The following is a 71,212-nucleotide window of genomic DNA, read 5'->3' as shown; positions in this document are numbered from 1 at the left end:
TCAGAGGCTTCTGAGCCGTCCGCTAGAAAACGACATCACACCCCAGCCGTACACGTGTCCCCTGCTCGTATTAACCCTCCGGGTTAACCGAGGCGTCGCCTCGGTTACGAAATCCATCATTACTCGCATTAATGACGAGAAGACGGCCGGACTGAGGAGACGCGTCTCCACACGCTAACCCTTTAGTTATTGGCCATGTGTCAACCGCCGTCAGACGAGGCGTACCACGGAAGCAATCACAAGTACGCTCTTCTCCAAGTGACGGTCTCCGCTGAGCGAAACCCCGCCAGCGGAACTTCTCACTTGTCTTCTCCCAGTGACGGTCTCCGCTGAGCGAAACCCCGCCAGCGGAACTTCTCACTTGTCTTCTCCAAGTGACGGTCTCCGCTGAGCGAAACCCCGCCAGCGGAACTTCTCACTTGTCTTCTCCCAGTGACGGTCTCCGCTGAGCGAAACCCCGCCAGCGGAACTTCTCACTTGTCTTCTCCCAGTGACGGTCTCCGCTGAGCGAAACCCCGCCAGCGGAACTTCTCACTTGTCTTCTCCCAGTGACGGTCCCCGCTGAGCGAAACCCCGCCAGCGGAACTTCTCACTCGTCTCCTACATGTGACTGTCTCCGCTGGGCGGAACCCCGCCAGCGGAACTTTTCACTAGCCCTTATTCACGAAGTCTCCCAACAGCGGCACTTCTCCCTTGTCATCATACAAACGGGGCGCCTTCCGCTACACACCTCTAGCGGAAACCCCTTTTTCTGGCAAGTCGCGTACTTTCTTCAGCGCGGTACCGCTCAATAAAGTAACGCCAAGCACGTCCACTGGACGCTGTTTACTGCTATAAACCAGCGGGGGGACACCCGCCAGCGGCGGATCCCGAGGCCACGCCTCATTCTGACAAATGACCGCCACGCGGCGTTACAGTCAGATTGTCCTTACGGGACACGGGGACTAGTCAACAGTCTACGACGGCCCTGATCAGGTACGTTGACCCCCGTCACTCGGGTACTAAAGATTGGGTTCGCTACCCAACACCCTCTGCTCCGTGCAGCTCCCCCTCACCAAACAAATTTTGCAACCATCCGGAGGTCCATCTTAGCTGGGGAATGGGGGACTCCCTGGGGGGCCTAGCAGGGGCCCACCCGAAAGGGTATAAAGCGTTTGCTCAGTAATATCCATGGTTGACAACGCACTGACGCTAATTATGCTTTTGCAAAAGTCTAGCGGAAGAAAACGCTTCAAACCGCCGATCAACTCCCCAACCAAGATTGCCCTCCTTGACTGGGGACTTGGGGGACTTGTACCTACATGTACGTTTGCAAAGCATAATTAGCTATAATCAGCTACACTCATCGTACCGCCAGAGATACCAACTACCGTCAAAGGAGTAACCCACGGATAGGCAGCCAGGCGGGCCATGGCCTGAGCACAAGAGTTCCCCAGGATCACCGCTGACGCGCCGCCACGCACTCTGCCAAGACGGCATCAGAAGCTACTGAAACTGGGAACTGAAGCATATCAGTCCCACATCGAAAACAAAGAGAAGATCAGACCTCTCCTCACCAATAAAAGGTCCTCTCTTCTCTCTTCATTATTACGCATTAACTACTCATTTATTATTGTGCTGCCTGTATATCAACTGACTTAGGCATCGGAGAAGTGAAGACCGCCCAGCGCGGTCTCCCTCTGACGCCCTGTCTTTCGTTTGGCAGCCAGCAAGGAACACCAAGCATACAGAGTAGCGGTCCGCCCACTGGACCCGCGTTAAACCGAGGTTTGGCTACCGCCAGACTTTGAGCATTAACACCATGTGCCAAACATGTGCACGATTACAAGAGTTGCTTGATTGATAACTACAAAGCAGTGCGTAATGAAATGCAAGGTCAACTAAGTCAATAGCAACAGTCCTAACAATATTGAGAGATATTCACTGGAGAATCATAACATTACTCCCACCTTCACAAGAAACTTGTCCTCAAGTTTCAATTATCTGAATCGAAACGAGGAAACCGACGCATGATGTCATCAGCATATTCCTATGTGGCATCTTCAGGTAAAGACCCGACCCAGTGAAATAACCATTGTGTAGCTGCAGAACCTCTCTTCTTAACCATTTTGGTTTCCAAAATTGCGGCTGGTTCCCATTTAGAGTTGGTAGGATCGCTGATGTGTGGTAACTGAGTTGCAACTTGCACAGCATTTCCCAACTTCTTTTTGAGTAAGGACACGTGAAAGACATTGTGAATTTTGGCAGTGGGAGGTAATTGCAACTTATAGGCTACATGACCTATCTTTTCAATGATTTGAAAGGGGCCATAGTACCTTGCCGACAGTTTGTGAAAATAATCCTTGTGCATTGATTGTTGCTTGTAGGGCTGCAGTTTGAGATAGACAAAGTCCCCAATCTCAAATGTCCTCTCTGAATGCTTTTTGTCATAGAACCCCTTCATCCTAGCCTGAGCTTTCTTTAAGTTTGGCTTGAGTAGTTGCAACAGTTCATCTCTATCTCTTAACTGTTGATCCACCTGTGCCACAACTGTAGATCTAGGAAAATAATTAAGGACTGATAGCAGGGGGAGGGTACCCATAAAGTGCCTCAAAGAGTGTCATTTCAATGGCAGAGTGATAAGCAGTATTGTACCACCATTCTGCCCATGGGAGAGCTGGAACCCATTGATGTGGTTTCTCACCAACCACACATCTTAAATATTGCTCCAGAGTTCTATTTAAATTCTCTGTTTGACCATCAGACTGAGGATGGTAGGCGGATGATTTACTCAGCTTAGTGTCCTGCAGCTTAAAAAATGACTCCCAAAACATGCTTAAAAATACAGGATCCCTATCAGATATGATATTATCAGGCATGCTATGTAGTTTAAATACTTCATGTACAAATACTTTGGCTAATGATGTTGTAGTGTAAGGATGAGATAAAGGGATAAAATGTGCATACTTGGTTAGTTTATCAACAACTACCCAAATAGCAGTTTTACCTTCAGATTTCGGCAGGGCATCAATGAAGTCCATAGATATGCTGCTCCAAGCCTTGTCAGGGATGGAAAGAGGCTGCAATAATCTAGGTGGTTTGATTGCTTCATAATGGTTTCTTTGGCAGACTTCACAAGCATATACAAACTCTTTGATATCATGATGTATACCTGGCCAAGCAAAACTCCTGAGTATTCTCTTATGTGTTCTAGACCTTCCTGCATGACCTCCCAACAACCCTTCATGGAACTCAGCTATTATTTTTCCCCTCCACCCATCAGTTAAAGGTACAAACATTCTGTTCTTGTAGAGTAGCTGAGAATGGTTCAAAGAGAATTTTTTTTTACTTGCATGATCTTGATGTAGTGCTAGCACAATGCTCTGGACTTCAGGATCTGCTTCACAAGATTTTTGTATGTCAGCCACATAATCATGGACTGGCCTGGATATTCCCGACAGTAAAGCTAGACCAACTCCTCTAGAAAGGGCATCTGAGGCAGCATTATTCTTCCCTGCCATATATTGTATGGTGTAATCATATCCTAACAGCTTTAAAAGCCATTTCTGCTGAGCTGGTGTAGTAATCCTTTGATCAAAAAATGTTCAATGGTCCTGTGATCTGTGAGGATTTTGAAGTGGTGTCCCAAAATGTAGGGTCTCCAATGTTGAACAGCAGCTACCACAGCTAGCATCTCTTTGTCATGAACTGAAAATGACAAATGCCTTTGAGATAGAGCCTTGCTCATATATGCAATGGGATGGCCATCTTGTGACAGCACAACTCCAATTCCCAAATCTGAGGCATCACACTCGATTACAAATTCTTTTGAGAAATCCGGAGTTGCAAGGATAGGTGTACTGATGAGGGCTTGCTTTAATTTTTCAAAAGCAAATATAGCTTGTTCAGTCCAATGAAATCCATCGTTTTTTTAGCATGTCAGTCAAGGGTTTAGCAATAATCCCAAAACTCTTGACATATTTTCTGTAATAACCTACTAATCCAAGGAACCCCCTCAACTCCTTTAAGGTCTTTGGTTGTGGCCATTGTTTGATGCACTCAATCTTGGAAGGATCCATTGCTACCCCTGCTGCACTGATCACATGTCCCAGGTATTCAACTTGTGGGACTCCAAAACTGCACTTACTTCCTTTAACCTTCAATGAGTGTTGCTGTAATCTCTCAAATACCAACTCTAAATGCTTCAAATGATCCTCCAACATGTGGGTGTAAACTAATATGTCATCGAAGAAAACTAAGGTAAACTTTATGAGGAAGTCTCTTAACACTTCATTCATAACCGATTGGAAAGTGGATGGGGTATTGGTCAGGCCAAATGGCATCACCAAGAACTCATAATGTCCAGAGTGAGTCATGAAAGCTGTCTTACAAATGTCTCTCTCATCCATTCTTATTTGATGGTACCCTGACCTTAAATCCAATTTGGTGAATATGGTTGCTCCATGTACTTCATCCAACAACTCATCTACTACTGGAATGGGATATTTATCCTTCACAGTTGCAGCATTTAGAGCTCTATAATCCACACATAACCTCCAAGTGCCATCTTTTTTCTTGACCAATCATACAGGAGAAGAGAAAGGGCTGACACTTGGCCTTATGATTCCATTATCCAGCAGTTCATTGATGATTTTCTCAATCTCCTCCTTCTGATAATGAGGATATCTGTATGGTCTCACATTGATAGCAGCCGTATTTGGAAATAATTCAATTTTGTGGTCATGCCATCTAGCATGAGGAAGATGAGTGGGATTTTTAAACACTTCAGAATACTTGTGAATGAGTTCTTGAACTTCTGGTGGCATATCTTGTTTGTGGTGATCTTGGGAGATAGTATTAAGTTGAACCATTATTGCCTCTCTTTCCTTTCTTAGCAGTCTAGTCATCGATTTACAGCTCACTACTGATGCCTGAGTATTAGTCTCCCCTTGAAGTACATGCTGCTTCCCATAACTGTTAAATTGCATCCTCATAAGCTCAAAATTCCATAATATATCTCCTAGAGTTTTCAGCCAAGCAGCTCCTAATATCACCTCACACCCTGATATAGGGAGCACATAGTAGTAAACTTTACAGCTGTAGTCCTGTAGTTGCATTTGTACAGTAACCTGCCTCCTAGTTTGCAATATGTCCCCACTTGCCAATCTGACCCTAAGTGGCTTGATGCGTTTGACCACAGCAAGGATATTTTTTAGCAAACTGGGATGTATAAAATTATGAGATGCACCCGAATCAACGAGTACATGCACCTTCTTCTTATGACATAACCCTTTTAGTTGCATAGTACTGTTGTTAGGGTCCCCCTGATAGGAGCATTTTAATGTGGTATTTTAATAGTTAATTCCTCACATTTTGCTTAGTTAATTCCTTAACGAATCGATTTTTAATTCAATTTTTATTTTTAGGTACATTGGAGTAGATGATGATGAAATAAGTGTTAGGTCCATAAAATGATGGAGAAAAATTCTGAAAATTTTACAGAATGATCTACACTCATGATGGATCATTTCATATGAAGAAGTCACGGGCAAAATCTGAAGTCTTGGTGGAGAATTAATTGAAGGAAAAATGAGTAGAAAGTGACTCAAACCTAACAAATTCCATTAGTGTTTAAATATTCAAACCTAACAAATTCCATTAGTGTTTAAATATTCAAACCTAATAAATTCCATTAATGTTTAAATGCTCAAACCTAACATATCATCATTTGTTTAAATCCAAATAGTTTTGCTTGGTAGCCTATAAATAGAGGCTACAACAAAGAAGAAAGGACATTCCTTCATCCATTCCATTTTCTTTGTCTTTCCATTTTCCTTTCCATCCTCTAGTTTCAAGTTTAGTCATCTCCACGAGTTCAAGCAAGGCCAAAGAAGAAGAAGAGAAGCCGTGAGCACTTCCATCCATAGCCATCCTTGAAGCTTGCTTTCGAGTTTCAAGAATCCACAACGTGAATCATCCATCTCATCTTCATCCACGGTGTAATCCTATTCTCCTTTGTAACCTTTGCTTTGAATTTCGTTGGTTATGAACTAGTTGACATATATGTTTGAACAAAGTATTATTTCTGGAATTTTTATGATTAATTGAGAATTTTCAGATTCATATATTGTGATTCGAGAGTTGCTTATGTGGGTTTGTTTAATTAAATTTGCGTTATAGATAACTTTTGTATTTTAATCTTATGTGGTTGCAAACACTTAGGGTTTCGATATGAATGGTGCTAGGTTTAAGAACATGAAATCGACTTTTCGTTTTGTGTAAACTTGAATCAAAGTAGTAAAGGTTTTGTACAAAGATCGAATTTAATTAAAGAGAATTGCAATTAGGTGGACTTTTCCATACTAAGTTGTACACTTGAGTTGATAGCCTTTCTCTATGTGTAATGCGTTAAACATGACATGATTGACTAGCTTTCTAGGGTTTGATTGCATGTTTGATAGGATTAATCTAGGTGCTTTCGCTTAGGTTAATTAGCATTGAAAAGTAAAAAATGGGAATTCATTTGCTTTCGAATGTTTCACATGATCAACTCCTTTCTCATGACTTAGATGAACAATATTAGGGTTTGAATCAATTTTAATCATAAGTTTCGGTTTTGATCTTTGTTCCTTCATTCCATTCGTATTTTTATGTTTTTGCATTTTAATTGTTTTTGTTAACTTAGTTTCATTTCCAAAAAAAAAACCAAAAACAAAATCCCCCCTTTTCGTGTAAAATGTTTATATTTTGTGAATACATTTGTGAATATTATACTTTGTTTTAATTTTAATTGTTTAATTGTTTGACAATGACAGGTGTACCCTCAATCCCCGGAATAGAACGATCCCTATTTGCTTATACTACTAACGATCTTTTCAGGGTTAAATTATGCGCTTGCTTTGAGCGTATCAATTTTTGGCGCCGTTGCCGGGGAATTGAAAAATCACTTGTTTTTGTTTATAATTGTTGTATATAAACTGTTTGATACTTAGTTTAAATTAACTAGGTTGTTTTTTTTTATTGTTGAATACGAGTTTAATTGTGAGTTGTAAATTAAAGAAGGAATAGGTGAAGTCGTGTTTATTAATATTGGCCTAAACCCCTTATTGGTACCTAGTTCAGGTCCCTTATGGTTGAGGGCGGCCTTTATTAACATTCATTGAACTGTCTAACACACTTAGGACCTTTTACATCCTAGTAAGAATATCCTATGTGAGATGGTGTCTAGGAAGGGGACAACGTTCATGACGGGTTTTTGAATCCAGAAGTGCTTATAAATGGGCTTAGCTCATGCCAAAATGGATTTTTCCTCTCGTGTTCACTCTCCCCTACCTGGCCATTTCAGTAAGGTTGCCCAACGGATGTAGGAGGGACTTTGTGTCTAGACGACTATACTTGGGCCGCACGTCCACTTGATTTACCGCTTGGAATTAGATTTGATATCAATAATGTTTATAACAAAAGAAATACTTGTGCATACTCTTTACGTGTAAATTATTTTGTTGTTTCACACTTTATACTTGTAAAAATACTTTTTACGTTTTATACTCACTTGTGTACTTAACTTGTGTCTTATGTACAAAATACTTGTTAATTATACTTGTAGTTTGTAATTCATAGTTACTTGTTTATTATTATTATTTTTTTTTTGTATTTCTTTGTTAATATTAAGTTACTAACTTTATTTAATGTAGGTACCGTCTGGCTGCAAGACGTAAAATACAAGCGCTGCTTGGGAGGCAACCCAATTCAGAATATAATCAGATTTGCTTTCTCTTCCCCTTTTACTCCTCCATTTTCTTTTTGTTTTAGTAGTTATTTTCGTAAATTTCATCCCTATATGCTTACTTATTTCATTGCATGCTTTTAATTGATTACATTGAGGATAATGCAATATTTAAGTGTGGGGGAAGGGATTTATATTTTTGTCTTTCATTTTGAATCCTATAAATATTTTTGTCTTTCATTTTGAGTCCTATATTTTAAAAAATAATAATAATAATAATAATAAATAAAAAATAAAAAAAATAAAAAAATAAAAAATAAAAAAATAATAAAATAAAATGCATTCATTCAGTCTTATTAAATTCAGCTTTTTACAAAAAAAAAAAACAAAAATAAATAAATAAAAAAATAATAATAAAATAAATTAAAAAAAAAAAATATCTCCCAAATTGTATATTTTGTATTTCTTAGTTAATTATAGTTACTAACTTTCTAATTTCTATTCTGTCTGGCTGAAAGACGTTAAACTCAAGCGCTGCTTGGGAGGCAACCCAATTCAGAAGTAGCTGTGAAGGAGTCTACCTACACAGATTTGCTTTCTCTTTCCCTATCTCTTTTTATTTTTTAATTTTTTCTCTTTTGTTTTTATTTTAGGATTTATTTTCATAAATGTCTTCTATCTATGCTTATTTGTTTCATTGCATGCTTATGATTGATTACATTGAGGACAATGCAATATTTAAGTGTGGGGGAAGGGATTTATATTTGAGTCTTTTATTTTGAGTCAGATATATTGGAAAATACAAAAAAATCGAAAAATGTCAAAAATTAAAAAAATTTCGTTGATTTTATTTATTGAGTCTTAGTCCTTTGTTTTTATTTTTGAGTCATAGGATGCCCTTTTAACTGTCTAGGATGAGCTTATATCTCTGAAATTAAGGCTAAAAGAGGATCACAAGATTGGGATAATATTTGATGATATTCTTTGGTTAATTATGATTTATGAAAAGCATATGAATGTGTAGTAGATATGGTGCATGCGTAACTTTGGTACAGAATATGAACATGTGGATGATAAGTTATGATTCATAATAACCCTTGTGAGAATTTGAGCCATGTGCCCTTTCTTTGTTGAGTGATTAATGGAAAAAAAAATGAATTATACTCTTATTTTCTTGGTGATGATTCTGTTGATCTCATTATTCTTTCATCTTGATTGATTACATGCCATAGATTAAGTTTAATGGACTAGAGAATGCTAGAATTCGCTCTTGTGCTTGTTAAGACGTTTTGTCAATACATGGCCCTGATTCTGGAAAGGATAGAGGCACCTAGGAACTACCACCATTGCCAAATAAGCCTGTGTCCCTATTTGTGCCCGTCGTGGGACCCCCTTAGATAAACCCCTTTGAGCCTACATTAAGCCTTTTCTTTCATCACCCTAAAAATCCTTAACCCCTGAACCTTAGTATAGTTATAATCCTACCCTTTGTTCTAAAAACTTAGTGGAGCTATCTTTTGAGACTTACTACATGATGGTGACAAGGATTAAGAAGAGGTGAAAATTCAAGTGTGGGGGTAGACTTGTCCATAAAAAAATTAAAAAAAATAAAAATAAAAAAATATAAAAAAAAAAGAATGTTTATGGATTTTAGTCCCCCATACTTGGTGAGTTTGGAGATTGTTTTGAATTGAAGGCCCACTATCGAAAAATTTGGTCTTTGTCCAATTCACTAGAATCAAAGGGAGTTTAGAATGAAGATGAAGACATTAAGCCCTTTTATAAAGCCTCATGAGTATGACGTTATGCCTTGGTGGATTTCTAGAAGTCTCTCTACATCAACATGAGCTCTGCTAGGTTTTTAGGATACTTTGTTAAAATTCCTTACCCTTTCATTTCTTAAAACCTTGAGCCTTAGCCCCATTACAACCTTTGAGAAGACCTTCTTGATCCTTAAGATGGGACAGCCTTTGATGTGGAGATGAGTTACAAGAGTTGAACATATGGCTTGGGTCCATTCGTGCAAGTAGTTGATATCTTTCATGAGATCTTTTAAAAAAAAAAAAAAAAAATTATATTCACAAAGTGCTTTTTGTTTCTTATATATGTGAGCTATTTGATTGCCTCAAAATATTTTCTCTCACATATAATTGAGTGATTATAAGCTTTTAAGCATGAGCCTTGAATCTTAGAGAAGAAAGAGTGATATATCCATGTGAGGTTTGAATCATGACTTGTTTGAAATATGTTGAGCTCCACTCACCACCATTGTTTACTCCCAAGTCTTACATGCTTATATGTGGATTATATTTTGTAATTACCTCTTGAATATCTTGATGATGTGATTCTTGGTTAAGTGCTAATCTTGGTGTCTTGAAAGTATGAGATTTCTGAGACAATATGTTAAAGGGCAATAGAGGTCTTTGTGATGTCAACATCATGGTCTTTGTCTTTGAATTTACTCTTTTATGTGTGACGTTTTTTTTTTTTTTTTTTTTTTTTTTTTTTTTTTTCTTTGTGTTTTGCTTTGTGTTTTACGTTTTTGGTTTCTTTGAGTCTTTGTGTTTTTGTTTCCATACTTAGTCAATTTTTTCGTTGGTTTCTTTGTTTTGTGTCATAGTCTTTTTGGTTTGTTAGTTTTTGATTTTGCTAAGGGACTAGCAAAAGCTAAGTGTGGGGGAATTTGATAGGAGCATTTTAATGTGGTATTTTAATAGTTAATTCCTCACATTTTGCTTAGTTAATTCCTTAACGAATCGATTTTTAATTCAATTTTTATTTTTAGGTACATTGGAGTAGATGATGATGAAATAAGTGTTAGGTCCATAAAATGATGGAGAAAAATGGAAATGCACTAAAAAGGTCCACTTTACACATTTTCCTACTCCGGCTAGGAGAAACCAAGCCAAGCAAGGAAGAAGGAGCGACCACCTGACCAAATGAACTTCAAATGAGCTGAAACCTTCCAGATCCATTCTAGACATCCTAAGAAACATTTCTTATGAAGAGTGCAAGAGCCAAAAAGAAGTGGAAGGCCTTCAAACAGTCAGCCCAATTTTCTGCAGAAGCAAAACTGGAAAACTGGACCTGTAAGGAGTCCAGCAGAAATTCCGGCCCAAACACATGGAGATAAATTCTGAAAATTTTACAGAATGATCTACACTCATGATGGATCATTTCATATGAAGAAGTCACGGGCAAAATCTGAAGTCTTGGTGGAGAATTAATTGAAGGAAAAATGAGTAGAAAGTGACTCAAACCTAACAAATTCCATTAGTGTTTAAATATTCAAACCTAACAAATTCCATTAGTGTTTAAATATTCAAACCTAATAAATTCCATTAATGTTTAAATGCTCAAACCTAACATATCATCATTTGTTTAAATCCAAATAGTTTTGCTTGGTAGCCTATAAATAGAGGCTACAACAAAGAAGAAAGGACATTCCTTCATCCATTCCATTTTCTTTGTCTCTCCATTTCCTTTCCATTTTCCTTTCCATCCTCTAGTTTCAAGTTTAGTCATCTCCACGAGTTCAAGCAAGGCCAAAGAAGAAGAAGAGAAGCCGTGAGCACTTCCATCCATAGCCATCCTTGAAGCTTGCTTTCGAGTTTCAAGAATCCACAACGTGAATCATCCATCTCATCTTCATCCACGGTGTAATCCTATTCTCCTTTGTAACCTTTGCTTTGAATTTCGTTGGTTATGAACTAGTTGACATATATGTTTGAACAAAGTATTATTTCTGGAATTTTTATGATTAATTGAGAATTTTCAGATTCATATATTGTGATTCGAGAGTTGCTTATGTGGGTTTGTTTAATTAAATTTGCGTTATAGATAACTTTTGTATTTTAATCTTATGTGGTTGCAAACACTTAGGGTTTCGATATGAATGGTGCTAGGTTTAAGAACATGAAATCGACTTTTCGTTTTGTGTAAACTTGAATCAAAGTAGTAAAGGTTTTGTACAAAGATCGAATTTAATTAAAGAGAATTGCAATTAGGTGGACTTTTCCATACTAAGTTGTACACTTGAGTTGATAGCCTTTCTCTATGTGTAATGCGTTAAACATGACATGATTGACTAGCTTTCTAGGGTTTGATTGCATGTTTGATAGGATTAATCTAGGTGCTTTCGCTTAGGTTAATTAGCATTGAAAAGTAAAAAATGGGAATTCATTTGCTTTCGAATGTTTCACATGATCAACTCCTTTCTCATGACTTAGATGAACAATATTAGGGTTTGAATCAATTTTAATCATAAGTTTCGGTTTTGATCTTTGTTCCTTCATTCCATTCGTATTTTTATGTTTTTGCATTTTAATTGTTTTTGTTAACTTAGTTTCATTTCCAAAAAAAAAACCAAAAACAAAATCCCCCCTTTTCGTGTAAAATGTTTATATTTTGTGAATACATTTGTGAATATTATACTTTGTTTTAATTTTAATTGTTTAATTGTTTGACAATGACAGGTGTACCCTCAATCCCCGGAATAGAACGATCCCTATTTGCTTATACTACTAACGATCTTTTCAGGGTTAAATTATGCGCTTGCTTTGAGCGTATCACCCCCCGCATTTGTAATTGCAATTCCTGTTCCTGGTCATCATTGTCTTCCACCAAGGGAGGTTGAACTCCTTCACCCTCAATAAGATTGTTAGGGTCTTGCACTGCCACTTCTTCCTGCATAACCTCCATGATCATCATAGCTTGACCCCTCCTGCAATTGTGTCCAGGCCTAAAGATTTCATCGCAGAAAAAACATTGATTTCTAGCTCTTCTTTCCTGATATTCTGCTTGAGTTAACCTCATGTGTCCCCTAACTTGGTTGGCTGCAGCTGGTGGGGGTGGGGGTCTGTTTTGTGCAGCAGGAGGATGATTCTCAACTGGCCAATTGCTCCAGCATGCGTGTTCCCTAGTCTATTAGGAGTGGCATGAGTAGCCTTGTGCACAAATGTTCCTCTAGGGTGGTTTCTAAGATTCAGTTCCCTTTCTTCATATACCTTAGCTAATTCACAAGCTTCATATAGTGTCCTAGGTTTTTTAGCCTTAACATCAGCTCTGATGGCATCCTTCAACCCCCCTATGAAGCAAGAAAGAAGCACCTATTGAGAAAATCTGGGTGCCCTTCTTGATAATTTTTTAAATTGATCCATATATTGTTCCACAGTTCCCATTTGAGACATCCTAGCCAAGGCTGCTTGATAATCCACCACATTATGTCCACTAAACTCCCTCATGAGAAGATTAGATAGTCCCATCCAAGTGTTTGGAAATTCAGTTTTGAACATGTACCGCCGATCAGCAGCTCTGTCAGATAAGTGCATAGTTGCTAGAGCTAATTTCCTGTCCTCTGGGATTTGATAAAAATCAAAATATTGCTCTACCTTGTTGAGCCATTCACCATGATCTCCACCACTAAATACACTAAATTCCAGTTTCATTTGTTTCATAGTTGGCAAACTAGGATCATTGACTGGATAGGGTTGATGCTGCATAGGTTGAAATTGGGGGTACATGGGGTATTGTTGTAAGGGTACAAATTTCTGTTGGGGCATTGTAGCATGACTGGACTGTGGAATATGGGTAGTGGTTGTGGCAAACGTAGGTTGAGCATGAGCTGGAAAGAAGTATGCTTGAGAGTTTGCTGATGAGGAGTTCTGAGCACCATGGTAGTAAGGAACCGCAAATGGTAAAGTAGGCTGAGGAGGCATGCTAGGAAAGTTAATGGGAGAGTGGGAATAGGGTCCTGAGTGACTTATATTGAAGGGTTCCGGTCCCATCTGACTACTATGTTGAGGATAGGGCATGAAGTAAGGACCTCCAAAGACATTAAAAGGTTGTGATCCAAAACCAGTGTGCTGATAATAGTGAGTTTGATTTTGCTGCTCCTGGGGTTGAGATTTACTCAAGCTGGGTTCACCTCGAGTGACGTTAGCACTGTGGATAGATGATATTACTATTCCTGAAGCATTCGCTATCAAGGCATAACCAGAGCTAGGAGGAGTAGATCTACTGCTATTCATGCTGGAGGTTGCTGGTGCCCTTTCAGTTTCAAACTCACTAGCAAAACCAAGAATCACTTCATTGTGAGCTAAACTTGAGAAATACTACCACTTGCAGCCACTGTGTGTGTAGCCGAGGAGACACCTCTAGTGGAAGACGCAGACTCTAGTCTAGCCGTCATAGCTGGTGAGCTCAAGTTTGGAGGAAGGGAACCAAACTTAAGCGCTTGTAGATCTGGATCTGGGTCTGGAGTGGGGTCGCTAGGTCGATCCCTCAAAGATCTCAGCTCCTCCAACATTTCAGTTCGAAATGAAGAGAGAGAGAGTCTTGGTATCCACTTAAAGTTTCTTACAGGGCATTCATCCTAGCAGTAGTTTCATCCTTATGGACCTGCAAATCGAACTCAACGTTGGTGAGTTCACCCGAACCTGGTGGATGAGCTCCACCCCCCTTTTGTTTCACCATCGCCCTCAGATCGAGGGCTCTGATACCAGTTGTTAGGAGGGTTGCTCCTAACGAAGTAATGCAAAGGAAATAAACGCAAGAAAAAATGGAAATTAAAAGAGATCATTTTCATAGATGGCTGCCTCCTCTCAACGTTTACAACTTATACTAGATTTAAAGCTAGCAGATCTTGACACTTGTCAAAGATCAGGACGTAAAGTAATCCCCTAGTCAACAAACCCTATCTGAACTAGCCATGTGCCAAACATGTGCACGATTACAAGAGTTGCTTGATTGATAACTACAAAGCGGTGCGTATTGAAATGCAAGGTCAACTAAGTCAATAGCAACAGTCCTAACAATATTGAGAGATATTCACTGGAGAATCATAACATCAATCCTGAGATGAGGTTCGGACCTAAGATGCAAGGTTTGAGTAGGGTTATTGATTTTCTTGTAAATGTTGGGCGGGTTGATTGATATAAGAGTACCAAATAAGAGACGATGTTGCAGAGAGAGAGAGAGAGATAAAGGTGGAAGGGTAAAGAGGAAGAATTTGGGGGGGGGGGGGGGGGGGGGGGGATGGAGGAATGGCAAAAAAAAAATTGAAGGGGTGTATATCTATAAAATAGATCTCTCACAAAAATAAGATAAAGAGGGAGTAATTTTAAATACACACTTCTATTTTGTGTATTATACATGTCCCCTAATTTTTTTTCCCCCATTTTTCCTTTTATACCCTTTCATTGTCCCTTTCTTTTTAATTGACATTGTTCATCATCATTGCTATGTGCCTATGTTCTGCAAATACTTGAGGGCTACCCTATAATTTTCAAGTTTAAAGTCATTCCTCTTATCAATTATTTCCAATCTCTTATTCGATCTTCAATTTTCATTTGAAACTCTTGTTGTTGTATATGTAATGGATTTTAACTTTTTTCTAATTTGAATTTCTAATCAATTCCTTCCCCTGCCATCACTTTCTGTAATTTTTAGTTGGACTAATTTCAGTTTACTCCCCTGAGGTTTAGGGCCGACATCATGTTAGTCCCTGTGGTTTCAATTTAATCAGTAACACCATTATACTTTTCAATTTCATCAGCCATGTCCAATTTCTTGAGCTCCGTTTAAATCGGCCGTTAAATCTGACTTTGAGACTCACTTTAAGGGTTAAAATGGTCATTTCATTTTATTTTTTATTTTCATTTACCATAACTTTCTTATTTAAAAGCTTATTAATTATTATGAAACTGACTTCTCTCTTACCAAACTAATTTCACGTTTTTTTTTTATTTCACCTTGTCTTTCTTTTTTTTGATCCACCTCTCCAAAGTCCAAACCATCTCCGGCCAGCTTCAAACACCGAGTACTAGCAGACCCTTCACCACCGAAGAAATAAAAACAATAATTACAACCTCAATTGCCGGTAGGAAACCTCGCAATCGGAGGCCTCCCCAAATCCATCACAACCTCAATGAGCGTGCCGATCTCCTCATGCCTGTGTCGCTCTTTATCCTCTCCGACAATAACTCCAGAAATAGTTGCAACTCAGACGCAGCCTAGGTTTGTGACGTGGAAGCCGAATTCTGCGAAATCGATGACGATCCATTCTCGGGGAAGAACCGATTCGACGGCCTGCGAATCTCTAGGGAAGGAATTGCCGGTGAAAAGTGTCACTCAGATCTCGGCCTTTTCTCTCAGATCGCTGGAAGAGGACGACGAGATGTTTTCACTGGTGCCGCCGGGTTTGGGTTTATAAATTCCATGGTCTGTTTTCTCTTATTAGCTTAATGTTCACTTGCATTTTTCTGGGTTCATTTTTTGTGTGAACAGTGGGAATTTCAAGATGGATGTGATCAAGATGGAGAGGTTGGGAGGAAGGAAAGGTTGGGGATGAGAGGTCATAGCTACTGTGGAGTTACTCTAGAATTTTTCAGATTGTGATGTTCTTTGATCTAATTGCTGAGTAATTAAACGTGCTGGTGTTGGATTTGGAACAGTGAAAACTTCAAGTTGGTCCTTTCGTTGGTATTGCTGCTGGTGTGATGGTATTGCAACTTCTGATTGCGTTTCGGACTACGTTTGTGTAATTTCTATTGCTTGTGGAGTAGGGGCTGAGAAGAGGAGGATGGAGATGGAGGAGCAGAGACCAAGAGGCCAAACAACGTCGGATTAACCCCTAAAGTGGGTATTTTTTGTTCTGTTTTTTTGTGTGTCCTAAAATGACCATTCTAGCCCTTACAGTGGGCCCCCAACGTTGGATTTAACGTCCAATTTGGATGGAGCTCAAGAAATTGGACACGGCTGATGAAATTGAAAAGTATAAGGGTGTTACTGATTAAATTGTAACCACAGGGACTAACATGATGTCGACCCTAAACCTCAGGGGAGTAAACTGAAATTAGTCCTTTTTAGTTTTGGACCTTATTGTGAGAGAAGATCTTATATTTACTATTGCTGATTTGTCTGCTCCCAACTTGATGGCCTCTTTTGTTTGCTCTAATGAACCTTGAAACAACACCCTTTACATACTCATGAGCTTCCTTCACACTCACAATTTGAAGAGACATTGAACATCTTCTTTATTGTGGCAAGGATTGAAGAATATTGCTCAAACTCAGAATTTGGAGTAGGTCCTAGTGGACCTCTTATTACGGTCCCTTTCTTGATCTATGGAGAGGCCATAATTGTCAATTCGTTGGCATGCGAAATCCAAGCCGATCAAACTTGAATAAGAGAAAGGGGAAGAAGGGTGAAATAGGAATATAAAAATTTACAAAAAAGTGGGGTGTGTATCTAGTCTAAAGGGATGTGTATATAAAATTTCTCATAAAGAGGACATTTTCTGAGGAAACAAAAACTGTGAAATTTATTTGGGTAGTGACTCTCACGTTTTCATTGACACAATTCATTATGTGTAATCTCACTAACCATCAAATGAATTGACATATAGGAACGATTATAAAAGATAGTGTCGCTAAAAACCCTAAAGAGAGGAAAACTCCCTCGCCGCAAAAACATCGGTCCTAGTTTCCAAACGTCCTCGTCCAACGGTGGTTGGCTTCACGCCAGCGCTGCTGTTGGACGGGAGGAAGTTCTAAGCCCGGGTTTCTTGAGATAGATGGTTTCGATGGTTGCACAGTGGTGGTGTTGGCTGTCCAGTTGAAGCGTCGTTGTAGCTGGGGCGCTCCGGGTCACTGCTGGCAAAGTAGTCGAGATCTGGTTTCTGTTTCCAGATGACGGAGGCAATGATAGCATCATGATGGAGTCAGATGGCGGCTTGAATGCAAAGGTCCGTACCCTCTGCTTTCTAGGGCGTTGTTTTGTCCTCTTGGTGGTGGTGTTTGTGACGGCAGCTGTTGCGAGGTTGTCATGGCGGCTAAGGCTGCATGGCAAGTCAGAGTGGCGGAAGGTATGCAGGGTGTCGTGGCTGTGATGTCCAGCAAATGAGTTGAGCGGCGTAGTGCAAGGGTGTGGAGATTGATAGGAGCATTTTAATGTGGTATTTTAATAGTTAATTCCTCACATTTTGCTTAGTTAATTCCTTAACGAATCGATTTTTAACTTAATTTCTATTTTTTTTAGGTACATTGGAGTAGATGATGATGAAATGAGCATTAGGTCCATAATTACCTATAAATGATGGAGAAAAATGGAAATGTACTAAAAGGTCAATTTTACACATTTTCCTACTCCGGCTAGGAGAAACCAAGCCAAGCAAGGAAGAAGGAGCGGCCGCCTGACCAACTGAACTCGAAATGAGTTGAAACTTTCCAGATCCATTCTAGACATCCTAAGGATCGTTTCTTATGAAGAGTGCCAGAGCTAGAATTGAGTGGAAAGCCTTCAAACAGTCAGCCCAATTTCCTGCAGAAGCAAAACTGGAAAACTGGACCCGTAAGGAGTCCAGCAGAGATTCTGGCCCAAAGGCATGGAAATAAATTCTGAAATTTTACCAAAATGATCTACACTCATGGTAGATCATTTCATATGAAGAAGTCAAGAGCCAAAACTGAATTCCTGTTGGAGAAATAATTGAAGGAATAAAGGGGCAGAAACTGACCTAAAACCAGCTCAATATTCACATGTTCATGTTTCCTACCCACATGAAGAAAGCTAGATGCTTTTCTCTTTTTCCTTGGATATATTTTTCTGCTCCAATAGATCATCATCACTTCCATACTTCTGCACCTTCATGCCTTGCTTTCATTTCATCATTACTCCATCTTTTCCATATTTTACAAACCACTTTCATTATTTTTCTTCCATTTATCATTTCACTCTTCTTTTTCTTCCCTATATAAACACCTTCTCCTCTCACTCTAAATACATTCCTTCATCCATTCCATCTTCTTTGTCTCTCCATTTCCTTTCCATTTTCCTTTCCATCCTCTAGTTTCAAGTTTAGTCATCTCCATGAGTTCAAGCAAGGCCAAAGAAGAAGAAGAGAAGCCGTGAGCACTTCCATCCATAGCCATCCTTGAAGCTTGCTTTCGAGTTTCAAGAATCCACAACGTGAATCATCCATCTCATCTTCATCCACGGTGTAATCCAATTCTCCTTTGTAACCTTTGCTTTGAATTTCGTTGGTTATGAACTAGTTGACATATATGTTTGAACAAAGTATTATTTCTGGAATTTTTATGATTAATTGAGAATTTTCAGATTCATATATTGCGATTCATTGTTGCTTTTGTGTGAGTGTTTGATTAAATTTGCATGATAGATATCTTTTGTATTTTAATCTTAAATGGTTCGAAACTTTTAGGGTTTTTATATGATTGGTGCTACGAATTTAAGAACATGAATCAACTTTTTGGTTTTGTGTTCTTAAATCGAAAAGTAGTAAAGGTTTTGTGCAAAAATCGGATTTAATCAAAGAGAATTGCACTTAGGTGGACTTTTTCATACTAAGTTGCACACTTGAGTTGATAGCCTTTCTAGATGCTTATTGCGTTGAACATGTTATGATTGACTAGCTTTCTAGGGCTTGAATGCATGTTTGATAGGATTAGTCTTTGTGCTTTCACTTAGATTAATTAGCATTGAAAAGTAAAATATGGGAAATTGTTTGCTTTTAACGTTTCACATGATCAACTCCTCTTGCATGACTTTGATGAACAATGTTAGAGTTTGAATCAATTTTAATCATGATTTTCGGTTTTGATCTTTGTTTTCTCATTCCATTCGTTTACTTATGTTTTATTTGTTTTCTTAACTTAGTTTATTTTTCGAAAACCAAAACCAAAAAAAAACTCCCCTTTGAATTCGTAAATAGTGATGTATATGTGTGAATATTATACTTTGTTTTAATTTTAATTGTTTAATTGTTTGACAATGACAGGTGTACCCTCAATCCCCGGAATAGAACGATCCCTATTTGCTTATACTACTAACGATGTTTTCAGGGTTAAATTATGCGCTTGCTTTGAGCGTATCAGAGATGAAGTTGTAGCTAGGCCTTTACTATCGGGCCTAGGGCTGGCTTTCTCTAGAGTCATTTGGGCCACTATTTAGTTAGTTATTTCTTTCTAATAATTTCCTATTTTTTTAGGGACCTATGAGCACTAGTTATATAATGAGTGGTCTATCGCTATGTATCACTGTGGTACACCTACAACCTCTTGCATGTCTTGCCTGTCTAGCCATTGGCAGTGGAGGGGTATGTAATGGTCATTCTGGTTTGACATTTAATGACATTCATTGGTGAATTGATTCAAAAAAAAAAAAAAAAAACAATGAATTGACATTCTATTCAAATGAATATATTTTATTTTGGAAATTTCATTTATGTACCGACGATGCAAGTGATCCAACACTTATACGATGATCTCAACCCTTGATATTTATACTCAATATTTTTTTTAGGGTGGTGCTATTCACACACCCTTTTTCTCTATTCACACACCCCCTCTATTTTTCTATTACTTTAAGGGACCTCCCAACTTAATAGACCTCCAACTTACTTTTATAGATAACAAATTTGCTATCTATACCTCCCTAATTTTCCCACAATACCCATCGTCCAATAAAATCAATAAAAACTTCTTCTTTTACGTTCTATTCATACCTCCAAAATCAGTAGTCGAACCTCATTCAATTTTTGAAGATTTCACAATCCTATTTTACACTTCATATAATTAAGCTGCAAAAAAAAAAAAAAAAAAATTCCTCCAGTTGGTAATCAATACAGTATTTTTCATTAAATTAATTGAATATAGAAGCACGTTGGTATACTGCTATCTGAGATGTTTAGATATTACTCCCAATTCTCAAATTTTTTAATTAAACTGAGTTTTTGGATACAAAGTTTTCATCACTTAATTATGATTTACTTACAGATGCCCGTACTGAAAGTGGTCATGGTGTTCCAAAGTCGGTCCAACATAATGTTGCTTAGCTTGGAGAGAGACACATATTTACTAATTGTTTCGAGTTGGAAAAAAAGCGCAAGCAGCAATATAATAGGCAATGCATAGCTTAGAATTTTGCGAATTGCCTCATCGAAACATACTGTTTGTAAAGGTAAGAAGAGACCTTTTTTTTTTTTTTTTTTCCTTTTTCTGTGAGCTGTGAGCTGTTGGTTATCTAGGATAACCAATATCGTGGATGTCACAGTTTCAGATCTCACTGACATCATGGGAGGGGAGGAGTGGGGTGGAGTTAAAAAAAAATTATAAAAAAAAAGTTTTTTTTTTTCCCTCTTTTGTGTCCTTATTGGTAATTTGGCATGAGTTGACAAAGTCAACTATAATTTGGAAAAAGAGAGAGGTACAACTACCAATTTTAGAGGTATGAATAGAAGCTCCCTTACTTTAATTCAATTTTCTTTTAAAAATTACCCTAATTACCCTTCCTTATAATTATGTTTTATTTTTTATTTGGCAAGTCAATCATCTTCAAATCCTAAACCCTTATTTTCCCGCAACTCTTTTCCATTCCCTCTTTTCTTTTTCATCAAAAACTTCTCTAACATAATCATTCTATCTATCTAATATGATGCTTTAAAGTTTAATCATGGTAGAATAAGAAACTTTAGACCCATCTTTTGAGAAAATTTTACATGAAAAAAAATATATATGAGTTCAGTGATCATTCGAGCCCCTTTAAATCTATTATTCCTGGTAAGATTCTAACTGAAATTATTTGGTGTATTTGAATCCATTGAGCAATTATAGATCTTTACAACAACCTAATAATGATGGCATTATGATTATAAACATGATTTGTTCTACTATATTATGCTAGTAGAGCATAATTTTGTCCCTACACGAAGATTGCAACTCATTGCATTCAATATTATGTAGAGCATCTCCAAATTTTGTGCACATCATCAGCTGCAGTGTGGAAGCATGTGGCTGAAGTGGATAGAACACTGATTCTATTTTTTTTCAGGATGATGCACCTGGATTAAGAATCATAAACCAACAAGCATTGAGTTTGGTACTTTGCAAAGTATAAGGACAAACTTTACAATTTGGATTTAGTTGGATGAAGGTGATTACCTGATAAAGGTATTATTTTTTCTTCATTTATAATTGATTTATTGTATAATTATGTTTGATTCATGATTGAATTGCCAAATAGAAAAAACAAAATTGAAAAAAAAAAAAACAGATTCACAAGAGAGGGTAGTTAGGGTAATTTATAAAAAAGATTGAATTAAAGTAATAGAAAATTAGAAGGGGGGTGTGAATAGCACCACCCATTTTTTAATAACCAAAAAGTGTATTTGATGTAATCCAATTATCCATTCATGTTGGTGTAAATGCACAACGGTGCTCTGAATCCTCCTCCATTTTTTTATTCTAAAATTGGAGATGTAGCTTACTTTATGAAATATTTGAATTACATTCATATATTATCCGAATTAATTCATTGAATCTCCATTAACATTTTCTTGAAGAACAAAGCTATTTCCAATGACAGACTAGGTAATGGTCACTTTTCCTGGCCTCCAAAGATAACCAAATACATCCATAGTTGATACAAATTTCAGCATCAACACAAATATCACACCTATAAGAATATAGCTAAACATTCCCCAATTCAATAATTTAAGTCATATTTCTGACTCCAAAAACATCATATTGGGAATTGAATTAATTCAGATTGTATTAAAAATACACACCAGAGAATTCAGAAGATGACTTTATTCCCCAAGGATTGGAATTCTGATTCCCAAGACTTAATGAAATAATATCAGCCAGGTTTGCATTCACTGTGTTGAAGATTTTAGCCAATAATCTAAAATAATAACAGATAAAGCTGCAAGCAAAACCATGTTGCTCATCAGAATTTGTGTTAAGCAAAGTTATAAATATATATAAGCTACACCGCCGTATGACCCGGTTGTTCTGTACTTAATTCCGAGTTGTGAATTATTTGCAGTAAGGTAATCACGGGGTCGACTTCATTTATCGAAGCTTGACCACCTCAGTTTTCCTGACTCCCAACACTTGAATGTTCAATGTCTCCATTTTCATTCTCTTCTGGGTTGATAAGCACATGCTTAAAAGCGTAACTAGAACGTGACCTACCACGTGCTATTACAGCTAATTAAGATTAGATTTTTAATGTGGGATTATTTTAGTGGGTGAATTTCTGTGGGCATATCTTGATTCTCTTTCATATGTAATCAGTTGTATCGACAGTTGGGGTGACTTCATAATCTGGGGACTTTCCTCTGTTGTTGTATGTATTTTCTATCGATTGCGAACGTGAAGAAATCTTGCAACACAAATTGGTGCTTTCATTGAGAGAAGTTCGGAGTAATCTTTGTTACGAGTGCTAGACATTCATAATAGGTTGTGGAGAATGTAGATCGATCCCTCTAAGACTGGATATCTGAGAAGTTCCGATAAAGTTAGGACCTACCTTCCTTGCCTTCGATTCAATGTCTAGCACCTGTAACAATACCTCTCTCGATGAAAGCACTAAATTGCATTGCAAGATTTCTTCATGTTGGAGAAAACCCACAACAACAAAAAGATTGGTATGAACGATTTACCGACTTATGTTGCAAAACATGGTTAATATAGGGACAACTTTAGAGTTCTTGCAAGGTAGGAATCCTTTTGTCAGATTGACCTATAATCCTTGAAGGATAAGTAAAACTACACACCAACAATTTTGGGAGAGAGATTACCCAACATACAATCTCCCACCTTTAATCTTCGAGAAGCCCTAGACGCATCCATATTGCAATTGATCATGGGGAGAAGGGACTTACAAAATAGAAAAATACTCCGATGCCTATGTAAATATTCATTCGAGAAGATTACAAAAAGAAATTGGATTGATACTTCTTACCATTTGTTGTCCCTCCTCCCTCCTTTTCTCCATAAGCTTGTCAATTTATAGTCATTGATTCCTTGATCCTTACTTCATGGTTCTTGGCCCTCACTCCACATTGGTAATGGGAAAATTAGTGTTTGCACGTTCTCCACTACCCGATCATCTTTTATTGTCTTTTACTTTAGCAAGTTGTTAGTCACTTTTGAGCTTTGATAAGTGGACTTGGTTTAACGGGTGGGAGTCCAAAGCCAAAATTTTACACCCCCACATATTTCGGTTTACATATTTTAACCCTAATAGGTTCAATTCACTGTTCTTCTTATTTCTTGTAGTGAAAGGTTTATGGATGTTTTCCCACATTGGGTCAGCTAGCTAGTTTCACCACAAGTGAAGTTACGTGAGCTTTTATCTTGTTTCTCGTTTTGGAGCAAAACTATTTTGTATTGGACTGAAGTCTTTACCAATCACCTTGTGGACTCGAGACAGAGACCTTAACGTCTAATGTTTGACATGTCTTCACAACTATTCTTATTTGACTCTTTTGGAGCCATTTTTTGTTGGTCCTTGAACTTATACCATTATATCTTGGAGTTGTTATATCGTGATGGTACAACTTATAAAACACTTTACTTCAATTAAATAACTGGTATGATAAAATGTTCGATAAAATGTTTCAAATACACTAATATTAATTCATGTGTGTCTAACCCTACGGAAGAACATTATGTGTTAACCATGTGGAAGTTTCTTTGGCTAAAGAATCCATGTGTTGGAAACAAAACTTAATAATTTAAGTGTAATGATCATCTTCCATTTTGAATAGCAATCCCCTATGATAATTCAAGTGATGTCTGGTAAAATTTTATTTCGAGTAATGAGTATTACAAAGGCAAGGACGAAGAAAAAAACGAGTGCTAACTCCCCATGCCCCCACCAATCAGGCAATCACCTGAGTACCCCAGCAGCCTACGTGTGGTTTTCTGGCATGGGGGCCAAGATTTTTGTCTCTGTTTGGAATTATTGCAAGTCCTCTTCCTCTTCACCAGTGCTAAACTTCACTATCTTACTTCCCCTTTTGGAATCATCGCAAAGTGTTCTTCTTCTTCATCAGTGATACTTCACTACCATCTATTTCTTCTTTCGGAATTATTGCAAGTGTTCGACATTGTGTTTTATTTTTTCCTCAGGATGGTTCCAGTTCCACAGCTCATTAGAAAGTTTTTTAGTGTTTTTTTTTTCACCGAGTTTATGGAGTAAATTTACTTTTGTTGAAGATAGGCAAAGTAAATTTTTGACTCTTTTGATGATTTGCATATGATTTTGGATTATGGGAGTAACAGAAGAGATGCAAGGACAACAATCATTCATATCCCTATTGAGGAGCCATATTAGCCATAATTAACCTTACTTTTTCCCAAATTTGAACTATTACAAATCCTTAATGATATTTCCATTGGGAACCCACCTAGGTTCATATCCCTATTGAGGAGCCATATTAGCCACAATTAACCTTGCTTTTTCCCAAATTTGAACTATTACAAATCCTTAATGATATTTTCATTGGGAACCCACCTAGGTTCATATCCCTATTGAGGAGCCATATTAGCCACAATTAACCTTGCTTTTTCCCAAATTTGAACTATTACAAATCCTTAATGATATTTTCATTGGGAACCCACCTAGGTATAAGCATCCTAGAAGCCTAGAACCATGCAAACTAGGGCAATTCCAAACTTCCATATAGGTATAGGTACGTGCTCTAGTTATTGCCAAAAGGTAGGAATAGTATATATGGGGTTTGTGTTCAAATCCTTACGGACAAAAGATGTATTATTGCCCGTATTCGTACTGTAATGTTTGTACTCAATGAAAAAATGGGTCAAACAAACAGTATCCCTAATTAGAGTGGAGCAATTAGATCTGTAAATGGACCGGATTTGGATCGGATCGACCTAAATCCAAATCTGTTTACTTAAAAAAAAAAATCAATCCAAACCCGCTCCGTTAATCAGACGGATCATTGATAGTTCGATCCAAATCCGTATCCGACAGATTAACGGATACCCGATCCACTAATCTGACCCGTTTATAATTTCAATATTTTAAAATTTTAAATAGTAATATTAAATTTGATACCTCATAAAATATTAATAAAATATTAAAACAACATGAAGAGTATCTCTTCAAAGTAGAGTTACATTATCAAAATTCTTAATGCTTCTTGGAATCTTGGGTGATGGACTGACCCTTAGATTTCTGCAAAATATTTATATTAGAAATTCTTAATATTTTATATTTTAAAAAAATAATAATATATTAATATAAAATAATATTTTATTATTACGAAAACGGGCCGGATCATTAACGGATCGGATCGACCTAAATCCGTATTTGATTCGTTAAATAAACGGGTTAATCATTAACGGATCAACGAATCAAAATTTTCAATCTAAACCCGTCCATTTACAAGTCTAGGAGCAATCTAAGATGGTCGTAGGTACCAAATTACTATTTTTATACACATAGAGCTCGCCATAAACTCGAATGTCTTAGATTTGGATTTTCACCGGCGGAATATATGAATGGACATGCATGTATGTGTAATTTTTATTTTTTTTTAATAATTTTTTCATCTTTGTTTCTCAGAACTATTTACACTTGAGAACAGATAAGATATCAACTTGATGACAATAATTAACTCGTTGAAGAATAAATCCTTCTTCTCATTTCCTGCTTGTGAAGAACTCAACCACTTCAATAGAAATATATTCATGATTTTTTTGTGTCGGTTTTACTTTTCCTTGCCGACTCCGTAGTCCGTACATAAAAAACAAACAGAGATCTACAGTCATATACTTATAGATAGAGGTGTCACTGTTGCGTGCCATGAAGTAGAAGGCAGAAGCATGATCCGTTCTTTGTGGGAAAAAAAGCTTGCTACTCGATCATGATCGAGTACTACATGCATGTAACTTCAGCTATGGTGCTTCAGCAAATTATGAGATACAATGACAAACAAAATAAACAAGCAAATTAAAAAGAAGAAGAAGAAAGCAGTGAAAATTGAATGAGATTATAGAGAAGGGAAAAATTCACCAACGGTGTCTGGACACTTAGGGGACTTTCAGAATGATACCTGAACTTACAAAGTTATCAATGTGATACCTGGACTCATTTTTTCGTATCAACATCGTACCTATGACCACTTTCCGTAACGGCTCCGTGACGGAAATTGGCCGTAGGTATCACATTGATACGAAAAAATGAGTCCAGGTATCACATTGATAACTTTGTAAGTTCAGATATCATTCTGAAAGTCCCTAAGTGTCCAGACACCGTTGGTGAATTTTTCCCAATTTTGCATGTGCAATGCACGTGAGTCACTTAATGAAGACAAAATGACCGATTTACCCTCAAATTCTTTCTTTCTTTTCTTTTATTTTTTTCTTTATTCTTCTTTCTTTCTTTCTTTCTTTCTTTCTTCTTCTTCTTTTCTGGTTTCTTCTTCCCCTGATTTGAATCATCAAGATTCAAATCATCTTGCTCGTCCGATTCCCACCGCCGATCGCCGATCAAACACCGCCGCTGCGTCTCAATCCACCTTCATGCACCACAAATGTTTCTGGTTCCCCCAACTTCAAATCCTATAGCAAATTGAAATTGTGGATTGAGACTTCACCGCTCACTCTGAGTTCATCCCCGCCGCCGCCACCAATGACTTGACCACCACCACTCTCGTTCTCTCCTCCGACCCCCTTTTATACACCATTGATCAGAAACTCAGAGCCCGCCAGCCCTCCACTCTTAAATCACAGCTCCAATCACACCCCTCCATCCTCTCCTTCTTCCCGACATGCAACACCACCTCCACACCATCCTCACCTGCAACTTCATCGGTTTAGCCGACAACTTCGGCCTCTAGCCCAACTTCGATCAGAGGCAATTTTAGGCAGACAAAGATTAACAACTTCGGCCTCCACACCATTCTCACCTGCAGAAAATTCGAGCTGTTCTTATTCACCAGCTTCGCCACTCCGCTGCTACCCACCATTGTGCCTCGCCGATTAGTAAACAAAGGACTCGGAGCCTCCACCATCGAGAAATTGAGGCTCACGTTCTGCGTGTCCTGCGCGGAGGATATCGGCATCGTCAGAGAAAATGTTGTATGAACATAAATTTAGTTTGGGTTCCACGGTGGCAGCTAGTCGAGCTCGTTGATTGTGGCCTTGGCTTTCTTGATTAGCCAATCGACGACCTTGCTAGGCTGGTCGTATCCAAGCCGGTCCTGCATGTCGTAGAATTGAATGGCGGTGTGGGCGACGAGCCTGATGCTGCGATCCCTGGGGCCTTTGGTGGTGCAAACCTTGCTGTGGCTGTCCTTCCGGCCGGTGGCCCTTAGAATGTGGCCTTGAGCCTCCACGATTTCGCTAGCGGTGGAGGAAGAAGCAGTCCTTATCCCCAAACCCAATCGAGAAGCAGCGGAGGATGACGTTGTTGTGCGGTGGTGGAGGTTGTTGTGGTCAAGTCATTGGCGACGGCGGCGGGGATGAACTCGGAGTGAGCGGTGAAGCCTCAATGCACAATTTCAATTTGCTATAGGATTTGAAGTTGGGGAAACCAGAAACATCTGTGGTGCATGAAGGTGGATTGAGACGCAGCGGCGGTGGGAATCGGACGAGCAAGATGATTTGAATCTTGATGATTCAAATCAGGGGAAGAAGAAACCAGAAAAGAAGAAGAAGAAAGAAAGAAAGAAAGAAAGAAAGAAAGAAAGAAGAATAAAGAAAAAAAGAAAAGAAAGAAAGAATTTTAGGGTAAATCGGTCATTTTGTCTTATTTGAGTGACTCACGTGCATTGCACGTGCAAAATTGGGAAAAATTCACCAACGGTGTCTGGACACTTAGGGACTTTCAGAATGATACCTGAACTTACAAAGTTATCAATGTGATACCTGGACTCATTTTTTCGTATCAATGTGATACCTACGACCAATTTCCGTCACGGAGCCGTTACGGAAATTGGTCATAGGTACGACATTGATACTAAAAAATGAGTCCAGGTATCACATTAATAACTTTGTAAGTTCAGGTATCATTCTGAAAGTCACTTAAGTGTCCAGACACCGTTGGTGAATTTTTCCCTATAGAGAATACTGAACAACGTACAATTTCATAGAGCGCTGTCCTTGAATAAAGGAAAAAAAATATCTTACATAGTTTGTCATAATATACGTCTGTCAAGAGTTGCATTATATATATATATATATATATAAAACTTTTGTCTACGTCATATAATTTTTGACGATACATCAACTAGAAAACAAAACTTCAATCTAATCGAACCCGTACACTATGAATGCTTTTTATATGAGCTACATCCCCAACTTAAAATATTGGTATGTTTTGATTTGTACATGATCATTGTAAAAAATTTAACGGTTTATGATTCTTATAGTTTATAGGGCCACCATTGAACAACAATTTCTTACAGCTCGGTAGTCTTACTGTTTTTCCTCTTTCATATTTTGTCAAAATAAATAGTCATTTTGATCAGAGTTATATATTTTCTTACAATACATCAACTCAAAATATGACTTCAATGAAGATTGATGCAAGGAATTGAATTTCGTACCCTATGAAGGTACTTTTTAACTTCTAGATTTTAACCGTGTATTATTAATTATCAAATCATCTATAGTAACACTATCGAATATGATTTATTAGAGTTCAATAGAATTAGATTCGAGTACTCCCTAAACACGGTTGAACTTATGACTTTTTGACTTAGTTCTATACTCTCATTTTGTCAGAACAAAGTAATAGCGGAATTGCATATCATCCATAATGAAATCTTTGAAATGAGAAGATTGTCAACGTTCAACAACAAACGTAGAGAAGTGTTTATCTATTTTATTCAAGTATCCCATGACTAAACTAGTAATTGTTTGACACATTAGAGTTCAAACCAAAGCACTTAAGAAGATGCTAATTAAGTACAGTCTTAACATTGTTCATTGTCAAGATGTCATTGTTCTTAGCTTTGGTGGATGCAAATTGACCTTTTGCAAAGCTACTGCTTTTGGTGGTCTTCCTCAAACAGCCATGGCCCAACCACCAACTTCAGCAGTGCACCATTCCTGGCTTTCTCTTCCCTCTATAGGATCATTTACCTGCTTTCTAAAAATAAAGAAAAATATAACTTTGCTGTGGAGCTTTTTAACCCAACATTTTATTCCTTGAATCAAGAAAGGGATAGATCTCTAAGCTCCTTAAAGCATAGGGGTAAAAGGAGCTTTTGTTAACAAAGTAAGACTATCCTAGTCTTTGTTGTTCATGCAAGAATGGTCCACCCCTCTCAAATCTTGGATTAATTAAATCCAAAACTGATCACCTACTCACTCTTTTTGAGTAATTTTTCCTATAAAGAGCCAAAAGGGTTAGTAAAGCTGGTGTCACATAAAGAATCATAGAAAGCAAAGGGGAAATTAAAGAAGTGTAATAATGCATTCCATGGTGAATAGTAAGTAGATTCCTTAATGCAGTGAAAGACCCCAAATTAGGGTTGGTGCCAATAAATTCAATGGGTTTGGTATTTCAAAAATTATAATATAAGAACAAAAGAAGATATGGTGGTCCTTTTGACGCTGTGTAGCATCAAAATGAGGACAGGTTGGAGCTATCAAAATGAAAGCAGGACCTCTTCTGATTTCTGGAAAATGAATGCAGACTTCTTTCTCCTACATTGTGCTTAATTGCTTCATCACAAAGTTTTGGGTCCCCATTGTGCAGTAATGTGTATTTACTTGTACCATGTTAATCAATGTGCCTTGTCTACTGGGGCTTTTAGTTATTACCAATGGTACTTTGCAATGATAAAGACCTAAACTTTAAAGTTGGGCACCTTGCTATGATGCATGCCTCCATAAACAGCAGTTCATAATTTAATACCTGCTAGTCCAAATGAGAAAATTTGTTAATAATCTAACAATGATAATGTTCTGAATGCTCTGATGAATTTATATTACCTTATGACTAGGACTGACACAGAGCAAAATAATTCAATTCACTGCTTTTTGTATTAAGATCGATGACATTATAAATGCTTCAGACTCATGTATGTAAATTTCACTACTTGGTACTCAATTTTTCAATTGAGCTGCAGGCATTCACAAATTTAGACAGGGGGATGTGTGCGAGTGAACAGAACCGCCTTGCTCAAATATTATTGTTGCTTATTAAAGCAACTACTCATTGCTTCATTATTTTCTTTAAAATGAGAAAGTAAGATGTTCGTTGAAATGTCTCAAAGAAGAGAAATATCAAATATGATAAGTAAAGGAATAAAAGATTGCTCATGTATCGATGAACGAAAACTTTGTGTGAACTGAAAAAAGTTTTCAAAGAATTTATGGATTTTGTCGCTTGAAGAAGATTGACTCAAGTCATTAAGTAAATTTTACTCAAGCGTTACAGCCAGTAATATTATATTGTAAGGGAGCACTTAATAAAATAAAACAAGAGGGTCTGCAAAAAGTCAATCGAAATCTAAGAGAGGGTTCTGTAACTCCCCAACTCCACCTACACGTCATGTAGCCAAGATGCTATTCGCCTCATCCCTTTCTTTGTTTCTTAAATGAGAGCAGCGCAGAGAGAGCGAGAGAGAGAGAGAGAGAAGCAACAAAACAAAACAAAACAAAACAAGAAGGCTGAGTGCATTTAATCATTTCTCAGAGCCTTAATTTATATATCTTTCAGCTGCCGCAGATCACCTCCATAATTTACAGAGCATTTTGGTACCAAAGCTAGCTGTAGTAGCCTTTTCACATGGCCTCTCTTACTCCTCACTTACTCTCTCTCTGTTCTTCTTCTTCTTCTTCTTCAGGGGAGAGATGTGGGTTATGATTATGAACCACACACTCCACAAAAACCATGACCTCCCTAAACCCCACTCCTCTTCTTCTTCTTCTACTTCTAACTCTTCTAGCTCAATGCTCTTCTGGGCTCGACACAGACGGTCTTCTTCTCCTCTCCTTCAAACTCTCTATCCTCCAAGACCCTCAGCGAGTTCTTCAAACTTGGAACCCCTACGATACAACACCATGTTCATGGCGAGGTGTGACCTGCGCCACAATTCTCACTCCTCCTGAGAATATCTTCTACCCTAGAGTCATAGGCCTAGCTCTGCCCAGCTCTGCGCTTGTGGGTTCGATCCCTGCCAATCTTGGCATGATCGAACACCTTCAAAGCCTCAATCTTTCCGACAATTCCCTCAATGGGTCTCTTCCACTGTCTCTGTTCAACGCAACCGAGCTTCAAGTTTTGGACTTGGCATTCAATCGAATACTTGGTCCGCTACCCGAAACCATTTCAGGGCCCAAAAAACTCCAGCTTCTTAACCTCTCTGATAATGCCTTGGAGGGGAAGATACCCAGTAATCTTGCTTCTCTGAGCAACTTGACTGTGATTTCTCTCAAGAACAATTACTTCTCCGGCGAAATTCCGACTGGGTTTGCAGCCGTGGAGGTTTTGGATCTGTCTTCGAATCTGATCAACGGATCTCTGCCGTCGGATTTCGGCGGCGACAGTCTCCGTTACTTTAACGTCTCCCACAACGGACTCTCCGGCGCAATCCCAGCTAACTTCGCCGAGAAAATTCCCGGTAATGCGACCCTTGATCTCTCCTTCAACAACCTCACCGGCGAAGTCCCGGAATCTCCGGCTTTCTTGAACCAGGAAACGGCGGCGTTTCGCGGCAACCCTGATCTGTGCGGCGAAGCAACCGAGAACAACCCGTGCCCTATTCCTTCTTCACCTTCTTCCAATGCACCCAATTCTCCTCCGGCTTTTGCCGCAATTCCCAGAACGAGAAATTCCACCAACGCAGATGAAACTTCGCCGGGATCGTCGGAAAAATCCCAATCCGGGCTCAAAGCGGCGACAATCGTCGGAATCGTGGCCGGCGACATTGCTGGGATTGCAATTATCGCGATGGTGTTCTTGTACATGTACAGATTGAGGAAGAAAAAGAAGGAGAAGGAGAAGACAACAAGCGGCGACGTCACTACGCTGAAGAAAGAGGCCAACCCAGTAGTGACGGATTGGTCTTCTTCTTCATCAGAATCAAGAGGGTTCACGCGGTGGTCTTGCTTGAGAAACAAGAAGGGCGAACCAGAGGAGCAGAGCTCCGATTCCAGCAGCTCTTACAGCGAAGAAGTTCAAACGGAGCAGAATGGTCAGAAGGGTAGTGAGAGTAAACGGCAAACAGAGCAAGAACAGAGCAAAGGCGGCACATTGGTGACCCTGGACGGCGAAAAGCAGCTAGAGCTCGAGACTCTGCTTAAAGCATCAGCTTACATTTTGGGTGCTACTGGTTCTAGTATAATGTACAAGGCGGTTTTGGAAGACGGGAGTAGTCTAGCGGTTCGGAGAATTGGCGAGCATAGTGTCGACCGGTTCAAGGATTTCGAGAACCAAATCCGGCTCGTAGCGAAATTGGTCCACCCAAATCTGGTTCGAGTTCGCGGGTTCTTTTGGGGAGTTGATGAAAAGCTCATCATCTATGATTTCGTCCCAAATGGCAGCCTCGCCAATGCTCGTTACAGTAAGCTTTGTCTCTCTGTTTTTGCTGCTCTGTTTTGTGTGTGCACACGTTAGTAGAATACAGTAGGTTTTTGCTAAGTTGCGCATTGGATGTTGACGGTGAAGTAGGTGTTTAACTGATTAAAGTCAACCATATCTATGCGGTGGTCTTTACTAGTTTACTCTCTTTCTGGTGCTTCTGATAATGATACTCCGAAGCCAATTATTTTGGGAACAGCTAATATGCTATGTTTGCTCTTTGGCTCTTCGTTGCTTTCCATATCTGTCTTCTCATTTTTGTTTTGATATGGGAGTCACATAATGTGACAAATTCTGACTGATTCCGACAACACTTTAGCTATAATTGAGAGGTACGAAGCTAATTCTGGCGTCTGTGAAAATGTTTCAGGGAAGGTGGGCTCGTCGCCTTGTCATCTACCATGGGAAGCGAGGTTGAGGATAGCCAAGGGGGTGGCCCGTGGGCTAGGGTACCTCCACGAGAAGAAGCACGTCCACGGGAATCTCAAGCCCACCAACATTCTCCTCGGCGCTGATATGGAGCCCAAAGTCGGTGATTTTGGCCTCGAGAGGCTCTTGTCCGGTGATACGAGCTACAAAATAGGGAGCTCGACTAGGAATTTCGGAAGCAAGAGGTCGACGGCTTCACGTGATAGCTTTCAAGATTTCGCGTTAGGGCCCAGTCCGGGCCCTAGTCCGAGCCCTAGCTCGATGGGGACGTCGCCCTATCATGCGCCCGAGTCACTTCGGAGCCTCAAGCCCCACCCCAAGTGGGATGTGTACTCATTTGGGGTCATATTGCTTGAGTTGATAACGGGAAAAGTTGTGGTTGTGGATGAGTTGGGCCAGGGTCTTGGGCTAGCCGTCGATGATCCGAACCGCGCTTTTCGGATGGCGGATATGGCGATTAGAGGCGAGTTGGAGGGCAAAGAGGAACCCTTACTGGCTCTCTTCAAGTTAGGGTACAGTTGTGCATCACCAGTTCCACAAAAGAGACCAGCAATGAAAGAAGCCCTACAAGTTCTTGAGAAATTTCCATGTTCACCTTCATCATCATATTATTATGGCCACTTATAAATGTTTTGAACACTTAATGTGTAGAGAGTTGTATGTATGATTGACTAGTAGTTTTTCCTCTTCTTCTTCTTCTTCTTCTTCTGTTTCTTAATATCTTAAGCCTTTGTAGTTGGTTCATCCTCCACATTTTTTCTGTGAATCCATCTGTTTTTGAGAATACTGGCCCTTGTGATTCCAGTATTGATTGGCTAATTATGGTGTAATAGTCAATCGGGAGTTGGGAATTCATATTTTTCGGATCCTTGACTAGAGCTCGTGGAGTTGAAATAAATCAATAATATTGGGTCAGCAATATTATATGGCGATAGAAAGTTCTCATTATTGTACATGATCTTATATTATAATATCATAAGTTCATAACAATTCTACCTAGAGAAACATAATAATGCTAAATGATTCTCAAAAAAAAAAAAAAAAAAAAACATAATAATGCGAAAGGAGTAAACCGTTTAATAATATGTCTCAATGATATGGTTTCTGCTCACCCAGTCAAAAGTCCTGAGTTAGATAGTGACTCGCATGGAAAAATCAAAAATCTCATCATCTTGACAGTGTGATCCAGCACTTCTAACATAACTGCAGTGAATTACATGTTTTCCCTGCGGATGAGTGAATGTCAAGAGGGCACTTTTAACGTAATTTGTTACAGTGATCCGGCCAAAAATATTTCCGTAAAAAATACAAATTAGCATATATGAGAGTCTATAAAAAGACTAGTATTCGTTACAGATCTTCGAAGTCATAATTAGTTCAATTTTAGCCACTAGTATACACGTATGAGTGTCTATAACCGTTTTTTAAGTTGTGTGTGTGTGAAATCGTTGAATCGATCAAACAAGCATCTCAAAGCTCCTTTATTCCTCTCTTTTACATAAGCTTGAGGGACTTGAGAGTCTGCCTTCAAAGATAAATAATGACTCCTGGTTTGAATGATTTTTCAGTTATATTTTCTAAATTTTGGATAGTGGTTCCGGTATGTCATATTCTGATATTCGGACGAGTATAGGCAGTTTATGGTTATAACTTGCAGCTTATGACGCAAAGCTTTTGGTGATAACTAATGTATCCCTTGTTTACAAAATTATAGTCCAATAGAGCCACCGTGTTTGGGGAAGCTCATGGGAGTGAAGCAACACTTCTGATGGATCACATCACCAATAGGCGCTTCCGTTTAGTTTTCTAGAAGTGTAATGCTTCTCTTGGACCTTGGTTTTGTATGAAGAAGGAACATGCTGAAATGTAAGATCTAGAGTTTGCAGAGAAGGAAGAGAGAGAGAGAGCAAAGAGATAAAGAAGATGAAGAATAGTGGCTGACTTGAATTGATGATTCACGAGATTCTTACATAGCCTTTTATATAGAGTTAGGCTCAACTAATTCTGTTTAACCCTAACAAACTCAGCTAATTAGTTGTAGTAAGTAACTAATTCTTGACAACCATTCTTTTCATTACACGTGTCAGTCTTTATAACCACAGCTGTTGCTTTGTTGACTTGTTGCAAACCTTGACCATCTTGACCATGACCATGTTGACCATCCTTATAATCCTTACATCCCTCGCAAACTGATGCTGGGGACCAAGCATCAGGTTGGAACAAAGATATCTGAACTGAGGAGAATCAAGTCCTTTTGTGAAGATATTTGCTAGCTGTTGCAAGGAAGGAACAAAACGAAGAGCTAGCTAGGTCACCGTTAGCCACTTTTTCCCTAGTGAAATGCACATCAACCTCCACATGTTTGACTTTGGAATTATGAATTGGATTCGAAGCAAGAGCCAAGGCTGAAACATTGTCACAGTGTAATGTTGGAGCTGAAGGTAACTTGACATGAAGATCATTCAACAAATGTCACAGCCAAAGAACTTCAGAAGCAGTATCTGCCATAGCTCTATACTCAGTCCCTGTTGAAGACCTTGAGACTGAAGTTTGCTTGCGTGAGCTCCAAGAGATTGGACAATTACCAAGAAAAATGACAAAACCAGTTGCATGTGCTCCTTCTATCATTAGGGTCACCAGCCCAATCTGAGTCGGTAGAGGCTCTTAACTCCAATGGTGCAGCTCTAAAAGTAATCTCATAGTTCCTAGTACCTTTGATGTACCTTAGAATGCGCTTGACTGCCAGAAAATGTACTTTAGTTGGACTTTGCATAAACTGACACACATAATTGACACTGTAGGCAATGTCAGGTCTGGTAAAAGTTAGATACTGCAAGCATCCTACAATACTCCTGTATGTTTTGACATCATTAAATGGAGCTCCCTCATCTTTGAGCAACTTGGAATAAGGTAAACATGGAGTGATGCTGGCATTACAAGCAGTCATTCCAGCTTTATGAAGTATATCATTTGCATACTTAGCTTGTGAAATGAATAAACCTCCATCTGGTAAATAGGTAATCTGTAACCCCAAGAAGTAATGTAATAGTCCCAAATCCTTCATGTCAAATTCTTCCTGAAGAGCATCTTTAACATACTGAATTGCTGAAGCACTATTGCTTGTAAGTATAATATCATCTACATATAGGAGTAGATATACCTGAGAAGGACCAGAACTCTTAATGAATAAAGAGGGGTCCGCAATAGAACACTTGAAACCCAGCTGTGGTAGGAAAGAGGTAAATCTTTCATTCCAAGCTCTTAGAGCTTGTTTAAGGTCATAAAGTGACTTTTGTAACTTGCAGACATGTGTTGGACACCTTGGATCCTCAAAACCAGGTGATTGGGACATATATACTTCTTCCATCAAAATGCCATGAAGAAAAGCATTCTTAACATCTAGTTGATGTAATTTCCACCCAAATTAAGCTGCCATAGCAAGAGCAAGTCTCATAGTTGTATGCCTAACAACTGGATTAAAAGTCTCTTCATAATCAATACCTTCTTCTTGACTAAAACCCCTTGCTACCAATCGTGCTTTCTGCCTTGCAATGGAGCCATCTGAATTTTTCTTTACCTTAAAAATCCATTTACAGCTTACCACATTCTTATCAGCTTGAGGAGGAACTAAACTTCAAGTTCCTTGATTGGTTAATGCATCAAATTCTTCTTGCATTGCTTGCTTCCTGTAATGACCTTGATTTTCAATTTAATTTCTTATATTTTGTGTGGAATTAATAAAGTTCATTTGCATAAATTTTAGTCTCAAAGACTTGCTCTTTCAGGATTATTTGAGAAATCGAAATATAAAGAAATAACAAAAGCTTGAAACGTACGATTTTAGAAATTGATTTTTTATACGTACGGAATTTGGGAATGCTTCCTTCATGAAAGTTGTAGAGCGCGTCGATACAAGTTCGTGTATATGTGGAACGCAAAAATTGGAGTTCGTACGAATTAGTTATCTCTTTCAGAAGAAATTTCCAATTTTGGTATATAAGGAAGAAACCCTAGCATTTTTGGAAACTTTCCATTTTTCACCCGGCCTTCCTTTTTGGAAACCACTGTTCATTCTCTCTCTCTCTCTCTCTCTCGCGCGCGACCGAGCCCAGAAACAGGGCAAGCTTCACTGAGCTCTCCCTCCCTCCACCGGCCGTCAATCGACATCGGACAACTTCCATTGGCTCCGCCTCGACCTTGCACAGCTGCCAGTGGCAGCCTTGCGCCCCGGCATGGTGGGAAACGGTGGCGGGAAGCTCCGTCCGGTTTAACCCCGATTTGGTTCCAAGCTTGATAACTCGAGCTACCGGCCACCAATCCTCACCAAACTTCACCCACGAGCTCACCTAAACTTCCTGAAGCTCCCAGAAGCAGCCTTGCACGGCGGCGCGGCCCGTAGCAGCGGCTGCAAGTCAACCCCGATCTAGATCGAAACAGAGCTATCGATCCAAATATCTCGGGCTACAGGTCGTCGTTTTGAGTGATTCTTGAACCAGTGAGCTCACCTTGAGTTGCTGAACAAATATACTGAAGGGATCGAAGCGAGTGTGTGAGCCCCGGAAAATTTATCGAGCTTAAATTGAGATCGTTCAACAAATTATTTATTTACGATCTCGGTAATTATCAAAGTGCTCGAGAATATTTGCAGAAATTTTCATAAAGTGAAATCCTCAATATAGGAGTTGGATAATAAAGTACACGACACGACGAGTTCGTGGAAATTTTCGGGGAATTTTCCGGTTACCCGAGCTATTTATAACGATTTTCCGAAGTGGTGGAATTTTAGAAAATAAATTAAAGAAATCGGATTTTCTGCGGTGCAATCCTAGCCGTCCAAAACCTCCACCGCTTCATCAGGTCCGTCTAAAGTAATTAGAGGAAGGTTATAAATAGAGGAGAGGCTGATCGAACGTTCCAGATCAGTCTGGAGGTACCGAGCGCTCTCGATCTTTCTCGGTGCCTGATGACCCGCGACCAGGCCCGAACGTATTTTCGCCGTCCGGCCACCGATCCCTGACGGACGACCACCATCTGCTTCATCTCCGCGTCGCCTACCTCCCTACATCCTCAGATCGTCCATGCACTGACGATCAACGGAGCAGCAACGACGGGAAGCCCCGAGCTTTCTCCGGCCACCTCTGCAACTTCCGGCGACCGATTAAGCTGCATTTGGTATGGAAACTCACCTCCTCGTCATGCTCAACACCCTAGTAAAATTAGTTTTTCGATTTAATCAAGTTTTGACGATTTTGCGTTTCTGGGTAGCCACGGCTCCGCCGTGTTCTTCGACACCGGAGACATTTCGGGCACTTCTGGGCTTAGTTTCCATCTCGAGTTCACCTGTAGACGAGGAATTAAGAGGCTTGCTGGGTTGTTGGCATCAAAATCTTCAGCTCAGCAACATTCCAGTTCCGGCAAGAGGTTCTGTAAACCTGAGCTTGATCAGCGTAGAGTTTTGAAGGTATAATTTCAAACCTTGAATTGAAAGGCTGTTCTTGTGACGAATTCGAACATGTGGGCTGAAGGGTTCTTGAATTATTTCCGTCTTGGTATTTTGGTTACTGTTGCCGGTTGGTTTTGGTTGAATTGTGTAGTTTTGGTGGTTTGACAATATGTTTGAACTGGGAGGACAGATTGAATGAATTGTTGTGCTGTGGTTGAGATTGAGATATCCTGGTTATAAGTTTGAATGCATAGGCAGAATGGGTTGTCGTGTATTTATTTGAATGGACTTGGATGATCAAGTTTATGTTTTGTTAGCTTTGCCTTGGCTGTTGGTTGAACGATATTGTTGATGCATTTTTATTCAAGACTAGTATTTGGGATTAGTGTTGAAGTGAAATTATATGGTGAAAGTGGCCTAAAGTAGTGTATGGGTGTCCTCAATAATTCCGTCGAATTATTGTGCGACACAATCGTTAAGTAAAGAAAAGAAATTAATGTGTATACATGTATTGGGTGGCCTTAGTAAATCGGGTGCACTCAATATATGTTTGGTGGATAACGTAACTTCAAGTGAATGTTCGATAATTAAGATTATCGAACCTATCTCGATTGGTCAAACAATGGTCAAAGTTGGTCAACTCCTGGTCAAATTAGGAAAAGTTGGTTGTACGATTTGTTAATCGTCGAGATTTCAGTTATTAATTCAATGCGATATTAACTATCGAAATGTCGGAACTTAGGACTCTAGCTACCCGAGGAACGGAAGGTTCGTGATCTCCGAACAATGTGAAATGGTAAAGCTTCGAAATCTAGGTAGGGGACTCGGGACTTTCTATTGGCTAATGGTTTTCCATATTTGATTATATACGTGATGCATGATGAAAGTACACTGTTAGTTCAAATTTGAAATGTTTTTAAGTTAACGTGCGTATAAGATTGTTGATGGCGGTGTGTGAGAGCGGAAAGGTGGTCGATGACTTCCTTGGGGATTAGCCACCCCTAAACCTCCGGAGGGTTAGCTACACCGGTCGGACGGTGCGCAATCGCAATGTTGACCCGGTTCCGTGTGTGTAGCTAGTGTGTTAATTTTGGCGCTCTGTGACTGGTATGGTCAAATGTTGGTTCTACGGAACCAAGCCATCAGGTAAATCGCACGTAGTTTTCTAATCATGCATCGGGTTTTAAGAGAAATGATATTTTAAGTTTGTCGTTCTTACATATATATTCGCTTTGTTTTCACACTGGGCCCAAATCCAAATTATTACAAAGTTTTAGTTGATTTTCAAACTTAGCCGGAGTATGTCCCATAGAGCAGCGAGGACGAAAGCTCACCCCTACAACAGTGTATGTGCAGGTACTGTGCACTGGTAACGGGATTGTAGCGGACGGAGCTGGGTGCGCGGAATTTGATAACCCTTCCGGATGGTAAACGAGTTTCTGATGTACTCTCGATCTTTATTTCTTGATCCAGGCTATTCCGAAACTTCTTATTAAATGTTCATGTTGTGGTTAAGCCTATTAACCCTCGACCAGTCAAAAATGACAAGTTCTAGACGAACAAAGTGAATTTTGTAATTTCAAGAAGTTTTCACCTCAAAAGTTCTTGTAGCTTCCGTTGTGTTTTTCAAATAAAATGCCTAGCGGCTCTCTAGGATGTAAGCCGAGCGTTCGGTTTATGTTTTAGAGACTCGCGGCACTGTAATGAGCTTAAGCTGGTGAGGGGTAGCTTCGGGCGTTACAGAGTGGAGGAGGTTTTTACGCAGATCGGAGCTCTCGCCGGATTCTGGAAATTTTCCGGCCACCATAGCTTCTAAGGTAGATTTCGATCCCTTCCTGATGTTTTTTGATGTCATGCCTTTAGAGTTTTTTGATAAGCATGATGAGATGAAGAGGAGCAGCCCAGCCCCGACACCATTGGTGGTGGTCGGCGGTGGCTCTGCCACTAACTCCGGCAGCCCTTTCCGGCCACCTCCGGGGGTCAAAAATATTGTTTCTGTACATTTTTAGATTCTACATCTCAATACGATCATTTCGATGTATTATACACATTTTTTTGGATATCGTATGATTTAGTTATGAATTTTACAATTTCGATCGTTTGATTTGTGATCTGTGAAGATCGGACCGTCTGATTGACTTGCAATTTTGTTATATTGATCGTATGACTGTCCCAATGACTTTGTGTGGTCATGAGCGATGATCCGACCGTTGGATCATTATTAAGTGTAGTTTATTGAATCGGTTACTAAATTAGGATCGTGTTGATTAGGTGATTGACGGATCGATTGAGGACGATTTAGGATCGTTGTTTTTAGGCTGTTGAGGGAAGACGCAGCTGGATTGGAGGTGAGTAAATCTCACGTGGTTCATTTACGAACCGAGTTTTTAATCGTCAGAATTGATTGATATTTGTAAATCGTTTTCAAAATAAAGTTTTCTTTGAAATAATATGAACTTGATTGACTACGGTTCATAGGGCTACGGCTCACAGGTAATGAAAATGAATTTAAGTATAAAATGAATTTCTTGGTTTTAATGCGTATGAACTATAGTTGGTATTAGTGGTCATTCCTGCGTGAATGACTACGTATATATATATTTATGTGAAATATATATCTGGATGGTGTGGCATTGTGATATGTGGAATTTTGTTGATTTATATTGTTGAAAGAGTTATTTGGAGTTGTGATGTGACAATTGTGAGTCAGAAGGTTTCAGTGGTAAACCTAGGTTTATTCTGAGGACCGAAGGGTCCGAAGTTTGAAGGTTACAGTGGTAACCTGGATTTCTATTCTGAGGACTGAAGAGTCCGAAGTTTGAAGGTTACAGTGGTAACCTGTATTTCTATTCTGAAGACCGAAGGGTCTGAAGTTTGAAGGTTACAGTGGTAACCTGGATTTCTATTCTGAGGACCAAAGGGTCTGAAGTTTGGTCGTAAAGTTGAACCTCGGCAGTGGTGACAGGTTACGATTCAGTTTCTATTATGAGGACCGAAGGGTCTGAAGTTTGGTCGTAAGGTTGAATCTCGGCAGAGGTGACAGGTTACGATTCAGTTGAGCTTGAGTCTGTCGTAGTTCAGGGAAGGTTTTTGGGGTTTTGTGTTTGTGTTTACGTGAGATTTGGATTTCTATGAATTCTATTGTTTTCTTTAATTGTAATCTCCTGAACTAAAATTCGACGCAGGGATTACTATAATTTGAATTAGGTGACTTTGGTGATCTCCTGAACTAAACTTTCGATGCAGGGATTACTAATTGTTATCTTGTGTGATTGTATGTTTGGTTGTGTTTGTGATCTTAAATATTGTTGCTTTAATTCATCTCACGAATTGAGAAATTATAAGCATGCGTGACGTGAGTCACTTTAATTGAGTTTACTCATACGGGCTGAAAAGCTTACTAGGTTTGTTGTTTACAATCCCGGTGCACTATTCCATGGTGTAGCGGTTGTTCCTGCAGGTCAGGATCCCCAGGGCTGAGATCGAGGCGAGGAGTACAGGCAGCGCTAGGTTCATAACCCATTTTTGTTAGCGTACTGTTGTTTTTGGTATGCTCCTAGTGAGCGTTTACATTTGTATATCCATTCGCTGGATTTTTGTAAACACTTGTAGTTGTTACTCAGATTTATTTGAAAAAGTTTCTTGTAACTATAAGAGTTGGTTTAATTATCGCGTTTCGGATTTGAATATCTTTATTTGAAATTCGGGGCGTGACACTTCCAAACTGGTATTTCCATGGCCTTTTTATATGAAGAAGGTTCTATAGCATTGAGATCACAGGCAGCAAAAGCAACAAATGCCTTCTTTTTGAATATTCCATTCTTGCTTCTAGTTGTCATGGCATGAACATTAACTGAAACTGTAGAGACCTCAGATTGAGGAATGAAGTTGGATATAATACCAGCTGTCTCTGTAGAAGGAGGATCCAAATGAATCTCAATGGCTGAGATGGGAATATACACTTCTTCAGGTTGAAGAATGAAATTACTTGAAGAACTGGGAACAGTTTTATCTATATCAGATAAATGAGGAGCATAAAGCTGAAGTTGCCCTGCAATAGGAGACATGGAATTCTGAGATTGCCATACATTAGAAGGCACTGAGATCTGAGGTTGTACTGCTGAGGCAGGTGTTGGACTTGAACAAGGCTGATCTTGTGTTGATGCAGGGAGGACAGGTGTGGCTAGGTGCTATGCAGAATGGATTGTGGGACTTGAAGTTTTATTCCTAGAAGGGTGTCTAAGGATAACTTGCACAGGATGAGCAGATGATGAAGTAAATGAAGTAGGCTCAGATGATGAACTAAGAAACTGATGAGGAAAGGAGGACTCATCAAACACAATGTGTCGAGAAATGATGAACTTGGAATTGGAAGGATTAAAACAAATAAAACCCTTATACCCTGGTGCATACCCCAAAAAGATGCACTTGACAGTTTTGACTTGCAGCTTGTTTGAATTGTAAGGCTTGATTAAGGGAAAACAAGCACATCCAAAGACTTTCAATGACTCCAGAGAAGGTGGTTTTGAGTGTAGCATCTCAAAGGGAGAAGACATAGAGAGAGTGGGAGTAGGCATTCTGTTTATAAGAAATACTGCAATTGCACAAGCATGGAACCAGAATTTTGGAGGGAGAAAAGACTGATGAAGCAAAGTAAGTGCAGTTTCTACAATATGTCTGTTTTTCCTTTCTGTAAGTCCATTTTGTTGTGGTGTGTATGGACATGATTTTTGATGGACAATCAGTAGCATAACGATCTTTAAATGTAGTCCATACCTCCAAAGCAGAATTACAACCTACAACATGAGATAGAGCCTCAGGAGAGAGAGTTGCAGTGAGCAAAGATACCAGATTCCAATCTTGCTCGAGCTAATCTTGATAGTCCTCAGATGGAGTTGAGGTAAGAGATCCGTCATCGGATATGATATATTGTGATGGACAAGACATAGTACCATCCACAAACTTGAGAAGGCCATGACCACGAAGCAAAGAATACAGCTGAAAATGCCATGTGGGATAGTTGTTATCATCGAGCTTGACCAAGACGATGCTTGAGAGATTAGCAAGAAGAGTCACAGCAGTAGCCACCATTGTTGCTTAAGAGAAACAAACTGGAATCTTGATAAGATTTGAAGAAGAAAGAATTGAGGGATCGAAAAAGAAAGGATGGAGAGATCGAAGAAGAAATTGTTTGAAGCTGAAATGAAAGTTTAATCCACATGTGGCCGCCAACATCGAGCCCATGCGTCGCATCAATACCATCGACGGCGGTGCCCCGATCACCAACATGTCTCATAGGGCAAGAAAGCGCTATGCACGCGCTAACCACCCCAAAGAAATTTGCAATATCCGCTATAAGAGATCCGCTAAGCTCCCAAAGTCTGGTTGGGAACCCATTACCTTGTCGGAGGAAGAAGAGCGCGGAGTACATCTACCCCACGACGATCCATTCTTGATTGACGCCATGCTCGATAAATGGTCTGTGGGAAGGGTCCTCGTTGACAGCGGATCTGCTGTTAATGTCATCTTCAATGGCTGTTACAACCAACTCCAGTGGAATAGAAAATTACTCCAGGATCACGAGCCCTTGCTCAGTTTCTCGGGTGACGTCACGCAGCCGCTAGGTTCTGACTACATGTGCCTAGTCATCGGCGCTAGCCCATGCACAGCGGAGATACATACGGAATTCATCGTCGTCGACTGCTGCAGTTCGTATAATACCATCATCGGTCGACCGGCGCTCAACAAGCTAAAGTGCATCATAGCCGGATACATGCTTCTCATGAAGTTCCCTACATCCAACGGGACAAGTAAGGGGACCAACAACAGTCGTCGACAGCCCTGATCAGGCACGTTGACCCCGCCACTCAGGTATCAAAGATTGGGCTCGTTACCCAGCACCCTCTGCTCAGCGCACATCCCCCTCATCAAACAATACGCCGGCCAAATGGAGGTCTATCTCAGCCGGGGAGTGGGGGACTCCCTGGGGGCCTAGCAGGGGCCCACCCGAAAGGGTATAAAGCGTTTGCTTAGAACAAATCTATGGTTGACAACGCACTGACACTAATTATGCTTGTGCAAGACTAGCAGAAGTAACGCTTTAAAACCGCTAGGCAACTCCCCAACCAAGATTGACCTCATTGACTAGGGACTTGGGGGACTTGTACTTACATAGGCATTTGCCAAGCATAATTAGCTATAATGAGCCACGCTCAAGGTACCGCCAGCGGTACCAACAATCACCAACGGTGTGACCTACGGAAACACAGCCAAGCAAGCTATCACCTGAGCCCCGGCTCACACCCAGGTCACCGCTAACGCGCCGCGTCAAGATAGCCTGGTTGAAGCATCAGAAGCCAAGAACTGAAGCATATTAGTCCCACATCGAAAAGAAGGAAGAGATCAGTCTCTTCCCCACCTATAAAAGGTCCACTCCTCTCTCCTCATTAATGACACATTTACTACTTATCTACTGTTATTCTGTCAACACAAATACATTGACTAACTTAAGCATCGGAGAAGAGAAGACCGCCCAACGCGGTCTCCCTCTGACGCCCTTTGTATTTCACTTGACAGGTAGCAACAACTCTGAGAACATCGCAAGTAGCGGTCCGCCCATCGGACTAGCGTTAACCGAGATTTGGGCTACTGCTCAATCTTAAACATTAACAATAAGATATTAGAATGTCTTCATTGGTATTCTCTATTTATTTGTTAAATTTGTTGAAAATCGAATTGGTGCACTATAGACGGATGTGATTACCGTTAGAGGGAGGACACGCAAAAGCACTTTGGTTAGAGCAGCTACCTTCTACTAGGTTTTCGTACTTGGTTAAGTAAATATTAATGTGTAATTTGGACCAAGATTGACTAATTTTACAAATTAAAAGGGTGTGTTATTAAAAACTTTTCAATCATACTGGATACATTTAGGTCTCGTTTGGTTCGCGGAATGGAAAGGTTGGGAAAGGAAAGTTGATCATTTTATGTGTTTGGCACACCCAAGGGAGGGAACAACTTTCCTGCATGAAAAGAAAATAGGGGGAAAATGGATCCTCCCACACCCCATGAGATTCATTTTCCCTCATACTTTCCCTACATTAATACTAATTACTTATTCTAAAGATTATTTTAATGGTAGTTATTACCAAATTATCTAATAAACTTTTGAATATTAAATTGTTTATGTTTTGATAATAAGGATATTATTGAAAAATTGATGTTACCTACTTTCCTATTCATGCACAAACCAAACATCGGAAAGGAAAATAAAATGCATTTTCCGATTACTTTCCTAGTGTTTCCAAACATTGGTAGGGAACCTAATGTGAAATTTACTTTCTCATGCTCATGGGAAAGACCAAGGAACCAGTTTCCTTTTCGGCAACCAAACGAGGCCTTAATATCACTCAAAACTACAAGGAAAAAGATAATTTCATACTGTGGGCTGATTCATTGTACTATGAATCGGACCATCGGAGAACTCCTAAACTTAACTAGTGTATACAACATTTCTTTCCTTAAAAAAACTTTTAGGAATGTAAAAAGAGCACCGTATGTAAATTTTTATCCTCCATTCGTTGAATGATCTTGGATTCTCATCCATCAAAATTAGGACAAGTGGTGTAAATTTAAATCTCTAAAAAGCAAAAAGATGTCCATTTGAAAAAAGAGAGAAAAAAAAAAGAAAAAGAAGGAGATGATTATATGCAACGAATGTATGCAATGCTTTTCTTTTATCAACAAAATTCATATATTTGAAAAAGTTTCTTTTCACCCAAAAAAAGAAAAAAATGTATGAGAAATAGTTTCTAATTTTTGACTCATGTAACCCTTAATTCCTTTTTTACTGTTGCAAGCTACTGTAAAGCAATGAATGTGATGAGTTTGGTTTGGAGGCCAAGTGCATAATTGGGCATAATAAGTGCAAAAAACATATCTCTTCCTAAAAAAAACTGATGAGAGGGATGAATGTAAAAAGAGCTCCATATATATGTACATTTTTCTCCTCCATTCATTGAATGATTTTGGATTCTCATAATTAATTTAGAAAAGTACAAGTGTTTTAAATTTAAATCTCTATAAAGCAAAAAGATCTCCATTTGAAAAAAACAGAGAGAGAGAGAAAGATGATTATATGCTATATAATGCTTTTCTCAATAGTAATCTTTTGTCAACAAAAATCATATATTAAAAAAAAAGAAATAGTTTCTTTTCACCGAAAGAAGAAGAAATAGTTTCTAATTTTTGACTCCAATTCCTTCTTTAAATGTTGCAAACTATTGTAAAGCAATAATGTGAGGAGTTAGTTTCAAGGCCGAGTGCATGATTAGTACTCCGTATTAATTTAGGGGAGTGAAATTTGCACCCCCAATATTACAATCTGCACCCCCTTCTTAATTTTTTAATATTTTCTGATGCTCTCTTATATTTGTTTCCCATATTACCCTTCTTCTCCAACCATTTTTCTTCAGTCTCTCTCTCTCTCTCGTTGTCATCGAATCCCAAATCATTTTCAATACCATCAAAACGGTGAAACTCGCCGTCCCAGGGACGAGAGCCGTAAGAAGCGACGGCGACGAACTCGCCGAGAGAGGAACGGCCGGACTGTAATCGACGGACCCGGGTGGAGTCAATCGAGTGGTTTTCTTTTCGTTCTGTAAGCGAAATCATCATCGAGTGTTGCTCCGTCGGCGAAAGACAACAACCTCGAGTAATGCCTACAAAATTCAGCATCCTATTGTTACGAAATGGCTCATTCGAATCGTATAGAATCAGTAAGTTCATAACAACTATTCAATTCTCAATTTCCAGAAACCTCAGAACATCAAACAAAGCCTCAATTTCTTAGCCTAGTGTGTAATTTGCACTGTAAAACAATTTCTGAGATTGCAACTTTGATAAATTACACTTGCAAAATAGAGACACCAGAAGAAAACCTAAGAATCTGAGCAGCAATGGTGAGATTACCAGAGGGTTGGGGAGAGAGAGTGGTGAGGAGCTTCCGCCATTGGAGACGAGCGCGTGGAGCTTCGGCGAGGGGCGCGTCGGGAGCGAGGAGTCGTTCGGAGAAGATGAAGATTGGAGATTTGAGGACTCTGGAGAGCCTGCGAGTGTTGGAGAGCACTTGCATGGCTTCGGGAGGACCGAGTCGGAGGCCGGTTTTGGGGTCCGAGTCGACTCGGCGAGTTCTGTGGTTTTGGGAGACAGAGAGAGCTAAAGCCCCGGTCGGCTTTTCAAGAGCTGTTCGTGAGCTGAGATGAGGTAGAGCTTGCCATCCTTGATGATGGGTCAGTCGTGGAGGAGGCTTCCGGGCACTGAATGCAGCAGTTGGGGATTTGGGATTCGATGACAACGAGAGAGAGAGAGAGAGACTGAAGAAAATGGTTGAAGAAGAAGGGTAATATGGGAAACAAATATAAGAGGGCATCAGAAAATATTAAAAAATTAAGAAGGGGGTGCAGATTGTAATATTGGGGGTGCAAATTTCACTCCCCTTAATTTATTGTCTGTATTTGTATTGAGTTATTTCGTATGTAGTGTTAAATATTAAGCAACATTAACATGACTAAAAAAACATTAACCTAGTTTAAATTTAGCTAATTTTGGTAAATGATTAAGCATTTCTGTCCTTATTTTACTAGGCTGTATGTAATGATTTTTACGTTCGTGTCTAATGTTCGGTTTGACCCGATTCTTGACATTATTCGAAATCCAATTATTCTACATCACAGATGTTCATGAACTTCATGTATTACTTAGCTGGACCCTTGGAATTGGGCCAATCCAATTATGGTCTTTGTTCAACACTTATGGAAAAAAGCCCAGATACAGTGCTATCCAGACAAGCAAAGCAGTTTTCTGGTCCTCCCTCACACCCCAATTTTGAATTTTAAAAGGTCCCGCTCCCCCTCTAGTCCCATTTCTCTCTCTCTCTCTCTCTAAACCCAGAGAGGCCGCAGAGCCGTTTCATACAACTCACTCTGACTCGCTCAAATCGCTTCAGCAATCAGCAATCCACTCTCTTCGTCTTTATAAATCACTCAAATCTCAGATTCTCACACACACAGCAATTCCGAAAATGGCGACGAATATCGGCATGATGGACGGCGCGTACTTCGTCGGCAGATCTGAGATCTTGGCCTGGATCAACTCCACTCTCCAACTCCATCTCAACAAAGTCGAAGAGGTTTGCTTTCCCCCAAATTCAAACCCTAACCCTAACCCTAACCTTTTCAATTTTCCGTAATTCTATTTCAGTCGTTAATAGCTCCGATCTGTGTGTTTCAGGCGTGTTCCGGCGCGGTCCACTGCCAGCTCATGGACGCGGCTCATCCGGGGATGGTTCCGATGCACAAGGTCAATTTTGACGCCAAGAGCGAGTATGAGATGATCCAGAACTATAAGGTTCTTCAAGATGTCTTCAACAAACTCAAAATTACCAAGGTCCGTTTTCAATTTCGTTTCTTGTATCTTTTGAATTTCAATTAGGAGGTTTTTTGGATCTGAAATGTTTCTTGAATTTCCGGTATATGTGTTTACTTTATTTTGGTTGTTGTTTTGTCTGTTTGGGATTTCTAGCATATTGAGGTGAACAAGCTTGTGAAAGGAAGGCCGCTCGACAATTTGGAGTTCATGCAATGGATGAAGCGCTACTGTGATTCTATCAATGGCTGCACCAGGTACGTTTTAGCCCTAATTTCTGTTCTTGTTTTCAAATTTCCTTTCATTTGTTTACTGTTTTTTTTTTTTCCATGCTTATTTCTCACTACTGCTATCCGTGCGCTTAAACTACATCAATCACGTTTTAAATGTGGTCCTGTTCGGCATTTTGGTATGAATTGAATTATCAAGTGTTTGTAATTTTCTTGTTAACTGAATTTCTGTGCTGATTTCGGATCACTGTTATCTGTGCGGTTAAAGGACATCAATCACATGTATACTGTATTCCTGTCTGGCATTTCTATATGATTTGAACTACCAAGTTTATGTCTTTGTCTTAGGGTGCTGAGTGTGATTAAATCACTTTGGCTTCTATATTGGAATGCATAATCCCAGAACTGGTGAAGCTTCATTTTGGTTTAATTTTCTGTTTTTGTTGGAATCAAAATCTTGAATTTAGTTTCCGTAATTATTCTCCCTCCTTTGCCTTATGCAACACATTGCTTTTGATTGGTAGTAATTTTCAGATTCATTAACTCATTTGTTCTTAGCATAGCTTCATAAGGTTTAATATTAGTCATGTATCCAATTGTCTTTCTAAGGGAAATATGAGCTTTCAAATGGATGCTGTACATTTATAATAGATAAAATGATTGTGCTGTAGTCTAAACTTTTCACTATAAGCAGAATTTTCTTAGATCCTGCATTTTGTTTTGGTGATGGATCTATGGTTGCTGCCTATTTCAGCAAAAACTCTTTATTCTATGGATGCATTTCATGTATAATAAGTCTTCTACATACAATTTAGAATGCATGAAATACTTGTGCTGCAGTTTGCACTTTATTATTAATTATAAGAAGAGTTCCTTAGTTGCTTTCTATTTCTTTTCTTTTTCTGTTTTGGTTAAGGTAGCTATCTATTTCAACAAATAATTCTTCGTTCTTTTGGATGGAGTCTACGTATAATATGGAATGTCGTTTGTGTAATATGCTCCTATTGTTTCTGTAAGCTACAATGCTCTGGAGAGGAGAGAAGCTTGCAAGGGCGGTAAAGAAGTAAGCAAGAGAGCTGCCCAATCACAATCATCCGCTAAGGGTACAGCAACTTCCCAAAGAGCTCATTCCTCTCACAATGCTAGAAGAAATGATGTACCCCATTCTGGGAATCAATCAGTAAAGGCCTCAAGACCTTCTTCTAGTGGAGGCCCTGCCCCACCTGCATATGATGAAAAGGTACTTTCAAATTTAGTAAGTGAGGGTTGAGAAAAGTATCTATCAAATATTTTGGGTAGTTTAGTCTTATTGACTGTTACTAATTTATATGTAGATCACGGAGTTGAAGCTATCAGTGGATAGCCTAGAGAAGGAGAGAGATTTCTACTTTGCAAAGCTCAGAGATATTGAGATACTATGCCAGACTCCTGAAATTGAACACCTATCTGTAATTTGTTTTCCTCTCCTTGTGCAAAGACAACTCCTAAAAGCTGTCACTTCATGACAGTATTAACATTTAACTTTTTGTACAGGTTGTTGCTGCTATACAGAAGATTTTATATGCTACAGATGATGATGCGACAGTGGTGGCACAAGTGCAAGCCATGTTGTCTGCCCCCTCAAAGGAAGCAGAGCCCTCGAGCCCCATTGCTGAGCCATTGAGTCCCATTGCTGAGGCTTCAGATGAGAAAGCAAGTTCGGAGACCCAGAAGAGGAAAACCATAAACAACTTTGATGTCGATGCTGCCGCCATGGCAACATTATCTCCAAGGCAAAGGGTCTCTGATGCTTCTGATGTCCATTGTAGTGGGTCACCTCTGATGACTTGCTGATCTGCTACTTGTTTGGAGGATGTAATCTCTCGGTTTCATCTTTAGAGAACACAGATTTCCATTGAACTTCTTCTTCCCCATATATGTCAAAATGGTCAGGTAATGCTTAACATGTCAAAATGTAGTACAAGTAATGGTATGGACGTGAGATATTAATCCTGTGTTGTATTAAGAACATCTCCAGTCTCTAGCTTTTATGTTGTGAAAGTTAGAAGATGTAAGAATGAAATGTCATCATTTCTGTTACAGGAATGTTAGTCCCAGTTTTTTAGCCGTTAATCTTATATGGTAGAAACTCAGATGAGGCCCTTTGGATCAGCAGGTTATCTCCAGTTTTATAATAGAGTTGCATTTTGTTTTTTGGTTCCTTGTTTTGGTTTTATTCATGTCACATTAAGCCAATACCTTTTGGTTATTGTGTTGAGTAAATACCTCTTCCACCCTTGATAGAAAATATGGAGGTAGAGGATGAGTTTCAGATCCCCAGAAACTAGCAAGTATAAAGGTTTCTATGAGTCATTAAGAGACCATGGAGTTACAGGAAGAGAGTTAAGAGACCATGGAGAAACAGAAGAAGTCCTCCAAACTCCTGTTTTCGGTGTCTTACGCCCAAAGGGCCCAGAACTGAAGTCCGACCATAAGGGAAAGGATACTTTTAGCTGCTTGGTTTCCATTTGCTTCTCTCTATGTCCAAGACAGAGATGCTCTCTGTTGTTCCACACTTCTACAGTCCATCTCAAACATGTGAGTTTCACAAGAGCATGCAGTGTGGTTCCTTGTTTTGGGATGAGAGTTTTCGTGTCTATTTAGAAATTTCTTTACCAAGAAACTGAAGAGCTTTTGATGACTTTCACTTGGCAAGAGTTTTTTTTTTTTTTCAGTAGCCGGGTTTAGGTTTATGCCGTTTCATGTCTGCTCGGATTGGTCTTTAGTGTATGTAATGCTTTGCGAGCTGTAGCCGTAACTTTTTCTAGTGCCATATATCATGCATCATGATGATTTCCTAATACCTGTTTGGTGTCTAGGACATATAAGCTCATTAGATTTACAGTTCACAGGAAGAAATGGAACCTAAATTTCAAGTTTGGTTTGAAAATTACTTATATCTAATAAAAGAAAAAAAAAATTGGGTCCGAAGATCTAATAGGGTAGCTAGTGGATATATGGCCATTGACAATTTGAGCATGATCCCAAAGAAAGGTCCACCTCCTTCGGCTAAACAACCGTCTTCGAAGACTTGGTAAATAACACCACAACTAATGAGAGAGATATAATAAATACTTCATTTACCCAAAAACAAGCTGAGTAAGTTAATTTTTTACAATCATCTTCAAAATGAATGCACAAGCCATCAAGGTACAATTCGAAATCTTCTCTCTTTTTGGTTGTTTTGCAATGACACGGACTTTGTCGTTCTTCATCTTCTAAATCACACTTGTGTTCGAGTACATTTAGGAAATCAAGGCAAGGAATGAAGAAGCAAATGGTAAAGAGACAAAGGTGAACACAGTAGATAATCGGTCATCGGCGGGGCAAGGCCAAGAACAGAGGAATGTGCAGGTGGTTCACCAGTCACATCCCTCGCCGATTACAAATACGAGCGGGGGAGTTCTGACCGGTGCTGCCGCAGCTGTGGCATCCACTCTTCGGTCTGCCAAGGAGGCCATTTCAAAAATTGATTAGCACTTTTTTTTTTTTTTTTCATTTATCAATTCATATGTACAAGTAAATATTATTTTGTAAATCTTTGATTTGTCATCCGCACTATTAACTGCAATGTTGTAAAATGGATGTATAATGTTATTGCTCGGATATTCTTATGTTACTCCGAAAGTCCGAATTAACCTTCTTTAGGTGAAACCGCTATCAAAGCTTAATCCTTTTGCAGGTGGGATTGTAATATGCAAGTCTTGCGACGCCTATTTTTTTTTTGTATGTGTTCAATAACATGGAAAACATGATTACAAATGCCACCTATGACATAGTATTATTGACTTGTGGTACTTTCAGATATACACAGATATGAAGAAAGTGCTCAGGGTGCATTAAGTTGTTTGCTACCCAAGAAAATGGTATCTCCAGTTTCGGTTCAATACCTTGTATACGAACCAGCTTGATTTTAGGCTCGTCATCATCGCGACCTACTGTCAATGATTCAGTATTGCCCAACGATTTGTCCACAAAATAGTCCGGCAGAAGGCTTTTCACTGCATCATATAAAGTGAAGCATCTACCTTCTCCTTGTATCTCGACAGGCCGGTTTATGTAAGAAACTTTGTCCCAACTATCAATCGGTGGTGCATCTTCTAAGTCATCAAAGTCGTCACTGACATTCCAAACGTATAACCGAACTGGAACTCGGCCTTGCTTCACCTGCCCAGAAACATCAATTTCCCCAACTGCTCCAAGCTTAAGTTTAGAAGATACCCGTTGGTAGGCTTCGAAATTACCATGTAAAACAGAGCGCCAGAGGTCCACCTGATCAGGTTGAGACATGTTCATCACATTCTTGCAGTTTCCATTTATTATATATGCTGCCTCTTTCAATGAGTTGATAAAGCTCCACTTTATGCTGTCTTCACCTTCACAAGGGATCAATATGTTTCCTGGATATCCTCTAAAATGCACCGTTAAATTCCAAGGTCTCTCTGCTTCTGCACATAAAAGATCAAAAAGAACTCCTGTTGGTATATACCATTTCAAGGGCAAGCCTTTGTACTCGAACCAAATAGTGTCAACACCAGGAGGAAGTGCACTGCTGAAGTAAGGCTTTAAATGCGAGGCCAACAACGGTAGGTATCCTAGCCGAGGAGCTAAGATCAGGGCGGGTGGGGGAGAAGGAAGAGTGGTGACTTCGGATTCATAGAGATGAATCTGCAAAGGAATTGCTCCTTTCCATAAAAAGCTCTGGGCTTCCATGTCCATTCTTTTCCCTTGAGTCGAAACACTGATTAGCTTATAATAATTTCTTATGCAACACTTTTGTCAATGAGAGTTTGTTGAAAGAAGTTGTTTCAATGTAATTTTATTATTTTTTTACATTTATGCTATAAATAGCGGTGTGGCTCTTGGAACTGTATCCTAGTTGATCACGGATTGTTAAATTGTTATTCGAGAAGTAATACCTATCCTATCCTATTAAAACTTAGAGAGCACTTCTATTCGTAATTGGAGATTAGAGCTTTTTAAACCCTATAAATAGGCATGGTTCTGAAGGCTTTGGCTAGCCCCGGACACTTAATCCCGAACCAGAAGAAACTCAAGAAAGAAATTTAGGGTTTCATCACAGGTCAAACGATGCCGAATTTGAGTAAGAAGAAGTGCCAATGGAATGTCCAGCCAGCGACTAAGGAATATCGTGCCCAGTTACCATCAGACCCTAACCCTAGAAACTTGCAATACCGACCTAAACAGACACCTGTTGAGGAACTATACCGAAGATATAAGGATCCACATGAAGAGATGATCATGGCTGAGGGTATCAGTCGCCTCTGCACTGATCTCGATGTGGATCCCCAAGACATTGTCATGTTGGTTATGTCATGGCACATGAAGGCAGCCACCATGTGCGAGTTTTCAAAGCAAGAGTTCTTCAATGGACTTAAAGCCCTAAAGATTGATTCCATTGAGAAGTTCCGAAGCGCGCTACCGTCTATGAGATCTGAGCTGAAGGATAAGGACAAGTTTAAGGAGGTGTATAATTTTACTTTTGACTGGGCAAAGGAAAAGGGGCAGAAGTCTTTGCAGCTGGATACTGCAATTGGAATGTGGCAATTGCTGTTTGCCGAAATGACTCCGAAGTGGCCCTATGTTGATCAATGGTGTGAATTCTTGGAGGAGAGGCACAAGCTGGCAATACCTAAGGACACATGGAATCAACTATTGGATTTTGTAAGGAATGTGGATCCATCGCTGTCGAATTTTGATGAAGAAAGAGCTTGGCCCTGTCTTGTCGACGATTTTGTGGATTACTTGAAGGAGAAAGGCTTGGTGCAAACTACTTAGGTAGTTGTTTGATTAATAGATTCAAATCCAATCAGTAGAGTTGTTTGATTAATAGATTCAAATCCCATTAGTGATGTGAATCAATACTTTCTCCTCTCCTGCTAGTTCATGTAGAAGAAATTAATTCACATTTTTGGTGCTTTGAGTTGCAAGGCAATTTGGTATTTGAATGACCGTTTTGATTTGGGTTGGAATGTTAATGAAGTTTTCATATACTAGCTAGGTTATGCATAAGGTTTTTAGATACTCATCCTCCGATCGAATGACAAAATATTGTCATAGTATTCAATTCTACACAAATTAGCAGTACTATAGTTTCAGCGTATAAAAGCAAATTAAGGACCTAAATTTTCTGAGGACCATTTTTTTTTTTAAGAAAATGATAACTTCATTACTAAAGGCTAGAAGACACGTACATCAGATGCTGTCTCATACCTAAAATCTAAATGGCACAAGCCGCCAAGCAAAAGACAAGTACCTTCATTGTTAACACATATGCTCACTTATTGAGTCTAAATACAAGAAACCAAATTCTCACTACTAACCCCCTTTGAAAAGAAAACCTAGTCGCCTAGAGACCTCAATTGGTGTCGCCTAGAGACCTCAATTGGTGTACAACTAAGTAGACTGAGAAGAAAGTAGTAGAGAACTCAATTTCTAGTAGTAGGCAAAGGAACCAGGAAAGTCTAAAGCTTTCCTTTGCCCTTATCTCTAGGGCTTGAAACAAAAACACCCTCTGCAGGGTAGGTGAGTCTCAGAGGGGCAGCTCTCGCCTTCTTACTAGAGTGTTGGCTCTTATTCCTGCTGCCAAGCGGCCTACCCATCTTCTTCTTGAGAGTGACAAGAGGAGTATCATTATCATCTCCAATCAAACCCAAAGCATCAGCATGCAAAGTTGGGATTTTACCACCCAAAATGGTCTTGAACTTCTTTGGAGAGGGATCACAACCACCATTCCTATCCCTTTTCTTCGAAACCACTACATCTTGTTGCAGAACCTGCATGATGTCTGCAGCTTCAGTTGTACCAGAACCAGTCGCAACATCAGGGACCAAAACCGAACTCAAGTTCTGCTCCAAACCGTGCTCCGCCCCTAGAACAATGTTCTCACCATTACTAGCAGCCGGGTTCGAAACATTAGGGCGTTCAACTCGATGAATGGTTGGTTTCTTCTTCTTGGGAATAGATGAGGAAGCAGTACGGTGAAGAACCCACGCTTGTTCTGAGCCGAGAAAGAAAACGAACCTCCTGAGGTTGACGGTCCCGGAAAATTCAAAACCCTAGGTGTCGATATTGTAGTATTCGGCTCCTCACAAGGAATCCCAGCATGCGTGACTAGTCCACACTGTGAGCATCTCCCTTTCAGATGCTCAAACTGAAATTGTAGCACCCGTTCGACGCTGACATCCAAGAAAACCTTCCACTCAAGTAAGAACGGTTTGGAGATATCATGGGTAAAGAAGATCCGAATCACACCCTTCTTAAATTCCTTATTGTCATAGTCTAAGAAACCACCCAAGAGATTACCGATAAGAGTAAAATTCTCAGGTTCTTCATCCAAAGGAGGAATCCCTGAAACCCTAACCCACACACGTAGATGCTTGAATTGGGCTTCATGCAGAGGCTTTAAGCCATCATATTCTTCAAAGCACACAGGAGCTCGATCAAAGGACCAAACCCCTCCCCGGCCCGTAGTATCTTGTTACGATCACGAATCGATTCAAAAGAGAACAGGAACACATCTCCAGCCTTTTCCTGAACCTTAAAATCCTTATCCACCATCCAGGTACTGTGGAAGTGAGCCTTGAAAGCTTTGGGATCCACTGGCTTGTGGGTCAGAGGTTTGCCAGGTAGAAAAGACTGAGATGACTTACGCACCGGACCACCACCAATCTTACCCAGATCCGGGGCGCTACCACCCGCAGCGAGAGCAAGAGAAGCAGCAAAGCTTGCTGTGACAGCATCTATGGAGGCCATGGAGGGATGGAGAGGCAAGGAAGCGATAGCGAGGCTAGGGCACCATAGAGAAGAGAACTAGGTTGAGAGGAAAACCTAGGAGATTTTTGAGAAAATTTTGTTTGTTTTATTTTTTTATAGGTATAGTAAAATTTTCTGAGGACCTTGCCATCTCAAGGATGGTCAAATATTGTCATAGTATTCAATTATACACAAACTAGAAGTACTATAGTTTCAGTGTATAAATTTAAAAAGAAAATATATTAAGGTCCTTAATTTTCTGAGGACCTTGCCATCTCAATAGGATGGTTGATCAGTCGTATGACAATGACCATCACAGCCATTCCCATCTCAATCCCAACATAGCTGTAGCATGAAAATTCCTATCAAACGAGAATGCATTATACCACTATTCCACCGAAAGTAAAACCAATCTAAAGCTATTGTTCTTTATTCTTCATGATCAGAATCCAATTCTCTTTCCTTTATTCTCTTTTGCTGCCACTGTCTAAGATTTTCATTTGCTATATCACGCAAGCCAATGTATTTCTTTTTCTTCCTTAGGCTTCTCAACCTCTGAAAACATCACTTCCTAATCTCATCGATTAGCCTGATTTTCTATCCTGGTATTACAAATCTTCCTTTAACAATATGTAATGGTTTTGTTTACATATTTTTCTGGTCTCTCATATTGTGCTATTGTCTGTGGTTGAAGCAGTTGAAAAAATGGGTATGGCAATATCTAGGATGTTGAAGATGCTGTTTGCCAGGAAAGAAATGAGAATACTAATGGTGGGTCTTGATGCTGCTGGTAAAACCACCATCCTCTACAAGCTCAAACTTGGAGAGGTTGTCACTACCATACCCACAATTGGTACTATCTACTACGACTCATCCAACCCCCACTCTAGTCTTTCAATTCATTATTGTATTTTGTATTCTGCAACTTTTACCTGTGTCTCCTTTAGTCCATTTCGTTTGATTTTATGTCAACCTTAATGCTCATCAAGTTACCATCCCGATCGAATTCTCTCATATCAGTGTACTTCGCCAAATCTTTGGATTATAAGATCAAACAAAACAAATTACAATTTACTATGGGGAAAGCATGTGATCAACTTATAATATGTACAAGGTAGCTAATTGGCTTGGACAGCAAGCTCTTCGAAAAATCATATCATCAACTTGCTATTCAAATGGATGAAGAAATTCTGAATTAATTGATTTTATGAGCAGGGTTCAATGTGGAAACTGTGGAATACAAAAATGTAAGCTTCACTGTCTGGGATGTAGGAGGACAAGACAAGGTACTATATTTGATTCTTATTCTTCCAATAAGTGATATTTCATGTTTACATGTTTTAATATCCGAAACTTAACGAGAATAATTAATCTCAAGTAAACGATGTCCTAAATAGATTCGACCACTTTGGAGACACTATTTCCAGAACACTCAGGGTCTTATCTTTGTGGTGGATAGCAATGACAGAGACAGAGTTTCAGAAGCTAGAGACGAGCTCCATCGAATGCTAAGTGAGGTCTGATCATTACAGTTTCTCCTTGAAATTTCATAGTAGCAGTTTTGCTTGAATTATATATACAAGTGATCATTTTCTTGTTGCAGGATGAACTCTCCAATGCAACACTGCTTGTATTTGCCAACAAGCAAGATCTTCCAAATGCCATGAGTGTTTCTGAGATCACTGATAAGCTTGGCCTGCATTCACTCCGCCAGCGCCGCTGGTAACGATCAAACCAAACATAGTCTAACTCTTTCTCATTATCACAAATAATTTGACTTGTTATGTTGCACTTACAAATTGCTTCTGTTAAATATAGGTACATTCAGGCTGCTTGTGCCACTTCTGGGCAAGGACTTTACGAGGGTCTTGATTGGTTATCCAGCAACATCTCAAGCAAAACATGATAAGCTAAACTCCTCTGAGGCAGGAGTTTGTTATCTATTTCAGCAAATGTTGATTACAAGTTGCTGGATTAATTTCATAAATGATCATACAGGCCTAATATCTAGTCTACTAAGCTAAAATTTTCATATTTCGGTCTGTATCATCTCTTTCTAGTCATCTAAACAATATAAACAGTACAATGTAATTAGTTGCATAGATACGCGCGTGTCTGAAAGCCTTGCTTTATGGGTTATTTGTCACATATGTTGCTGCTAGCAACCCTTTTTTTTTGTCAAGTAAGCAACCCTTTCTAAACGTATGATGCTTATATCTAGCATCTAATTAAGATGTTAAAATGCAACAACTTTATTTGTAATCTTGGTGTGGCAAGCACTGCTGCTCAAGTAAATATAAACGAAAAACTAGAGATTGATCCATCCACTCTGAACGAATAAACCTTGCCTTTACATCAATTCCACTACCAGAAACATACACAATTAGATACCTGTGTCCTATGTACTAACAGTTTTTTGCAACCGAGACTTATAATCATTTTTCCATGTAGAACAATATTCCCAAGACCCCCAACCCAACATTAAGTTGTTTTGATGGTTCAACAAAAAATCGAATGTTTTTGTTTTGACCAATATATTTCTTAATTGTACATAAGATGCTAAGAGAGAGGATCTGATCTCAATCCTCCTCACTAATCTTCTTAATTGACCAGGTTGAGCCAAAACATATGCCTTTTATTGTTTTGATTCTCAGAAACCACCAAACCATATAAACTCATGCCAACGACATGCTTCAACTGAAACCCACAATCGTGCATACCAACCGCTTTACTAATTGAGCTACATCCCCAATTTGAAATCTAGAACTCTAGAAGTTCCGTTTTGATATAAGAAATTGATTATAGATTTCAATGTACTACATCAAAGACAAAACACAAATTTGATGGAGACATAAGGGATCAATTCTCTTCATAAATCCTATACCAATCAATAAGTTGTTGATGCCTTACTCAATTTTACACTTATTTGTACGATTGATTCTCTTAAAAATAATACCTGCAATTCAATTTTTCCTGTCGTAGGTTTTTTTTTTTAAGAGAATGGTGCAGGTGTTACTTTGGGTCGATGAGTTGGGAAAGACGAGTATATGGTGTGTATGGAAGAAAAGAATCCTGAAAGTAAAAGGAGACACAAAATCTGGCCAAAACCTTGTGAATTTATTTTCAACATTATTCCAAGAATAACATTTTAAAAACGTGATGTATTGATGCTATATGTTACATGATATTAATATCATCCTAAAGCATGTAACATAGCTCATTTTATAAATGTAATGTATTGATGCTCTATGTTACACTTATCTACTCTCTCTCTCTCTCTCTCTCTCTCTCTATACAATTCTTCATTTCAGTATGTTCCTTAGAAGGCTAAAGTTCCCAAACCAATCTGGTTTCGAATACAAAGATAACTCTTGTTGCATGATTTTTCTTTCCCAGTGATTCGCCCCCTGATAGTGGTCGACATCAACATGAGTGTATGCTAAAACTACTTGATGAACACACCAAATAGCAAAGAATAGATTAGTAGGTTGTCTGAACTATCAAAGTCAAGAAGCAAATCGAAACAAAAGAAAAAAGGCTCTATGAATTTTCCTACCGCCCTACTGGTTTAACTTTGAGGGTTTCCCATTTCAAGTGCAGCATCTAGGAAGAAACAACAGAGTACTTGACTTCTGAGCTTTGACAATTTCTACTTAAAAGATACCAGAAACACAGCTTTCTAGCTGTTCTCAACAACTATTTCAATTCTGTTCTCTCACATGTACATGTACTATTTGCTCTTGTATCATCTCCCATCAACCAGCCAGTACATTCTGTCTCCCCAATTTCCAATTTCTTATCAATATCATGTTTTTAATTTCAGATTTTTATTTGGCCTTATATACATGCTAAATCATATCACATGGTTTGATCAAACTTGATGTAGATGCAACCATTATCTAGCTATCAAAAATTCAAAATAGAGTTGTTTTCATCTGCTATGATGAAAGAAAGTATAGGGGACTAGGCAAAGTAGACAGACCAACCACAAAAAAAAACAGAAAAAAAGAAAGAAAGAAAGAAGGCAAAGCAGACTATATACATTTGCTTCTTCAATTTAGGGAACGTCTATGTCTTTGTGGGCACATACATGGAAGTTGTTGAAGGATATCAGGATTATGTATGCCTTACCAAACTATGATTACTTTCTATAGTTGTAATATGAGAGAATGTTCTAGATTCCTAGTTCTAATTAGAATAGGATTCCTTGTACTCAAAGATTATGTACTTGTACTTTTTATATATAGGGGCTCCTATTATCAATGAAACTATTCTCCTTATTCTCTGTACAATTCTCTTTTCCTTAAACATGTTATCAGCACGAACCCTAACCCTGAAAACAAAAAGCTAAAACCCTAAGAGAAGCTTGCTGTTAGCCTGCCGCTGCAGCTCGAGCACATCCCTGCATCTTTTCGGCCATGACTAACAGTCTCATATCAACCCCTACACACTTGCACCAACACGTGCGTGTATCAAGACTTTTCAAGCTTCAAACAACAAGTAAGTTTTAAATTAAAGTTGTTGCTTTATTTAAATTTTGTTGTTTTCCTTTTTCTCGGGGACTTTCAAAATCTATTCTCCTACATCCCACCTTAATTTCTTGTAATGTGGGTTCTCGATTCATAAAAGCGGAACTGTGGGGAGTTCACGCTAAACTACGAACTAATAGCTTTCGTAAACTGCGAACTAAGAGCATTCGTGAGCATCGAAAATTGACCATTCAAACATCATTGTTTCCGTCTAATCCAAACTTCCTGAAAATGGATTTCTTGGTAGCAAAGAGACTCGGAAATCTTATATTAGTTGTTGTGGAAGTTTTTACTCCAAAACTAATCTATTCTCCTTATTTTTGAATGTCGAATGCAAACCTACAAAAACTCGACTTCACTAAATTAGATTTGAATGACATTGGTTATCACCGATGGGTGAATAATGTCTAGAATCACCTCACTACTAATGAGATTTTGTGGAGTAAAGCTCACAGAACAGAAATTAATTGAGAAAAACCTCTCAACCTTCCCAGTTTTAGCATTAATGGTTGCAAAACAATATAGGCTTGAGTGCAATGCTAGACGGATCATGAGGTTTCATCAGCTTATCACTGCTAGGTCAGTTGCTGAGAAAACATGACAATATCCTTGTGAAAAACTATAATTCAAGGCTCCTTGGAACTAAGAGCATTCAAGAGCACGAGGCGAATTATAATAGCACACTTAAAAGAGGGCGCAAGGAGCGGAACCCTAAAGTTAAGGGACAACAAAATGGACGTGTGGGTCCATACAACCGCCCTACAAAGGAAGGAAAACCGCCAGATTGATGCGCGAACACATGACAATGTTGGTCAGCATGGGAGAGGCAAAACCGGCTCAGCCGACAGTGGTGGTGCCGCCACCAACGTCCCTAGGGCACATTTAAATGCACAAGGTGCAGCTCAATTAATGGGTGAGGTATGCTATGGATGTGGATCTTCAGAGCATTGGTTCAAGCGCTATAGTGCGAGTGAAAAACAAGATGCACAATACAAGTGTATAAAGATATGAGAGAGCATGCATGAGGCTCATCTCGCAGCTGAAGGAGATGACAATGACGTCAATCTCACTATTGCATACTTCAAATCTGGCGAGGGAAACAACAATGTTGATGCCGCAGATTTTTGATTAAATAGTCTTCTATTTCCAAGAATTTATGTAAAGACATTTTACCTTAAATCAATAAATGACAATAGTTATAACTCTTTCTTGACTAGGCTCATCCAATTGAATGTGATGTCTAGGAAATGTTTGATATGAGAGAACAATTTACAAGTGAGCATTGCTTCACCAAAATCTAGCCTTACCTTACCTGGTCGCTACTAGATTGGAGTTACCAAAAGGATTGAGTAACAACTATTTGTCTAGATTTGATTATAGTTAATTATTTTGGATTAGATTTTGGTCAGAAATTTGATGTAATCATTGACTATTATTAATAAAGTATCGATTTCTTTTATTTCATGTCTTGGACATATCTTAATTCGAACTTTACTATTTTAAAGATACTAGAGCCAACGGTTTTCATGTGGAAATACGTAAAGAGAATGGACATGAGTTCCTTTGCATTGCCTCTAATGACTACAGACGAAAACGAGTATTAGAGATATGTGTCGCTCTAGTGGGTTATATGTAACCACTATGCGAGTAATTGAGTCCAACAACATCATAAGAGATGATCATTGGGACACCAACACATATAGACTCTGACATGACCGTTTGGGACACCCAGGTCGTGATATGATGATCCATATATTCAAGACTTCGTGCAGACATCTTTTCTTCCGAATAAAGAGAAGTACAAATCAAAGATTGATTCAAGGAGGGAAATGGACAGCCGCAGCGCCTAACGGCGCCATCGTCGTCCACCACTGGAAGGCTAATACCTGCACCGTCATCCCCCTATGACGTAGAGATGGCATTGACGCCATACATGGTGATTTTTCTCCTCTCTCCACTTCTCAAGTCAATATTGACATTGTGGCTCACAAATCCTCATTGGTTGCTTTTAAGGCCCATCTTTCGTTCGGTATAGCCTGATCTTTAGCTAAATAAGGATTGAAATTAAACCATCCTATGTAAAGGACACATGTATTCTCATTATAAGAGTCCAAGGAGATTTTGTGGACTGATTCAACCAACTTGCGAACCATTTAGATGTTTTATGGTGTTGATTGATGCGCAGGCACGCTGGTCACGTGTCGCGCTATCGTTCACTCGTAATGCTACTTATGATAATCCCCTGGCCCAGATGTTGATTCCCCTGGCCCCTGGCCCAGATGCTGATTCAACCAACTTGCGAACCATTTAGATGTTTTATGGTGTTGATTGATGCGCAGGCACGCTGGTCACGTGTCGCGCTATCGTTCACTCGTAATGCTACTTATGATAATCCCCTGGCCCAGATCATATGGCTACATGCTCACTACATAGATCATCCCATTAATTCAATTTGACTTGATAATGCTCGAGAGTTTACATCGAACACTTTTGATGATTATTGCATATCATTGGGGATTGATATTAGGTATCATATTTCCATGTACATACCCAAATGGTCTCGTGGAAAACCACCATTAAATGACTACGATGGTAGCCCGAACGTTGGTAATGCGCATCAATATTTCCACTTGGGGTTATGCAATATCGCATGCAGCTATGCTAATTCGTTTACGACCCACCACCACTCACCTTTGTTTGCATTACAGCTAGTGACTGGGTGCGAGTCTGATATCTCGTACTTACACATATTTGAGTACGCGGTTTATGTGCCAATTGCTCTGCCACAGCACATCAAAATGGGTCATTACAAATGAATGTATATATATTTGTGTTGGATATAAATCTCCAACTATAAGTCCACTATGTATAACCCTTGACCGGCGATCTCTTTACCGCTAGATTTGCGGATTGCACTTTGATGAGATAGTCTTCCCGTCGTTAGGGGGAGATTAGAACGTCAACGGTCAACATGAATGACAAATGTCGTGGTCTGTCTCCACTATGTCTCATCTCGATCCCCTAAAAGTGACGAGATCACATATACCTGCTGCAAACATGCCTGCAAGGATTGATGTCCCCTCAAGAAAACATGGTGCCACCCAGAGGAGCTGGGCACGGCGTCGCAGTCATGGATGGTGGCGGGGTGACTCCACAAGGTGGCATAATGTCGTCACAAGCCGTGGGTTCCGCTACAGAGCGTAGGTGACCCATAGGTTCGATGGATTTTCGCCCTAGGAAGAGAGCGAGTTTGGCACAACTTGATCAATTGATCATTGATACTCAAAATCCGTCTCATGAGGATATTATGGATTGTGGTTATGTCCAAGAAACATCATTGAGGGACGCCTCAATATTAGAACCAATCCCTGAGAATATAGAGATCTCTACAAACTACACTAGTGTACATGAGGACGTAGGATTATTGAGAACAATGACATCGAACCTTGCTACGTTGAAGAATGCACGCCAACGTAGAGAACAATCGGCCTAAATGGAAAGATGTGATCCAGGTTGAATTGGATTCACTAACGAAGAGGAAGGGTTTCGGTCCTGAGATGCCGACACCTCCTAACATAAAACCTGTTGACATAAATATGTCTTCGTTAGAAAGCGTGATGAGAAAAAAGAGATTATAGACTCGCCTCATGGAGAAAGGCTTCTCACAATGCCCTGGAATAGACTACGAGGAGACATATTATCTTGTAATGGATGTCATTGCATTCCACTAATTTATTAGTTTGGTAGTTTCCAAATAACTTCACATACAGCTTACGAATGTGGTCATTAATTACGTATCTTTATGGGGATCTAGATACGAAAACATACATAAAGATCCCTGATGGACTTCATTTACCCAAATCAAGTGGCTCTAGACCATAAAGAGCGTTTGCAATGAGGTTGAGACGCTCACTAAAGTGACTACTTGATTGGGAAGTGATATGATGAACTATGCCCGCGCATTTCCGTGACAAGTTCCGGATTTGCAATTGTTGCTGTTTATGTTGATGAACATAATTAGAATCCTTGATGAGTTGAGGGAAACCGCTGAACACCTGAAATCCGAATTTGAGATGAAGGACCTTGGGAGAACACGATTTTGTCTCGGTTTGGAACTTGAATACCGTATCAATGGATGCTTAGGCATTTTGATAAAGTCAAGCCTGTATAGCACTCCCATGGTCGTCCTTAGTCTTGACCCTAAGAAGGATCTGCTTCATCCCAGGGATGATGATGAAGACGTATTATTGGCATAAGTATCCTACCTAAGTGCAATAGGCGCACTATTGTACTTAGCACAATGCAAGACCGGACACCTTATTTGTTGTGAACTTGTTTGCTAGATGTAGCCATGCGCTAACGCGACGCCATTGGACTGGTGTAAAGACAATCTTTCGATGCTTTAAAGGTACAATAGATATGGGCTTGTTCTATCCCTACAGAGAAAAAAGAATGGACGAAAGAATGGAATCAGACTCCATTGGCTCGAAGGCTGTCATCAACACCATGAGCCGCCGGCTGGAGACAGGGGAGCACGGTGCCGCGGCCGACACCGCCGTAGGTGGTTGGTATCCTCTCTCCCTCCGTCAAAACGATGGTGATGTTTTGATGGGTTTGCTGATGCAGGGTACCTCTCTGACCCGCACAAAGGATGTTTCCAAACTGGTTATGTCTTTACCATGGGAGGCACTGCGATATCTTAGAGGTCTACAAAGCAGACCTTTGTCGCTACTTCTTCGAATCATGCAGAGATTATTGCTCTACATGAAGCATTTCATGAATGCATATGGTTGAGGTCCATAGTTGCACATATTCGAAGAACTTGTGGTTTGAAGTCTACCACATATGAACCTATATGCATTTATGAGGATAATGCAGCTTGCATTGAACAAATGATGCAAGGTTTCATCAACGGCGACAAAACCAAGCATATATCATCTAAATTTTTTTATTAGCAACAACAAACACTTCTAAATATTAAAGTGAATCAAATCCGATTAAAGGATAATGTAGCGGACTTATTTACCAAGTCGTTACCTAAATTCACTTTTGAGAAACATGTAAAGAGTATCGAAATGCGAAAATTATCCAAACTCCCACGATTGTAGCAATCATGGGGAAATCTCGACATCAGGGGGAGACATGATGTCTACATGTTTGATCTCGAATAGTGAAGGGCGTGTTGTAATCTTTTTCTTCTCCTTGAGGTTGTTTTTATCCCTTAGGGTTTTTATTACTCGAGCAAGGTTTTTAACGAGGCAACATTTGAAGCGCCATGGTGTCACAATGACATCACGTTTGGACGGCACAAGGGGGAGAGTTGAAGGATATCAGGATTATGTGTGCCTTACCAAACTAGGATTACTTTCTATAGTTATAATAGGAGAGAATGTTCTAGATTCCTAGTTCTGATTAGAATAGGATTCCTTGTACTCAAAGATTATGTATTTGTACTCCCTATATATAGGGGCTCCTATTATCAATGAAAGACACAACTATTCTCCTAATTCTCTCTACAATTCTCTTTTCCTTAAACAGAAGTTTGATTCACAAATGATATATTTACCAATTCATTAGAGGCAAGAATTGCTTCTATTCAAGAACTTGCAAACAGGGCCGGCCCTGAGGGCTGCCACCTGAGGTGGTTGTCTCAGGCCACCGGTCTCCGGCGGGCCTCCGACAATTTTTTCATTGTATATAATTTGTAGTCCAATGAAAGTTTATATATTTTCTTTACCATCACTGTCCAAAGGTGCAGCTTTGGCACAGTGGTAAGTCTATAGTGTGGCCTCCTAACAACATCTAGGTTCGAGGCCAGTAAGTTTCATTTTATGTTCTCTCTACTAATGTTTTTGAATTTAATATATTTTAGAAAGAAAAAAAATTCATTTCAATATTTGCCTCAGGCCACTAAAAGGCCAGGACTGGTCCTGCTTGCAAAGGTGTGTTTCCAAATTTACATATAAGCATGTGTTCATGTTAATTGTTTGACTTTTAATTTTACCGGTGTATTATAAATCCAAGACTGTGTTAACAAAAGAGTGACCAATACGTAACACACGTTGAAATGGGCATGGGGATAAAGGAAATGATTCCAATACATGACTTATTCTGCGGTTCTTAACCCAAATGCACCGTAATGCAAGTGAGTCTCATAGTAAAAAGTTATGGGAAGTGTCTAAATTGTCCTATTCCTTTAGGAATTCAATTACATATTTACATGTAAGTATTTGAATTCTGATACTTTCACGAGTTCGTTATAATTCATCTTATCTCCATTCTGTGTAAATAAACATACGTTATATAAACTGCAAGAAATGCATATGGTATCTACTTTGATCAAAGCTCATAAATGGGACTACCCAACCTCACCCCAGCTCGATCAGACAGATCACAAACATAAGAACTAAGAATCTCCAGGTGGGTAAATTTGGTGGATGAACACATTTATGTTTGATAAATATGCAAACCGATGAATTTACTTTTCTCCTACTCACAGTCGAATAGTGGCCCTGTAGTGGGTGCAACACTGCAAATTCATGGCTCTGGTTCTGCATTGCCCACAATTAGTTAATTTCCCAATACATTCTCTCTGTTTGTACAATTTTCGTTAGTTATGACCACAACTAGATGCATTCTCTACATTAATACTGGCATTGAAAACATATATTCATTACAAACCAACATGGCTGTACCTGTGTCGACCATAGACTTTGAACTGGTCTATGCTCTCTGAGTCTCTGGCATCGAAGTTGTAAAAGTGTTTGGTGAGATTGATGGAATTGTCATTTTGACAATTGGTGCTTGCCATCTGTCTAACGGGAGTGTATTAGTTTTCAAGTTAAAAATCTTGACCTTGATTCTCCAAGTTTCTCGGTATAAAATTAGTGGAGCATTCTATAGTGTCCCAGAGCCGTTAAGTTAACTTATTGTGTAAGGCACACCACAAATAATAATTAATATGCTTCTTGTTCCGGAACATTGATCGTTTCTAATACTTTGAAACACTATAAAACCTCAAAATTTGACACGCCTAATTCGTAACAGAAAGAAAAGAGCCTTAGAAAAGATGCATAAGGTTATGATTTGTTTGATCAATTTTGGAAGAATCTTTTTCATGATAAGATAGAGATGTAGCTAAAACTTTAAACTAAAAGTGAAACAAAAAAAGAAGGGGGAAAAAAGGCAAGGCATGGAAGGACCACAGACAACAACAACAAAGCGCTCACAGTTTCCCATCTAGGCAAATCCATTTTCAAACTTGTCTGTTTACTAGTTTCATAGTGGTTCAAACTTCAAACTATAAAAAATTAAAAAGCATCCTGAATAGTCCACTATCCCCCTGCATTTGAATTTGATGGCTTTCTCACACAACATTTATTCATGTTCAAGTGTTCAACCACAACTCATCTTCTATATTTAGTTATTTACTAGGTGTCGGGGATAATGTTTACGAAGACCTTTGCCATTTCTTTTCATTCAACACAGAATTCCTACTCCTTTCACACAGTATTTTTCATGAGAGATGAGAGATTTGATGGTGTTTAATATCCCTTGGCCATGAGTACCAGAACACCAGAAATCGGAATAGCAGTAAAATAGCGGCATATGTATGGTGATTCTGTTAAAAAATAAAAACCAGGTGCTTAAACACATGGTCAAATTTCTCATTCTCTGAACAGTTTGTTATCAAATATAGGATTTATATACACAAAGCAGATTAGAGGTTGATAGGGGCACTTCAAAGTTCAAAGTTGAAAGTTAAAAGAGACACAAACAGCACCAAGTTAATGGGGCAAATATAAACACAATAAATTACTTGGACTGTAGGAGACAAATCTATAAGAGAAAAACTGTTCGCACACCAAGGATCCATTCTACCATGTCAAAGCAGAATAGATGAAAGGTATTATTCCATGTATTCTAGGTTTGAGATGATGTATAATACCTGATTTAGCCTACTTCATTAGTACTGGTTTAGTACAGTTGAAAAGTTTTACAGATACAAACAACACAAATACGTGATGAAAATGTCTCCAACACAGGAACAAATTGTTGTTAAGAAACCCATTGGCTGTCTAGAAAGACTTCTACTATTGAGTTTGATCCTAATGAAAGAGCACCTGAATCAAATTATCTAGGTTTAGTGAACGAGCTAACATGCACACTGCTCATTATTCTCCTAACAAATATTGGAAAAGTCCAAACTCTGAAGTCATTGGCATGTTCAATCATGCAGAAACAAAGAACTGCACCTCATTTACTCTTGTACGGTTTGATATAAATTATCAATGACCAGAGTTGTCCATCCCCATCCTAGCTTCCGCACTGTCCTTTTCTTGTGTTTCTAACAAAAGGAATTGAACTTAAAATTCTAGAATCTAGTCTCTACCCCGCCTCACAACCCCTTGAGCTTAGCTTATGAACATCTCTGATTAATGAGACTGATATGTAGATAGATACGATACCAGTTGTATTTAGATAAAAAGGATTGTGCTGGAGTTATCTTTCTTGATTACCACTACAAATAGAAACAAACTGAAGAAGTGATGACATATATTCATGTGTGTGTGTGTTACTCAGACTGATAGATACAACAACATTGTGTTCAGATAAACAAGATGTGTTGTGGACACCTATGGTTTAGGTTCAAGCTAGATAGTGTGAGTGATAGATCAATACAATAACATCTGTGTTAAGATAATGAGGATGAGTTGAAGTTATCTTTCCTGATAACCACTACAAATTAGAACAAACTGAAGTGATAACATATATTTGTATTTTGTTGTGTGTGCGTGTCTCTAACCCTGCCCTTCAATGTACCAGCTCTCAATTCAAACAATGAAACTTAAAAAAGAAACAGAACTGGAGTTTGATCTGAAGACCAATTCATATTAATAGGTTTGGCTACAAAATGAAATATATCATAGAACATAGTAAGATTGCAAATATAGAACAGATACCACCAATAAGATGCATTACAAGGATTGTATATACCATGTTTAATAGTAGACAAAAGACAAGACACTAACGAGAGCTGCTAAGCACATCAACAGATACACGATTTAACGAGGGTAGCCGCATCTGCTGGTCCTGAAGTCTGCTCCTTTTAAATCGAGGATCTGGCAAAGATGAGAGCGGTGAAGCCACAGCCCATGAATCATTTGAGGTATCAGAGCTGAAACATACATCTATAACTCCACTTGGGCTGCTAGGTATGAATGAATGCTTGCGTTTATGTCCTTGGTTTTGCACAGTGCTGGCTGAT

The 71,212-nt window shown here is 39.2% G+C and overlaps 6 protein-coding genes and 2 long non-coding RNA genes across 8 annotated transcripts in view; 6 read left to right on the top strand and 2 right to left on the bottom strand.

The window, feature by feature from the left end:
- The first annotated feature begins 17,644 nt into the window (after positions 1-17,644).
- On the top strand, positions 17,645-20,667 carry LOC133727408 (uncharacterized). Its single transcript, XR_009855164.1, has 3 exons — positions 17,645-18,704; positions 19,503-19,820; positions 20,500-20,667. It is a non-coding gene; the product is annotated as an uncharacterized LOC133727408 (long non-coding RNA).
- A 10,391-nt stretch (positions 20,668-31,058) lies between these two features.
- On the top strand, positions 31,059-34,209 carry LOC133721208 (probable LRR receptor-like serine/threonine-protein kinase At4g37250). The gene is made up of 2 exons (XM_062147758.1): positions 31,059-33,056; positions 33,444-34,209. Exons 1-2 carry the CDS (start codon positions 31,385-31,387, stop codon positions 34,127-34,129), a joined length of 2,358 nt encoding a protein of 785 aa, XP_062003742.1. The 5' UTR covers positions 31,059-31,384; the 3' UTR covers positions 34,130-34,209.
- A 4,215-nt stretch (positions 34,210-38,424) lies between these two features.
- Positions 38,425-39,263, top strand: LOC133727407 (uncharacterized). Its single transcript, XR_009855163.1, has 2 exons — positions 38,425-38,674; positions 38,768-39,263. It is a non-coding gene; the product is annotated as an uncharacterized LOC133727407 (long non-coding RNA).
- Positions 39,264-48,838: 9,575 nt separating this feature from the next.
- On the top strand, positions 48,839-51,751 carry LOC133721192 (microtubule-associated protein RP/EB family member 1C). The gene is made up of 6 exons (XM_062147739.1): positions 48,839-49,134; positions 49,236-49,391; positions 49,527-49,627; positions 50,618-50,840; positions 50,935-51,048; positions 51,134-51,751. The coding sequence occupies exons 1-6, from the start codon at positions 49,027-49,029 to the stop codon at positions 51,431-51,433; spliced, it is 1,002 nt and encodes a 333-aa protein (XP_062003723.1). The 5' UTR covers positions 48,839-49,026; the 3' UTR covers positions 51,434-51,751.
- Positions 51,752-52,796: 1,045 nt separating this feature from the next.
- On the bottom strand, positions 52,797-54,561 carry LOC133727406 (autophagy protein 5-like). The gene is made up of 2 exons (XM_062154992.1): positions 53,530-54,561; positions 52,797-53,084 (listed from the first exon to the last, which is right to left on the bottom strand). Exons 1-2 carry the CDS (start codon positions 54,356-54,358, stop codon positions 52,999-53,001), a joined length of 915 nt encoding a protein of 304 aa, XP_062010976.1. The 5' UTR covers positions 54,359-54,561; the 3' UTR covers positions 52,797-52,998.
- A 169-nt stretch (positions 54,562-54,730) lies between these two features.
- LOC133714308 (uncharacterized) lies at positions 54,731-55,438 on the top strand. Its single transcript, XM_062140430.1, has one exon. It carries the CDS (start codon positions 54,731-54,733, stop codon positions 55,436-55,438), a length of 708 nt encoding a protein of 235 aa, XP_061996414.1.
- A 2,400-nt stretch (positions 55,439-57,838) lies between these two features.
- On the top strand, positions 57,839-59,561 carry LOC133721197 (ADP-ribosylation factor 1-like). Its single transcript, XM_062147751.1, has 6 exons — positions 57,839-58,020; positions 58,113-58,268; positions 58,631-58,701; positions 58,813-58,932; positions 59,019-59,137; positions 59,234-59,561. Exons 2-6 carry the CDS (start codon positions 58,121-58,123, stop codon positions 59,319-59,321), a joined length of 546 nt encoding a protein of 181 aa, XP_062003735.1. The 5' UTR covers positions 57,839-58,020; positions 58,113-58,120; the 3' UTR covers positions 59,322-59,561.
- Positions 59,562-70,792: 11,231 nt separating this feature from the next.
- The window catches only part of LOC133727405 (cyclin-D3-2), a 1,846-nt gene continuing 1,426 nt past the window's right edge, over positions 70,793-71,212 (bottom strand). Inside the window, exon 4 of the mRNA XM_062154991.1 lies at positions 70,793-71,212. This exon is cut by the window's right edge and continues 38 nt beyond it. Coding sequence (XP_062010975.1) covers positions 70,972-71,212 — 241 coding nt within the window. The 3' untranslated portion in view covers positions 70,793-70,971.

The sequence above is a fragment of the Rosa rugosa genome, chromosome 1 (assembly GCF_958449725.1).
Source record: "Rosa rugosa chromosome 1, drRosRugo1.1, whole genome shotgun sequence".
NCBI lineage: Eukaryota > Viridiplantae > Streptophyta > Magnoliopsida > Rosales > Rosaceae > Rosa > Rosa rugosa.
This window is presented reverse-complemented; position numbering and strand designations above follow the sequence as displayed.

What these genes read in the sequence shown, in the direction of transcription:
- LOC133721192 (XM_062147739.1), top strand. Translation starts at nt 49,027, where the DNA reads ATGGCGACGAATATCGGCATGATGGACGGCGCGTACTTCGTCGGCAGA. An exon ending in CACCTGCATATGATGAAAAG is followed by an intron (nt 50,841 to 50,934) that starts GTACTTTCAAAT and finishes ATTTATATGTAG; the next exon opens with ATCACGGAGTTGAAGCTATC. An exon ending in CTGAAATTGAACACCTATCT is followed by an intron (nt 51,049 to 51,133) that starts GTAATTTGTTTT and finishes CTTTTTGTACAG; the next exon opens with GTTGTTGCTGCTATACAGAA.
- LOC133721208 (XM_062147758.1), top strand. Translation starts at nt 31,385, where the DNA reads ATGACCTCCCTAAACCCCACTCCTCTTCTTCTTCTTCTACTTCTAACT. An exon ending in CCTCGCCAATGCTCGTTACA is followed by an intron (nt 33,057 to 33,443) that starts GTAAGCTTTGTC and finishes AAAATGTTTCAG; the next exon opens with GGAAGGTGGGCTCGTCGCCT.
- LOC133714308 (XM_062140430.1), top strand. Translation starts at nt 54,731, where the DNA reads ATGCCGAATTTGAGTAAGAAGAAGTGCCAATGGAATGTCCAGCCAGCG.
- LOC133727406 (XM_062154992.1), bottom strand. Translation starts at nt 54,358, where the DNA reads ATGGACATGGAAGCCCAGAGCTTTTTATGGAAAGGAGCAATTCCTTTG. An exon ending in CAAGCTGGTTCGTATACAAG is followed by an intron (nt 53,085 to 53,529) that starts GTATTGAACCGA and finishes CCTCCTTGGCAG; the next exon opens with ACCGAAGAGTGGATGCCACA.
- LOC133721197 (XM_062147751.1), top strand. Translation starts at nt 58,121, where the DNA reads ATGGGTATGGCAATATCTAGGATGTTGAAGATGCTGTTTGCCAGGAAA. An exon ending in ATGTAGGAGGACAAGACAAG is followed by an intron (nt 58,702 to 58,812) that starts GTACTATATTTG and finishes TGTCCTAAATAG; the next exon opens with ATTCGACCACTTTGGAGACA. An exon ending in TCCATCGAATGCTAAGTGAG is followed by an intron (nt 58,933 to 59,018) that starts GTCTGATCATTA and finishes TTCTTGTTGCAG; the next exon opens with GATGAACTCTCCAATGCAAC.